Source organism: Pseudorca crassidens, chromosome 1 (assembly GCF_039906515.1).
Source record: "Pseudorca crassidens isolate mPseCra1 chromosome 1, mPseCra1.hap1, whole genome shotgun sequence".
Lineage (NCBI taxonomy): Eukaryota > Metazoa > Chordata > Mammalia > Artiodactyla > Delphinidae > Pseudorca > Pseudorca crassidens.
In genome coordinates, this window is record NC_090296.1 from 54,130,938 (window position 1) to 54,203,026 (window position 72,089).

At 36.4% G+C, this 72,089-nt stretch overlaps 1 protein-coding gene and 2 pseudogenes across 1 annotated transcript; 2 read left to right on the top strand and 1 right to left on the bottom strand.

The window, feature by feature from the left end:
- Nucleotides 1-17,750: 17,750 nt before the first annotated feature.
- On the bottom strand, nt 17,751-19,557 carry LOC137227478 (Golgi-associated RAB2 interactor protein 4-like). The gene is made up of 2 exons (XM_067743455.1): nt 18,510-19,557; nt 17,751-18,478 (listed from the first exon to the last, which is right to left on the bottom strand). The coding sequence occupies exons 1-2, from the start codon at nt 19,555-19,557 to the stop codon at nt 17,751-17,753; spliced, it is 1,776 nt and encodes a 591-aa protein (XP_067599556.1).
- Nucleotides 19,558-36,902: 17,345 nt separating this feature from the next.
- Nucleotides 36,903-37,213, top strand: LOC137227519 (ATP synthase subunit g, mitochondrial pseudogene; annotated as a pseudogene).
- A 23,507-nt stretch (nt 37,214-60,720) lies between these two features.
- LOC137207588 (U4 spliceosomal RNA) lies at nt 60,721-60,844 on the top strand (annotated as a pseudogene).
- The last annotated feature ends 11,245 nt before the right edge of the window (nt 60,845-72,089 follow it).

Genomic DNA, 72,089 nt, shown 5'->3' on the forward strand with positions numbered 1-72,089 from the left:
CCTCTCTCAGCCATATATCAAGGTATGACTAAAATCACTTCCTCAATAACATTTCTATAACAATTTCATCCAAAGTTCTCTCTTCTTCCTCTGCCTTCTGATATCAGGTAACACATATTCTAAGCTGAAAAACCCATGCTTCTTAAGGACATCTGTGCTATATTCATTTTTGTTATCAGTAAAAGCACACAATAGATATTCAATAAATGTTAATGAGTTAAATAACTCATGTAGAAGTACAACGAAAATGTGATAATAAGAGATTATTATCTGCAGGTGATCTGGTAGAGATGTTTTCAATTGCTCAAAGTAGATGTATAACGTATTGGGTTGGCCAAAACGTTCGTTTGGGTTTTTCTGTAACATTGTACAGAAAAACCCGAACAAATGTTTTGGCCAATCCATATGAAACCTTTTGATATATTTCTGAAGATTTGGCAAAAGAAAGAAAGTGACACTTTTCTACCCACAATGTGGAGCAATTTAATTTGCTGTATTCAATACAGAGATGATTTCTGGAGATGATACAGAAATCTTCATTAAGAAATCATTTTAGGACTTCCCTGGTGGCGCAGTGGTTAAGAATGCCTGCCGATGCAGGGGACATGGGTTTAATCCCTGGTCCGGGAAGATCCCACGTGCCACGGAGCAACTAAGCCCGTGCTCCACAACTACTGAGCCTGCGCTCTAGAGTCCGCAAGCCGCAACTACTGAGCCTGTATGCCACAACTACTGAAGCCTGAGTGCCTACAGTCTGTGCTCCGCAAGAGAAGCCACTACAATGAGAAGCCCACCCACCGCAAAGAAGAGTAGCCCCCATTTGCCACAACTAGAGAAAGCCTGCGTGCAGCAACGAAGACACAATGCAGCCAAAAATAAATAAATTAAAAAAAATCATTTTACTTTCATTTCTTTTAATAGCACTGCTAAATATAAGTAAGGTTGGGCATTTGAACAAGACTTTATTGAAGAAATCTGTGTAATTATAAAGAAGTAAAAACTTTTCATCAATTGAGAAGTAATATATAAATTATGCCATATTCATAGAATATTATTTGTTAGTGAAAGCTAATTAGTGTATACGTCAATATATATTTCAAAATTTTCATGTTGAGTGAAAAGCACATTATAAAATGATAGGTATGGTATGTATATTTTTAAAAAAACATTAAAAAGTGAAACTATTTTTTTTAGATATCTCTACAGAAGTACGTAAGTTAAAAAGCTTAAAACTGATTTTTAAGGGAAAATGACATGGCATAATTGAGAAGGGAAAAAAGCTATTTAATTTTTTCTGTAATAGTTTTACTTTATTTGAAGCAAAAACACAAATACTAATATTTATTAATTTTTGGAGAAAGTCTACGCATGTTTCTTTTGTTATTATCTGAATATTTCAGTATTTTTATACAATTCAAAATAAAAATATAATATTTCACTCCTCAAAAAATTAATGCCTATGCATATGTTGAGAAAATTCTCATTTATCTCAAACACCAACCCCTTCTGTTTGTATGACAGGTGTTAAGTCAGGTGATTTCCCAAAGGCCACATAAGGAGTAAAAGATAGATCCAGATATAGATAATAAATCTGAAGCCTTGCTCCTGTTCTAATGCTTCTTTTATTAAATCAGGTTGAAATACGTGTATGTATTTTACATTGTGTATATTTTTCTTATCATCTTCACTGGAAGCCTGGCCAAAACAGAGTGGAAAACTCTATCATAATAAACAGTGTTTGGAGAAGGAAAAAGCAGGTTGGTGTCAGTGATATAAAATAGACAAAAGAGTAAATGTAAAAATTCTTCAGATATTTTGTATCAGTTTTTCTATCAAAAAGATTGATGGTCAACCTGGAAAGGTAGACAAACACTGCTGAGAAAAAACTGAAGCTGAAGCTTGATGATGACATGCTAAGGTATCTCCTACTTATTATAAATTAGCTCAAACATCTTATGTGGGGGTGTTAAGAGTATCTGTTTAAGTGAGGTCATGGAACTGATCTTAGTGATGTTAATGATATATATGTATATAGATATAATTATATATAAAATGTTGTATAAGTACGTATGTATACAGTTGATCTTTGAACAGCACAGGTCCACTTACACAAGGATTTTTTTCAGTAAGTTTGTACTACAGTACTACACAATCTGCGGTTGGTTGAAATCACAGATTCAGAGCCATGGATAAGGAGGGCTGACTGTAAAGTTATATGCAGATTTTCAACTGTGCAGAGGGTCAGCACCACTAACACCAGCTTTGATCGAGGGTCAACTGTACACATATAAACACACACACACACACATATACATGATATGTATATGAATAGAGAGAGAGAGCATGAGATTGGAGAGGAATAAAATGACAGCCAATATTAATTGATATTTTCCATATATTTTTTCATTTAATCCTCTCAATAGAGGAAGAAAACTAGCACGAAATGGCTTAAATCATTCAAATTCACATAACGCTTATTATGTGAATGGGATTCACATAATAGAGATTCAAGCCCAGGCTACTTGACCTCAGAGCCCTAGTTCTCCAGCAACCTCTCTTCCTATTTTCAAAAGGTCTATTTTGAAAAGTATTTAGATCAGTGATTTTGACACTGATTCCTTGCAAATGCTGAGTATTCCAAGCTTCTTCTACCTTAGGAACTAGAAAAAGACAAACGCTTATATTCAAAGCAATCAGAAAGAAGCAGATCATAAAGATAAAAGTAGAATGTAATGAAATTTAAAAAAGAAAGATAATAGAGATCAATTAGACAAAAAGCCAGTTATTTGAAAAGATCAATAAAATTTATGAAACTCTAGTAAGATTGATGAAATTTTTTAAAAAATTAAAAAGAAAGGGAAGACAAAATTACCAACACCAGGAATGAAAAATAATAAAGCCTCACTTCAGACCCCATACACATTAAAAGGATAGTAAGAGAATATTAACAACTCTTTTCTGTAACTTTAAAATTGTGATAAAATGGACCAATTTTAGGAAAGATGCAAACTACCTAGCCTCACTCAAGAAAGAATACACAACCTAAATGGTACCATTTTGTTAAAGAAATTGAATTTGTAGTGAAAAATTTATTTTAAAAAATCTTTCTAAAACTGGAGGGATTTAGTGGTGAACCTTACCAAACATTTAAGGAAAAATAATACCAATTCTACACAATACCTTTCAGAAAATTAAAGAGAATAAAACACTCTACCCACAAATTTTATAAGGCCAACACTATTATAATACCAAAACTAGACCAAGATATAAGAAAACTACAGATCAAGATCCCTCATGAATATGGATATAAAAATCCTCACAAAATATTTTAGCAAATCAATTCCAAAAGACAATATAAAAAGAATAACACATTATAACAAAAGGGTAAGGTTTAATCCCAAGAATACAAGGCTGGTTCAGGATTCAAGAATTGATCAATAAAATTAATATTAACACCATATTTTAAAAAATCATACAATCAATTCAATAGACGTGGAAAAGCACTTGACAAAAATTCAGTATCTATTCATGAAAATAAAGCCACACATCAGGAATAGAAGGGAACGTCCTTAACTTATTAAAGGACATATACAAACATATTAAACACATCATATTTAATGGTGAAAGACTGAATGCTCTCACCCAAGATTGCAAACAAGAAAATATAATACTGGAAGTCTTAGTGAGTTAAGATTAAAGGGATACAGATTGAAAAGAAAGAAATAATAATGTCTCTCTTCACAAATGTGGTTACCTCCATATAAAATCCCAGAGGATCTTTAAAAAGATTCTAGAACCAATAAGTGAATTTTTAAAAGTCTCAAGATAAAAGGTTACTATACATACAATCCATTGTATTTCCATATACTAGAAATAAGTAATAGTTACTTGAAAAACAAAAACTCTACCATTTTCAATAGAACCAAAAAAATGAAATAGTTATATATTTAACGAAAACACATGTAGGTTTCTGTATGCTTACAATTACGTATTTACTGAAATAAATCAAAGACCAAAATAAATCAAAAGCTATACTGTATTCATAGATTGGAAGACTCAATATTGTCAAGAACTCAATTCTCTGCAAGTTAAACTAGAAATTAAATGTAATATCAATCAAGATGCCAATGGGAGTTTTTCTTTTAAATGTATATCAACAAGCTGATTCTAAAATTTACATGGAAAGACTAACAAATTAGAATAACCAAAATAACTTTTAAAAAGAATTAAAAAGTTAAGATGACTCACACTACCAGATGTCAAGCCTTACTATAAAGCTGCATTAATTAAAGACAGCATGCTATTCCCTAAAGGATAGACATATAGATCAATGGAACAGAATAGAAAACCTAGAAATTGACTCACCAAATATAATCAACTGATTTTTTAACCACTACGTAATTGACACCAACAGATTTTTTGAGAAAGACATTTCAATAAAGATAGTCTTTTCAACAACTGAAACTTGAAAAATTGGATGTCCATACGCAGAAAAATAAATTTCAACCCGTGCCTCAAATCTTACAAAGTTAACTCAGAATGAATCACAGACTAATGTAAAAAATAAAACTAAAAAACGGATCGATGAAAATCCAGGGAAAATCTGTGTAAGCTTCGTTTAGGTCAAGAATATTTAGATACAATAACAAAAGCATGATCCATAATAACTGGACTCTATAAAAATTAAAATATTTTAATCTACTAAAGAAAATGTTATAATAATGAAAAGACACAGACTGAAAGAAACAATAACAATCCTACTCTAACAAAGAGAAATGAAACTTTGTCCACACAAAACCTGCATACAAATGTTTCTAACAGCTTTATCCATAATTGCCAAAAACTGGTTAACAAGGACGTCCTTCCCATGTGAATGGATAAACAACCTATGTGAGATATTGCTCACAACTTAATACTAATCAGAAAAGAAAAAAGGAACGAACTATTGATTCACACAACACGAATGAATCTTAAACACACTTTGCTAAGTGAAAGAAGCCAGATCCAAAAACCTGTATCAGGGTTCCCCAATTTGTGCACTACTGACTTGTTAGGCTAGGTAATTGTTTGTGCACTGTAGAATATTTAGCAGCATCCCTGACTTTCATGCGCTAGAGGCCAGTAACATCCCCTCCACTACAGTCAACAAAAACATCTCCAGACGTTGCTAAATATTCTTTGGAAACAAAATTTTATCTCATTGAGAACCACTGGTTGACATATTGTATGTTTCTATTTATATGACATTCCTGGAAAAAGCAAAACTATAAAGACAAAACAGGTCAGAACTTGCCAGAGACTGGGGAAAACAAAGTGGTTAACTACAAGGGAATTTGCAGGGAGACTTCAATGGGGCTGTTCTGTGCCAAGGCTATGTTGGTGGATATATTACTCCATGCATTTTTCAAGCTGTACACCACAAAGAATGAATTTTACTGTTTGTAAATTTAAAATAAATTTTAAAAAGGATGTGAGATGAACACAAAGTCAAATACAGCGATATAGGAGCCTAAATGTATTACAAATAAGTAACGTGGCCACGATGTAGAGAATGGAAAAGAAAAAAACTGACTTTAGTTAACTTTGGAAAACAGTATTTTGACTGGGTATTAGAAGGCTAAAGACAAAAAGAACAGTAGACAAATAACGTACTACAGTTAGTGAATCTGTTTCTCAAATGCATATGGGTTAGGAGATCTGAAGTTAATTTATGTATATAATAGGGCTGAAAAAATAAGTTAATTGCAGATAATGAGAGACAGCTTTCTCAGTGTCAAAGAAAGACAATTGCAAATACTGAAAGGGAAAGGCTAGAATAAGACCTATGGGGTTGAACTATAAGTAGAAATATGATGAACTTATGGTTTTTAATATATTATATACAAATATTTAGATACAGAGAGAAATCCAAATATGTTTTTATGTATGTGTGCTTAATCTAAGCTTAGTCTGTGAGAGGTCCTGGAATCAATGACACCCTAGCATCAAAGAGCACACCAAGCATTCAGACCTTAGTGTTTAAACATTAGATCTTTCCAATAAAAACAACTTGAGATTCCTGGTGAAGTATTTGATTCCAGGTCTAGGGAAGGAAAAATACAAAATTAGTGGAGCATCTTATGGTTTCAAAAGTAAGAAAATGCTCATAAAAAGATGCGAACACAGAAGACTATGTGAAAGAGCTCCAATAACCAACCTGGATAAATCTTAGCAAAAAGATAAATAATGATAGTATTATATTATAACCCATAGAATAATGTAGATATTCATGCAGCCAACTAATATAAATGAATAATTAGATAAATATTTAAAAGTGAGAGAAGAGATAGCTCTTCCTTATAAAATAAATCTAATTAATAAATGTATAAAAACTGAAGAAAACTTTTAAAATTTCCACTGGGACTCCACAACAATAATTATTGATGGCGAGATTACATGCTAAAATTATTATGCAAACTTTTGAGTAGAAATTAAGATCTAGGATATTTGTATAGTGTCAAAATATCTTCCCCCAGGTACTTAATCAATACAGAATGTAGAAACAGTAATTCCAGAGCATATAAACCTGTCATATACTACATCAAACAAGTGATCACAGTTAATATCACCAGTTATGACATCTAACATTTTGTGCCCACTGATATGATATACAGAGAAGAACACACCTCTTCTGTGATCTTCTTACCAAAAATATTTATATAACCTCAATCTAATCATGTGAAAACATCAGGCAAAATAAGCCTAAAAAGGGACACCTCCTCCAGAGAAACAATGAAATGGTGGAGAGTAGTAATGACTTAGTGTGTTATTTTTATTTGTACCCAGAAAACTGAAACCATGGACCACTAGCTTGATGACTCTGTGCATTTGAATGGATCACTGAGCTGAGCTGGTCAGCCCTCCACTCAGCAGGGGATGAAGATAAACTCTCTTCTCCACTCTCCCTTTACAATACAATGGGAAAAAATACATAAAAAATTATTTTTTCAGGTGTACATCTGTGCTTTTCTTTCTCCTCATCCTTTTTAAAATTATCCTACTTCTGGGACTTCCCTGGTGGTGCAGTGGTTAAGAATCTGCCTGCCAATACCAGGGACATGGGTTCCAGCCCTGGTCTAGGAAGATCCCACATGCCACAGAGCAACTAAGCCCGTGCACCACAACTACTGAGCCTGTGCTCTAGAGCCCACGAGACAAAACTACTGAGCCACAACTACTGAAGCCCGCATGCCTAGGGCCCATGCTCCGCAACTAGAAAAGCCCGCGCACCGCAACGAAGAGTAGCTCCTGCTCGCCGCAATTAGAGAAAGCCCACGTGCAGCAACAAAGACCCAACACAGCCAAATAAATAAATAAATTTATTTTAAAAAAATTATCCTACTTCTTTTTTATCCAAGATTACTCAGGCTCATTAAAAAGACAGAACAAAAACTGTGGGACTACTACTGATTCTCTGAAACCTTTAAATGTCTTAGCGGCAGACAGAGAAGTCACTAATCGTCAGAGAAAAACTCATTTCTTTTTGTACTAACTTCAGAAGGTGAACTGAAAGTTACCTTCAACTGAACATTCACTTTCAACATCAAGGCCCAGTGAAAGACTTTGAAAATGGATTTGGAAATATTTAATTAGAGCTAAGTTCTTTCAAGGACTTTAGATCCTTCTGGTAAAGATCTAATAAAATAGTGTTAGACTGAAGTGTTTGGATATTTTAAGCTCAACAAATAGCCTGTTCAATTATTAAGCCTTTCTCAGTCCCTTAAACTATAATCAATAATCCCTCATCCCCGGGTTCATCTCAACTCCAGAATTTATATATCATTTATTGTATTATACCTTGACCCCACACTTTACTTAGTACATAAGCCTGATCTAAGGTTAGTGAAGTCTTATCTGCCTAAACCATCACAGTGCTTTGACTAATGCCTTGTATATATTGGAGGACAGATAAAGGTCTACTGAATACAATAAATTGTCAGTAGTTTTATTACCCTTTCTAGCAAGATAACTGCTATCTCTATCTCTATACCCATAATTTTACCTATATCTAGTATCTACCTATCTAGATATAAATATAGAGATGTAGATATATAAATGGGTATAGACACAAATCTGCATCTGAATTACTTCTTAGCATTTAACTACTGTGTCTCTAAGGATACACAATCTCTATATATGTTACTAAAAGTTTTAGTGGTTCTGCCACAATCACAGGTTATAATTCAGATTTAGAGAGGAGTGCAACAGTGTTACACCAAACGTTTACACAAAGCCATTGTTTTAGGAGAACTTTTAAATAAAAGGTCAGAGGAAATTCGTATACTTAATCATTCACAAATTAATGAATTGGTTCTTTTGGCAAATCAAAGAATGAAATATTTAGTAGAATGTGAACCCTGGAGGGAAAGAATTTCTATTTTGTTCTGGTGTGTTCTTAGAGGCTGGAAGAGTGTGTGGAACATAATGAGGTCTCAATAAATACTTTTGAGGTGAAGGAATGTATGAACTCTAAGAAACATATAAATCAGAAAACAATTTTCAGCAAACCTTCTTTATTCTCTAATCAGAAGTAATACTTGTATATTGCCTGCATGGATTCTTAGCCATAAAATTTTTTTCTTGGATGTTTCTACAACATCCAGAAGACGTTCAATTTGACCCTACCTCAGTCTCAGTAAGGGAAGACAAAAGATGCTCATCTACAGACAGAATCTGATCACTGTTTTTCCACTTAGAGACGAAAAGCTTCCTTTTTACAGACAAAATGATTGACAGTGATGACATCCAATTATAACTTTTTTTCTCATTTGGGGGTACTAGGAGGTTTTCTCTCCTCTCAGCTAGCATGTCCTGCTTTTTATGATAAATATAAAGGAGTATTCTTTATAAAACTAAAGACTGTCCTTCCTATTTGTTCATTTTTTGCATCCATTCTCAAGAGATAATAGATATGGTCCTGCACATACTAGTTTGGATTTCTATAAGTTCACAGATGAAGGAAACGTCACTTGCCAAATGGCCAAAAACTGCACTAGTCCTGCTCAAAAGGTCCTGGCCAAGAACCACTGCAATTCATATCATCTTTCTTTGCCTGTGTCAAAATATCAGGAACATTAATCAGCGTAGACATGCCAAATGCAACGAAACACTTTTTAAATGCTACCACTTAGAAATCATTTTATATGAAGCACACAAGAGTGTAAAAAGGAACGCCCAGTTGTTCACTCAGTAGACCTAATATCCAGCCATAGCTTTGTCAATTAATTCCTGGATGATGCTTTTTGAAGAAACGACAAAGGTGGCAATTATAGCATGAAAAATAAAAAGGAAATAACTAAGAAAAAACACACATCCATTAACTGCTAAGATCAAAGTGATCTTTCATATAACTCATAAACAGCTTAAATATTAGTAGTTACGATGACTTTCAAGTTTACTTTTGAGTAAGTGTTCACCATAGTATTAATCAGAGACCTTATAAATTGGGTTTGGGAGTGAAATCTGCTAGCATGGCATTATAACACAGATATTTACACCCGGATTTACACATTAGAATTTATCGTACTTCATTGTCACTATGTGTAATTTATAACACCATTCTTATTGAAAAACAAATGAGATGAGGGTAGAATCTATAGTACAGATTGACAATTTTATCATACTTTGACACATCATTCCTAAAATGTGCTAAGTCTCTTGAGTGAAGATATTTATCTAAATAATCTAATACTATACAAATTGATCATTTAGCTTAGGGATGATTAACTTCCTTGAAAGTGTGAGCAGAATGATTGTGATTTTCTATAATATTTTTTTATCATGAAATTGTCCTGATATTTTACTTTATATTGGCAACAATCCATCACCACTACCATGTCTTCCAATCTGCTGGATTTATAGTCTTAAATCTACAATTCTTGAAGAATTATAAAATCAACTTTTTAGTCTTAGCTAAATTAGGAGAGAAAAATCCTTCATTTTCTAAACGTCAAGATGTTCTTTATAAAGAAGAGTTTATATCAATTCCACAGCATTACATATAGATACACATAGTTATCATCCTTTTTAGAAGTGTACTTTCTTTAGTGCACAAGTTTGAGTTAGGGTTGTACTGAGTTCATTTTTTTTTTCTATGGGATAAAAGGTGCTTTAATGAAATCAATCTTTGGAGATGTAAATTTACTTTTACTGGGAAGGTATCTATACTTTATCCCAATTGCTAAACAGTATTTTCTTTGCATGCTGTCTCATATATAAAATTTTAATAAATTACTGCTTTTGTAAAAGTGCAGTGTTTTCAATCTTGTGATAAACACAGAATTAAGATTTAGTTAGAACAGTGTGGATAAATAGGATAAAAGGAGGAAGAAGAGGAAGAGGCATCAATAGAGCTGAAATTATCGGGTTGGCCAAAAAGTTAGTTCCATAACATCTTACAGAAAAACCCAAATGAACTTTTTGGCCAGCCCAATATTTATTATTCTGAGGAAATGATAACAGATCTCATCCCCATCATGGAGTTATCCAAATTCTGTCTAACAAATATAGCTGCGTAATCCACATAAACCAACTGAGAATGCATTTTGCCTTTGAGGAAGAACAGAAATTCAGGAATCATGGTGGTGTCAGGAATAAGGGAGAAAGCATGGCTGGTCTAGGGGGTCCAACTTAGATGTAGAGCCACCAGGCATGGTATCTCAGGATGTTGTACAAATCAGGAAGTCATGGCCTAGGGAAAAAGCCAACAAGAGATAGGGACAATTCTGTAGTTTAAAAAGTTATTACTTCTCAAACCCCAACCTTAATCTTGTCCTGGGATTAGGACTTTAGTATTAATTCTAAACCCAGCTGGTTGGAGACTGTGAGATTGCTAATATAGGTATGGTGTGTGTTGATCAGAATTGGTTCAGTGGTTGGATACAACTGAGTCTAAAGCCAAGGATAGCAGGTAATGGCTATGGAAAGGCAGCAAAGATTGACACTGGTGTAGAATAAATATTAAAGGCAAATTATATGTTGGATGATGGTTTACGGATCTTTTGAGAAGATATATTCCAGTCTAAGTACAGAAGAACAGGCTGATTCTATACATTTTGCCCCAAATTATATGGATAATAAAAATAATAGTTCCCTTTTTTGGGTAAACCATATGTGCAGTTACAGATGCTGAGTTATTAGTATAAGTTAACCCATTAAATCCCCAAACAATGATACAAAAATTACATACAGTTGTTATCCTATTTTAATAATGTAGAATCTGAGACTCAGAGAAATTAAGTGGGGCCAGGGTTTAAATTATGGCCTGTGAATTAGTTACTTATTGCTCCATAATTAACTATCCCAAAATTCAGTAGCTGAAAAAAAAATTATCTTACACTTTCAGTAGGTTAGGTAGTGGCTTAGCTGTGTGTTTCTGATTAGAGTCCTTTAAGAGCCTACAGTAAAGGTATCGGCTGGGACTGCAGTTTTCCCAGGGCTTGACTAGAGAAGGATCTCTTAAACGCTCACACATGTGGCTACTGACAGGTCTCAGAAGATCTCCTTCCAAGCTCACACACATGAAACTCTCCCTAGAGCTGCCTCAAAAACTGGCAAGGTCTTTCAGGCTCGGCAAGCCAAGAGAGAGTGAGAGAAAGCACCAAGACAGAAGCCAAACTCTTTTTTATAACTTAATCTTGGAAGCAACATCCCATCACTTCTTCCATATTCTATTGTTTAGAAGCAAGTCCAGTGCACACTCAATGAGAGGGGATTTCACAAAAGCCTGAATACTAGGAGGTAAGGACTCTTGGGGGCCATTTTACAGGATGCCCACCATAATATGTATTCCTCTGAAGCTATATTCTCAACAAAAACACTCTATCACCTTTCTCTTAATTTTTAAACTCTAACCTCTCCTGCTTGGATTTTTCTAACTACACAGTCATAGATCTATAATATCACAAGCCAAACAGAATAGCTTCATTTTTTGCTTAGTTGATAACTGTCCTTTAGAAAAGATGAACAACTCTGCAAAACGTAGCACGTTCAATCTTCCTGAAGCATATATTTTTCATTGTGTAGCAGGTTCCTGCTATTAAGATAAGAAATAAAATGAAACTGAGCTTTCAACCTTGCCTGTGAGGCAAGCTTTTTTCCGCTGATACTCTCTTTGTGAAATGTAGATGCAAGAGTAAAATCAATGCTTCTTCTATAACAAAACCTGAATGAATGCATGGTGCCTACATTTAGAAACCCCAATGCATACATTTTTAATCTTTATTTTATTAAATATAATAAATTCAAACTTAGGAAGCTAAGCAACAATGCTGTTTTATTTCTATCTGATACAGTTGCATTTTGTGAGCAATTAGTTTTTCACGTATTCTGATTTATTAATGTAAAACTAATTTATTTCCTACATAGTACAGAAAGGAAAGAAAAATAAATTCTACAAAGGTCGTAAAATTTTAATAATTTCTTTTTCAAAATAGTAAAGAAAACTCAATTTCATAAATATTTAAATCCTACTTTCCTTTAAAAAAGTATTGGCTCTGCACAGTGATATTCAAACAGGCTGCTCTATCTCAATTCTCATTTGGTTTATCAAGGATTTAGGTTTTCTTCAAAGAAATAATTAGTTTCATTTAATCATTTCTTCACCTTGAAAGAGTACTCCTACTAGCATTATATAATGCAAAAATAAAATGTGAATCAATTTTAGCAATAATCTAGAAAAGTGTAATAAGCTTACAGGACTCATTTTATGAAAGTGTGTCAGAACTGATTCCATTTTTCAGTTACATTTTATTTTTATTAAAAATATATAAACATGCTTTTAAAAGGCAAATAGCACTACAAAGTTTATAACAAAATGTAGCTATTTCCTATTCCTCTCTTCCTGACCCATAAATCTTATTCTCCAACAGCATCCCCTAATACACCTTTAGCTGTTTCCTGAGGCATTTAACATTCCTATATGGTATTTCTTCAGTTTTCAATTTTAGGCAGTTATTTTGTTTTAAATGGAAGACGAGAATTTACCTCTCTTACAAATAACTCGCACACAACAGACACACAAGCATACAGACTCCCATACATAGTCCCTATAGCTTCCTAATGTAGTTACATCATAATGTTAACTAAATCAATGTGCAGTGCTTACATGGATTCTGATGACGTTAATAGTGCTCACAGTGAGACTAAGTGGTATACTACTGATCTCAGGTGGCCTCGGCCTGCAGTGGCTTGAAGCAGGGTTTTGGTTCCCGGTCAGAGATTGAGGTCGGGTCGCGGAAGTGAGACACCGAATCCGAGACACTAGACCAGGGGTCAGTGACAAGGCCCTGGCCCTTCGGCTTTGCAGAAAAGAATTCCCACAAAGACGGAAGGTAGTGAAATAAGTGCTTATTAGGAGGAAAAGAGTACAGTACGTATAGAGAGACACACAGGCGGACTCAGAGAGAGTCGCACACTCGTAGTAGTTTAAATCACTTATATGGGGCATTTCTTCCAGGCTTCCTTTAGCCAATCATTTTGTTTTGCCTGGTTCTAAGCCCATATTTGGTTTATCTCAGGATCCTCCCATGTGTGCGTGCGCATCTCTTAGCCAAGATAGAGTCTAGCAGAGGTCTATGGGTACTTGACATCTCTTACTATGGGGTGGTGCCCCCTCCCTTTTTGACCTCCAAGGAGCTTTTTAGTCGGGAAGGTCTCCTTGACTTTGAGAATGAGAAATACGTGGTCTTTTATCTTCTATCTGGGAAGGGCCCAGCCTCCTCTCTCAATTGTCCTGCTATTCTCATCTTGGAGTATCAGTCCACTGGGAACGAATCTCTAACTGCTTACCCTGGGGGTGCCCATCTACCTCCCACCTCACTACGACTGCAACTCTTTTACAACTTCTTGTTTCTCCTGAAGATAATAATGGCTTTAAAACTTTTCATTTCCTGTCCCACAAATTCAAATGCATTTACAAATTGCTGCTAGCCTGTTTTGAGCTACATAAATGTGTATTATACACATACATTGACATACACAGGATGACATGTAGTGTTTTTGTCACTTGAGACTTATTTCCTCAGGTTCCACTCAGAGATTGTTTCACTCAGGGGCAGTTTTCATCGGGAACTGCCAAAATTTGTCAGGACAAGATGCTAAGTTATAAATCATACAACTTTACATTCAAATATACTATGTTTGTGACACTGCATATACAAGTATACGCCCTTAACACACAGGAATTCAGATAAATCGTATTTTTGTACAATTTTCATCAAAAAAAACTGTGGTGCATTTATAATCACGAATTCTATATTATCCAGTACTTTCCCGACTGAAGAGAATGTCCATTTTTTTCTGGGCTTTGATGAGAACTGAATGCTCTGCTTACAGTTTGCATGCATGATGGTTGGTAGATTTCTCCGCCTCTGTAAATTTCACATCCTCCATCTCCTTCCCTACCTAGATCTTTCTGGTGTCAGCTGCAAAAGGACACATTCTTATTGAGATAAATCTCTGGCTCTGAACTTTGATGCCACTAAGGCAGTTAGCATAATGGTAAGAGGAGATTACTAGAAGCTATTCTTACACTTCCAACTGGCAAAACCTTAATTATACATGGAAATGACATAAGCCTCATAAATATATCCTACTAAACACAATATAATGTCTCCAACACAGCTTCTTCTTAGCTGGATCCCAAAAATGCCTAGCACACCTATACAAGGAAATGTGACTGTCTTAACCAATAGTGGTTATCTTTCTTTAAAATTTTTTCAAAATCATTTGATTATGTCACCACATTGCTAGGGCCCTTTCCATTCATTGAAAGGGGGAACTGTGCAAGTGAGGGATTCTAAAATTGAAGATTCATTAACTTTAGAGTAAATCCACCAATCCCCCACTCCCTGCCATTTTTATTAAGCATATGCAGCAGTGGCTTCCTGAGAAGGGGATAGGGAAAGTTAACACTTGAGTCCTTGCGTGTCTAAAGATGTCTTTAGCCCACCTTTACATTTAATTATTAGTTGGTTATGAATAGAATTCTAGGTTGAAAATCATTTTCCTAAAGAACTTTGAGGGTATACTAAGAAGTCCAATGTCATTCTAAATCCAGTTCCCTCTATGTGATCTGTTTTATATATGTTTTCTTTTGGATGATTTTAGGACTTGTTATAGGTTAAATTGTGTCCTCTTAAAAATCATATGTGAAGTCTTTTTCCCCACTACCTCAGAATATGACCTTATTTGGAAGTAGTGTCGTTATAGATACAATTACTTAAGATGAAGTCAATAGGGTTGGTTCTAATCCAATCTGACTGATGTTCTTATAAAAAGGGAAAATTTGGACAAAGAGTAAACACACATGGGGGAAGACAACAGGAAGAGACACAGAAATAATACGGTCATCTACAAGCCAAGGAGAAAGGCCTGGAATAGGTCCTTCCTGCACAGCCCTCGAAAGAAACAAGCTCTGCCAGCACCTTGATCTTGTGCTTCTAGCTTCCCAAACTGTGAGACGACAATTTTTTTTTTAAGTCACTCAGTTTGGGGTACTTTCTTACAGAAGCCCTGGAAAACAAATACAGGACCTTCTCTTTATCTTCAGTGTTCTAAAATTAGATCATGATATGCTTTTAATTTTTTTTGTTCTGACTTCCCTTTTAATATGGAAACACAGGCCCTTCATTTTGGGGATTCTTAAAATGTCTTTAATAAGCTGCTACCTTCAGTTTTCTGTTTTTTCTGAAATTTATGTTCACATCTGAATTGAAATTCTTAGTTTAGTCCTTTAACTTTCTCATTTCAAATGTTTTTATCATTGTCTTTTTTTTCACCACTTACTGAGTGATTTCCTCAATTTTGTGTTCTAGCCCTTCTTTGAATATATTTCTACTGTATTAGTTTTAATATCTAAGAAGTCTTGTTTCCTGAGTGTTCCTTCTTTCATATTATTCTGGGTTTGTTGTTGTCTGTATCTTCTTTTTCTTAATTTTTTTTTTAATTCAGAAGATTGGAGGTTTGCATTGGGATCAGTTTGGCAGGTCTAATTGGTCTTGGCTTTTTCACTCACACACACACTCCTGCTCATTTAATAGATGGGTTAAGAGCAGTTATCTTTTCATTGTTCCCTGTCTCAGGGGAAATCATTCAATCTTTCACCATAAAGTATGTTGTTAGCTGTAGCTTTATTTCAGAATTTCCCTCTGTCAAGTTTAAGAAGTTCACTTCTATTCTTTTAGTTTTCTGGGCATTTTTATCGTGAAGGATTATTGATGTTTTTTCAAATGCTTTTTCTGCATCTATTGAGCTGATTACTTGATTTTTTTTTTTTTTTTTTTTTGGCGGTACGCAGGCCTCTCACTGTTGTGGCCTCTCCAGTTGCGGAGCACAGGCTCCGGACGCGCAGGCTCAGCAACCACGGCTCACGGGCCCAGCCGCTCCGCGGCATGTGGGATCTTCCCGGACCGGGCCACGAACCTGCATCCCCTGTGTCGGCTGGCGGACTCTCAACTACTGCGCCACCAGGGAAGCCCAATTATATATATTTTCAGTATATTTTTACCATGAAAAAGGGAGAAAAGTCACTATATCCCACCTGAATGGCTAAATGGAAAGAGCTAAACAGTATCAAATGTTGGCAAGGATGTGGAACAACCAGGACTTTAATACATTCCTGGTGGGAATTATTATTTCCACAGTCATTTTGGAAGGAAAATAGCTTGGCAGTATAATCAGAAGCTGAACATATGCATATATTCAATTCCATTCCTATGTATATGCCGAACAGAACTTTATGTATATTTTTACCAACAGATCTGTATATAAATGTTCATAATAGCACTATTTTAATAGCCCAAAACTGATAACTTAAATCAATAACAAAATAAGTTGTAGTATCATCACACAATGGAATACTGTATAGCAGTGAAAATAAATGGACGATCGCCAGGGAAGTCATGCACAAACCTCATAAATATAATGTTAAGGGAAAGAAACCAGAGTCAAAGAGTACATACTATGTGATTCCAGTATGTAAAGTTGAAAAAGCAAACAACATTCATCTATGGTGTTGAAAGCTAGGGTAGTGGTTACCCTTGAGTGACTGCAAGGGGGCACTTCCAGAGTTGCAGTGATGTTCTGATTCTTCGCCAGGTGCTAGTTTCGTGGGGTTGCTTATCTTGTGAAATGTCATCGAGTGGTATGCTTACGATGGCACACTAGCTAATACTTGCTGTTCTGATTGCGAGCTAATACCTGGGCAGGGAACGGCTAAGTCTAGATGAGAGTGCTTGCGGTTCTGATTGCTAGCTAATACTTATTTCTATCCACTGAATAGCCCGAGGGGACATGAGTCCTGTACTTGCTTTGTTTACAGACCTTCAGGGGGAATAAGCGTTTATAAAAAGAATAGGGGGATAGTGAAGGAGAGCTTCCCAGACCATAGTCTGACTTTGAGCCATGGCCCTGGGGGGCAAAGCCAGAAAGGAGTGGAGGCCAGATGCAGCACTGCTGTTGGCGCTGAGCATGTGTGTGAGGTGGGGCTGCCCTTGACTGGACACTGGGTCTCAGACTGTGGCACAGCTGACATCACAGAATCCACTGTGAGGCTACAGCTGGGCTTCGGGACCTAGAAATTCAGACAAAACACTGCATGCATTCTCAGATTGTTTGTTTTTTTATTTAAATTGCAGTAAGGAAGCTGAAATGGGCTCTCCAGGGGTATTTCCCTGAGCCCTGGTCCCCTTTGCAGCTCCCAGCTCTAGGTCCTATTGATGGGCTTCAGCGGTCACTGGCTCCATGGTGTCAGATGTCACACCGCCAGTGATCTCCAGCCCCTGGCCACTCTCTGCTGTCTCTACGACGGCCTCCATTCGGGTCCCTTCCACTGGCTTCGCCAGGATGCTCACATATTTATCGCGTGAGGAGGCCACTGTCTTTGTAGTAAGACTGGCTCTGACGTTCCTGAAGAAAGAGCTGATCCTGCTGAGTCTCTCGGTGGTGGGACCTGAACTCGCTGTAGATAAGCTCCTGCCCGATTTGTGCGAGGTCCTGGACTTGTTGGTGATGGGAGCACGGCTGATGCCTTTGTGAGCAGTGCCCTGCTCGCTGACCCCCGGGCTGCCGTGGCCTTTGTCCTTTTGGTCATTGCTAGTGGCTCTGCCGCCGCCTGAGCACGGGCCAGCTGCTTTCTGGATGGTCTTGTTCCCCGCTGCCTTGTGGTGGCTTTCCACTGAACTGCAGAGCGAGGGGCTCATAAGAGCTCTGTCCTCTCCCCAATGCTCCCTTCTCTCCCTTCTTCCCTTGCAGGCCTGGGACACCCTCTGTGAGCTGCCATCCTGTTCACTCACTTTGCCTTCCTGTGGCAAGGTTGAGATGAGGGTCCCCTCGTCCTCCCCGTCGGCTCTTCCTTCAGCAGTCTTGCTGGTGGGTTCTGCTCCGACCACAGTCACGCCGGCCTCTGGGGAGAGACTGGTGGACGTGCTGGAAGCATACCCTGAACAGTTCGTGGCACCTGCCAAGCATACCCTGAATTGTTCGCAGCACCGTTTTCCTGCTCCTCGGGGATGTTCTGGCAGTGCCCCCAGTGGCTATGTGGGTTTTCCTTCCTCCTGGACCGTTGCTGGCTGTGGCTGCTGTGGCCGTGCTCTGCTCTTCAGGGGCAGGAGACTTGATCACTGCCACGCTCAAAGCACCCGCTGCGGTGCCTCCTGCCACCCCTGCTGTCTCCACCTTTGTCATTGCCCACGACGCTGACGCTTTGTCAAGCACTGTAGATTTTGCTTTTGCGGTGGTCACATCGGGCATGGTATCGGACTTGTGGGAGTCCAGTTGGATCCCCTCCCCACCAGCAAAAGCTGCAGATGTGGCCCCGGACAGCTCAGAGCACGTGTGGAGGCTGCAGATGCTCACCTGGTCCTGATCCCACATTTCTTGGAGATCCTCCACTGCCGGGCTCCTGCCGTCCTCCTCCTCCTCCTCGAACACAGGCAGGCCGATCATGTCCCAGGCTGGAACGGCATAGGTGCGGCTGAGACTCTCCACTGGTGGTCGCAGGAGGTAAATTAGCTCTTCCCAAGAGGTGAAGAGGTCTTCCTGTGCGTCCGGAGGGGCACACAGCTGCAGGTACCAGGAGCGGCCAGTGACAAACTGCACGCGCAGCTGTTGTTTCTCGCGATTGTGAGTGGAGATGCTCACGAACGTCAAGGGAAGGAGCCTGGTGAGCTCTAAGGTCTTTGCAGGCTCGTGGCTCTTGCCCTTGGCGGCCTGGCTGTGCTCAGCATGCTCTTCACAGCCGGTGGCCCATCGGGCCAGCAGCATGGTGTCTGGGAGTGGGAGGACGGGGCTGCTGGATGTGATGCCCACGGTCACCATGCAGACACAGTTGTGCACGTCAATCAGGTCTCCCCTCTTCGTGATCTGGATAAAGTCGCTCTCGAATATCGGTGCGTACTTGAAGATGTCATATTCGCCATTGCGCAGTTGCTGCTGCAGCTTCCCCGTGGTGGTGTTGAGCAGGCCCACGCTGGTGCTGCTCTGGGCCGTGTGATATGGGAGCAGAGTGTCCCCACTCATGGCTGTCTTTGATCACGACAGGCAGCGCGGTTAAGGTGGGCCCCTGGCTCTTCCCTCCCTCGGCCTCACTGGCAGAAGAGCGAGCTGCGGTGCTCCTAAGTCACACACAGGCGGCCCTACGGCAGGTCTTCCAAGCCCGCCCCACAGGCCCCACCTTTGCCTCAGGGTCTCCCAGAGGCAGGGGCGTGCGTAGGGGTACAGATGATCACAGTGGGGACGCTGTAGGGTGCCTGGACCCCAGGCTGAATCTCTTCAAGTGTGTAGAGAGGTATGGTAGGCTCCCCCTCTGCCTCCCCTCACTTCTGCTTCTGGGTTTTTATCTCCCCAAGAGGCTGTGGTGAACTTCAGTCCTAGTGAGAGAAGTAACCACTTTCTCAGCCTAACCCCCTGGCACAGCCTATTTATCCTCTGGGCCCTTTGTGACCTATCACTGTCGCATAGCCCTTTGCCTCATTGTGACCTATCACTGTCACATAGCCCTTTGCCTCATCCCCCAGCTGCCCCCTCAGGGCAGGGCCCCCATCCTCTCCCAAAGGAGGGGGAGAACATGTCCTCCCGCGGAGGACAGGCCCATCCTGCCAGGGACCCAGGTGCGTACCGAAATAAAAATGTCTTCAACTGGGAAAGTTTTGTGTGGGTCCTTTTTCTTTTCCTCCCCCAAATTCAGCTACTGGATGAAATCTATAGGAATGTAAGATGATGGGATAAATTTGAACCATTTAAGCTCATGGTTTAATTGTATCGAATAACGTAGAGTTGGCAGTTGCGATCCTTAGTCTGTCCTTTCATAAAATCTCAGTAAAAGTTGACGACGGTGATTTTTAATAATCACGTTAAAAATTGCTTCTCCTAGGCACCATGCTGCATTCTTCACATATGGTGGTAAGAATGCACTGAGTTTGGTACTGTTAACTACTGTTCCCAGTTTATAGGTGAAGAAATTGAGGTTGTATCTCCTGTTTAAATTCCCAGAGCTAATGGTAGCAGAGGCACTATTTGAATGTAGGTCTACCTGATTCTAAAGCCTGTGTTCTGAACCACTACAGTACTTAGCCTCACAAAGAAAGCTTGGCCCAGCCAAATGTTTTCAAACTGGACTGATCTAACTACCTTTAAGAAGACCTATTTGGTGCATTATTAGAAGTTGCGTAATTAAGTTTATGTGTGTATACATGTTATGGAGAGAACCCAAGACAGCAGTTGGGCTGACGTGAGGATTAAATTATCCAGGGGATCACTCAGATCCTCCCTTCCTTTATGCTTGTGCAAACAGCCTGTGTGTGGAAACCTACTTATTCTTATGACATGTCCTCCCCCAGTGAAATGGGGGGTGAGTAGTCTGAGATGTAAGCTTTGATTCCAAGAGCCTGCCAGATGCCGTCCTGTAGTAACCTCCCTACCAGGCAGAAGTGGTTTGGAAGCCTTGACGCCTGTGGGGAGCATGCACCATTAGACATCCGGCCTCACTGCCACTCCCACAGAGCTAGTCACAGAACAAGTGATTTCTAAATTGTGACTTGAAAGTTCTGAGAAAGGCCCTTGCTGCCAACTCTCTTATCTCCAGTTTGATGTTATGCTTGAAATCCCACCATAGAGATTCATTCCTTGAGGATAAAGGCTATCTTTCTTTTAAAGTACACACACCTGTCCCTCAACAGATGACTGGATAAGCAAAATGTGGTCTCTCCAAACAGTGGAATATTGTTCGGCCATAAAAAGGAATGAAGTACTGATATATGTCACAACATGGGTGAACTTTGAAAACATTATACTCAGTGAAAGAAGCCACATATTGTATGATTCTATTTACAGGAAATAGCCAGAAGAGGCAAATCCATAGAGACAGATATTAGATTAGTGGTTGCCTAGGGCTGGAGGGAGCAGAAAATGGGGAGTACAGGATTTCCTTTTGTGGTGATGAAAAATTCTGGAACTAGTGGTGATGGTTACACATTATTGTGAATGTACTGAATGCCACTGAATTGTACACTCTAAAATTACAGTGGTGAATTTTATCACAAGCATACACACACACACACACACACACACACACACACACACACACACACACACTCCTGCTCAGAACCTTTATAGTTAAAAAACATAGCTTCCAGCTTTAGAGAGGTCACCTGTGTGACCTTGGGCATGCTACCTAGCTCTCCACTTCATCTATAAATTGGGGATAATAACAGTTGCCGGTGAGGATTAAATGAGATAATGCATGTAAAGTATTGAGCATATTGTCTCACTCAATAAATGTCAGCTATTATTGGCATTAGTTTCAACTGGCCCTTTAAGCTTCAGTGTGAATTCCTTCCTGACAGCAGTTTTCGGTAAGACAAATACAGAAGCTTCTGGGGTTAGAGCCACCATGAGAACTCAGAAGGATCTTCACTGGACAAACCTGGCCTCCTTTGAGGTTTTTTCTCAGGCAAATCCATGAAAACACTTTACTCCACGGAGAAACTGCCTGAACACAACCAAAGAGTATGGGATGCGGAAGAGAGGAAAAGCTTGGTATGGGTTTGGGTTTCAGGGTTTCTTTAAAGCCCGTGGGAGAAATTCAGATAAAGATGGAAAATAGCATTTTAGCTCCTGGCAGAAAGTGGAAGTTTCAACTCCAGAACCCCTGTCCTGGGCCAGCACCCTTTACAGCTCTTTATTCTGAAGTAGGTGTCAGGCCAGATCTCAGGGAAAGGCCAGGGGACAGGATGAGGGCGGGAGACAGGAGGGAGGGTGGGCTGTCCATGCCCTGCCACTGTGACATCACAACCCCAGCAGGTCGTGGCCCAAGGAAAAGACCTTGTCAAACCAGGTGTCTGACTCTGGCAGAGATCCCATCCAAGTTTATTCTTTCAGAGCCCCAGTTTCCCTCTCTGTCGAATGTGAAGCTAGATGAACTAAGCAAATTGATGGTAAATACTTATTAATCCTTTCTTTTTAAAGTACGGAAACATAAACTTGGTTACAGAAAACAACTATTTTTAATGCATTTGTTAAGAGAACTTACAGTTCCACTGATGATTTACATGCGTTTCTCAGATCAATGTTTCTTGCCATCGCCACTTCCCCCTTCCTTCCTCTCTAATTCGTTGTTGTCCATGGCAGCTTTAAAACTGTCTTAAGTTTCATAACGGCTGATTGGTGGCTCATCCAGAAGGTAAATGCAAGGAAATTCATCCCCCTCCACCAAGACAAGGAAAATAGATTATCTCCTGAAAGAAGTGGTAAATGGTACTTTGCCCAGATGCTCTGTGCAGGTTAGGAACTGCCCCTGATATGTAGTTAAAGCAGCAAAATTAGGATGCCTGTGTCACAGGTGATAGTTTAAAGGAACTATACATGAGTTCAAAGGAGCAGGCATGCTTCATGTGCATGAACATTCAAGGAAGCGAGGATCTCTCTGAAAAATGGCATTGGTGGCAGAGTAGCCAGTTTTTATTCCCAGCCTGTGAGTGTTACATATGTAACACACAGGGAAAGAGCAAGGGACCCTGGTTCTGTTTCAGACCTAAGGAATCATATGCTCTGGAGATTCCAGAAAATTAGATGGACTGTTTTCTTTGAATTATCACACCTATCCTGTCTAAAGTTATACTCTCTCTTCCTCCCCATCCTCACTGCCATTCTTTTCCAAATTTGAAATACCTGTTTGCAACAATGAGACACAAACTTGGACCTTATAAGAGATGTAATTCAAGTGAACACGAGGAGTTCTGTGACAGATTGTAAGGTTCAAGTTGAGCAACAGGTGTACATTTTAGGCTCTTGTGTATTCAGAGAAACTGGTAGTTGAGGTATTCAGATTCTATATCAAAATTCTATCTTTTGGGCTTCCCCAGTGGCGCAGTGGTTGAGAGTCCACCTGCCAATGTAGGGGATATGGGTTCGTGCCCCAGTCTGGGAAATCTCACATGCCGCGGAGCAGCTGGGCCCGTGAGCCATGGCCGCTGAGCCTGCGCGTCCGGTTCCGCAACGGGAGAGGCCACAACAGTGAGAGACTCGCGTACTGGGAGAAAAAAAAAAAAAAAAAAAGGACTTTTTCTAATATATCTCTGGGTGATCCCTATAAGTCTCCTTTGCTGGTTGCTCCTTATGACCACATCTCTAAATATTGTTCAACAGGCTTTAGTCCTTAGAGCTCTTACCTTTTTTAAACTTATACTAAGTTGTTTTGTCATATCATCCAGTCTCAGGACTTGGGAAAATCCTATTAACTGGATGACCTCCAAATTTATCTCCAACCCAGTTTTCTCCCCTAAACTCCAGACTCTTACATCCAACCGCCTACCCAACATGTCAACTTGAATGTCCAAGAGGGATCTCAGACTTACATTTCCAAAATTGAGTTCCCTGTATTCCTACCACCCAAGCCTATTCCTGTTGCAGTCTCCCCCATTTCCTAAAATGGCAACCTCACCTTTTCCATTTCTCAAACTAAAAACCTTGCAGTCCACCATGACTTTTCTCTTTCTTTACAGTTCATATCTAATTAATCACTGTTACCTGTTGTTGCTAACTTCAAAATATATCCAGAATCTCACTACTTTTCTCTATATCTATTTCTATAATCCCAGTCAAGTCATCATCATCTTTTCCTGGATTATAGTAATAACCTCCTGAATGGTTCTCCTTACTCCAGCTTTGCCCGACTCCTATCTTCGTCTATTCATAAAGCAGCCAGAATAATCTCTTTCAAATATAATTCATACCATATCACTCCTCTGCTTGAACTCTGATAGTGTCTTCTCAATTCACTGAAAGTAACAGGCCATTTACATTATTTTTAATCTTTTGAGATATAATTGACATATACCACTGTGTAAGTTTAAGCTGTACAACATGTTGACTTGATACATTTATATATTGCAATATGATTACCACTGTAGTGTTAATTAACACCTCCATCATGTCACATAATTATTATTTCTTTTTTGTAGTGAGAACAATTAAGATCTAGTCTCTTAGAAACTCTGAAGTTTATAATACAGTATTGTATTGTAAACTATATTGTTGACTATAATCACTATGCTGGTGACTGGAACTCCAGGACTTATTTGTCCCTTAGTTGAAAGTTTGAAACAAATCTCCCCAATTCCTCCACAGTCCCACCCCAAACCCCTGGTAACTACCATTCTACTCTCTCTTTTTATGGGTTCTCTTTGTTTTTTTAGATTCCACATATAAATTATATCTTACAGTATTTTTCTTGGTCTGTCTGACTTATCTCACTTCGCTTAATGACATCAAGGTCCATCCACGTCCACTTACATTATCATGAAAAAAAGTAAGGTTTCAAGGAATACATCTTACAAATGATGTAAAAATATTATAAAACCTATAGAAAGTTACAGGTTATAAAAACAATAAAAGAGGAGCTGAGTAAATTTTGAAAGACCTAGATCTAGTCCATGTTTATAATCAGGAAAAGCTTTATACTAGCAAATAAAACATCTCCAAAAATTGATCTGTTATCCTAGTCAAAACCTTTAATAGATGAAAGAGAAAACTGCCAAAAATAATCAAGACTCCTGAAAAATAAGAACAAGGATGATCTAGATTTATAATAGGTCTTAACATATGATATCACTAAAATATTGTATTATTAACACAATGGTATAATACTGACTGATGAAAGAAGAGAGAGACTGGAAATAAACTACACACAAAAAAATTGATATATGACAAAGGTGTATATTGTTTTCCATCAAGAAAAGAGTATGCCAATTCATACACTCATATCAATTTCAGATAGATTACGGACTTAAGTATGAGAGACAAAAGTATGAAAGACAAAAATGTTTAACTCTTAGAAGAAAATTTAAGAGACTCACTTTACAAGTCTAAAGAGGAGTTTTTAAAACAAAAAAGCACAAAATCACAAAGAAAATTTTGACGAATTGGGCTCTATTAAAATTAAGAACTTCTGTTTATTAAAAATTACCACAAAGACAGTGGGGAAAGATATTTCAAAACATAAAACTGGGGACTGGCAATATAACATGAAAAGTTCTCCCACAGTAAATATAGGATAGATGAAAGAAATTGAAATAAAAAATGGCCAAATTCATAAAGATGCATATACAGAAAGGAAACATGATTGGGCAAGAAACATATAAAAATACACTAATCTTTAGCAGGGAAAAGATCAAATATCATGTGACACTGACAGAAAATTAAAAAGTCTTATTATGCTAAATATAGGTGAATATGTTCATCAATAGGAACTTTTACATATTTCTGACAGGAGTATGAACTGGTACAACCTCTTTGGAAAGATATTTGACATTATCAATAAAACCAGAATCCTCACCTATACAGTGTAGCTAGAGAAGAGAAGAGGTTTGCACATAGAAGACCCAGAATTGCCAAAGCAATCCTCAGGAAAAAGAACAAAGCAGGAGGAATAACCCTCCCAGGCTTCAGACTACAGTAATCAAAAGAGTGTGGTACTGGCACAAAAACAGACATATGGATCAATGAAACAGAATAGAGAGCCCAGAAATAATCCCACACACCTACGGACAAATAATCTTCAACAAAGTAGGCAAGGATATACAATGGGGAAAAGACAGTCTTTTCAACAAGTGGTGTTGGAAAAGTTGGACAGCTGCATGTAAATCAGTGAAGTTAGAGCACACCCTCACACCATACACAAAAATAAACTCAAAATGGCTTAAAGACTTGAACATAAGGCATGACACCATAAAACTCCTAGAAGAGATCATAGGCAAAACATTCTCTGACATAAATCGTACCAATGTTTTCTTAGGTCAGTCTCCCAAGGCAATAGAAATAAAAGCAAAAATAAACAAATGGAACCTAATCAAACTTACAAGCTTTTGCACAGCAAAGGAAACCATAAACAAAATGAAAAGAGAACCTACAGACTAGGAGAAAATATTTGCAAATGATGTGACTGACAAGGGCTTAATTTCCAAAATATACAAACAGTTCATACAACTCAATAACAAGCAAAAAACACCCAATCCAAACAGAAGACCTAAATAGACATTTTTCCAAAGAAGACACACAAATGGGCAACAGGCATATGAAAAGATGCTCATCATTGCTAATTATTAGAGAAATGAAAATCAAAACTACAATGAGGTACCACTTCACACTGGTCAGAATGGCCACCATCAAAAAGTCTACAAATAACAAATGCTGGAGAGGGTGTGGAGAAAAGGGAACCCTCCTACACTGTTGGTGGGAATGTAACCTGGTGCAGCCACTATGGAAAGCAGTATGGAGGTTCCTCAGAAAACTAAAAACAGAATTATTATTGATATATGGTCCAGTAATCCCACTCCTGGGCATATACCCAGACAAAACTATAATTCAAAAAGATACATGAACCTCTATGTTTGTGGCAGTGCTACTTACAATAGCCAAGACATGGAAATGACCTAAATGTCCATCAGCAGATGAATGGATAAAGAAGATGTGGTGTGTTTACATATATACACACACAATGGAATATTAATCAGCCATAAAAAGGAATGAAATAATGCCATTTGCAGCAACATGGATGGACCTAGAGATTATCATACTAAGCAGAGTAAGTCAGAAAGAGAAAGACAAATACCACGTGATATCACTTGTATGTGGAATCTAAAATACGATAGAAATGAACATATCTACGAAACAGAAACAGACCCACAGACATAGAGAACAGACCTGTGGTTGCCAAGGGGGGAGGGAAGAACTGGGAGTTTGGGACTAGCAGATGAAAACTAGTATTTATAGGATGGATAAACAACAAGGTCCTATCGTATAGTACAGGGAACTATATTCAATGTCCTGTGATAAACCATAATGGAAAAGAATATGAAAAAGAATATATGTATAACTGAATCACTTTGCTGTACAGCAGAAATTACCACAACATTGTAAATCAACTATACTTCAATAAAATATTTAAAAAAGAGAGAGAGAGAAAAAGTTTGCAGACAGAACCTTCTCAATATCTACAGAAGCAGGTATTTAATAGATTTATACTATAGATGCTCAGTATACATCAGTCCACTTCATGATCAGAATTGTTGGCAATGGTAGATAACACTTATATAAGCTTAGATAAATAATTTTTCACATATAGTTTTACAAATTTTGGAAGACGTAGTTTTATTCTTAAGGTCTGATTTGTATAGAATCAGAGAAATAATCATCTTTCTTATGAAGAAACATGTAAGAAAGAATCTGAGTTTTGGTCAAGTCTCCATAACTTATAGGTTAGTTTTAAATTGGTTATTTAAAAATGAATATCAGCAATTAATATTTGTATCTGTGCTGCACATCTACACATTTTAATAGGTGCTGACATGTTCTGGATTTACAAAAACCACTATTTCCTTATGCCATTTGCAACTTAAAACACATTGGAAAAACGTGAAGCCCTATATGTATTTATATTTTTTAGAAACCTATAAAACATAATATTAAAAGAAAATATGGCCGAGAGTAAACCCCTACTCATTTTTACTGCTTTCAATATGCTTTTCCATTTGCATAGAGCTTTTTGAATTCCCAGTTATGCTTGTTTTCATTACTGCCTTTTGTTTTAGCCTTGCTTTTTGGAATTTTTTACTATATGCTAAGGAATATAAAACTGGGATACACAAACAAGGAAACATTAGTGACACTATATTTTCATCGAGTAACTCTAAAATGTTCCCACATAGGTAGGATTGTGCTGATAGATGGCTGTTTTACAGAGAGAATCTATCTACTTTTAACTATAATGTCTAAAGTGACAGAATCTCTGCCAGTACTTTCTATGAGAAGTAGTACATGATAAAAGAAAATATATGGTTTATGGAAGCAGAACAGGATTTAGAGATTTTGAAGCATATCAATATTTTTGGATTTCTCCCAAAAACTAACTCCTAATTATGAAAGCAATCATAAAAATAATACTGATTTTAATTTTGCTCTAGGAATCATGGCCTTTTCATCATATTTGAAAGGGCTGAATTCTAATGTTTGCGATTCAAAACACATTAACAAAAGGCAAAGAATTATCTCTAAAGCTTATTGCACCACAATGTTTTCCTGAGTTGTTGACAATATGTTCTGGTGAAAACGTTCACATGTTTATGCATCAAAGACTTATCATCTGAGTTAATTAAGCATGAAGCAGAAAACATTTTTGGAGCACTTGTTACTTGGACCTTTTTCATTTCTTTGTGGTGATTCACAGCACATACTGTTTGTGACAGTCACTGGCTTGCTGATAACTGAATGGGTTTTCAAGTTTGAAAAGTCTGATAAGCTTCTTGTCTCATGAGGCCAAAGCACTTAGTTTCTAAAGCTACCAGGCTGCTGTTGGTATAGTGGAAAGAAAAATTAACAGATAAGAAGAGCAAGAGCAGAGGGGGAAAGGAGTAACAGGATTTTTTCTCTTAATCTGGGAAAGCTGTTTACAGAAGTATTTTCCCTAAGCTCTGCTGTCAGAGAACCTGTCATCACATCATGACACGACTGGACTCTGCCAATGATTCTGTGATTCTATAATTTTTAACAGTAGCCTTGAAAACTGCCCAAACAATACTCTTTAATATCTATGGGCAAAAACCCACGTAGGCAAAATGTTTAATTAATTAACATGCTACTTGAGGGCAGAAGCCACAGCTAGAAATAACTGAAGTTTTGACATGGTCTTTAAAAGGCTGTAATAATTAAATTGTGCATATTATCAAAATACTTGAAGTTTCATACCCTGTTGATATAAAGCCTCCCTTCTTATAAATCCCTTTTATATTTCAGATATTTAGTGATTTCAATTTTCTGAAGGAAACACATTTTAAAAGGTTACCTAATGACAAAAGTTTATTCAACAAGCTAACAAATACTTAATTTCTCAGTCATAAACACAAATGAGATTCCTTCTCCTTCCTTTGAGCTAAATGGTAAATATTACTTCTTACTCTGAAAAGAGTTGGGCCTGACGTTATTCGCAAGGTGAAACAACTCCATTCGTGAGTTTTTAGAGGACTATAAATGAATTTTTTTCTACATGTTGAATTTTCACAAGTATTCATAAAATGTATTCAATCTTCCATTACCTGTAAAATCAAATTAACAAGTTTTCATCTTGGTAGTTAACTTATAGTGATATAATTTCAAGTCTTCAAAGTTAATATAATATGTCTATGCTGCTACAAGACCAGTGTGACTCTTACAATAAGCTCTGAATTTTCCTCCTTAGGCATGTATATAGTCAGAAAAATGACAGTATCATTTTGCTAGAATTTGAAAACAAGATATAAAGTATTCCAGTTCAAAATTATTTTCAAACTATTTCAAAAAAATTATCTCTAGGTCTCTCATTTCTTTTGGTCAAGGCAACTGTAAGATAGGGGAAAACACAAACACACTAAGGAAATAACTGCCTGCAGGATACCTGTATATGAATGTAAAATTATGAGAAATTTTAGATGGCTAAGGCCAATGGAAGGAATTATCTAAATTGGGGAGGAGAGGGAAATGAAAGAAAGAAAATATATAATAAAGCCAGTCAGTATTTTTTAGCCAATTGAAGGTCTAAAAAGATGAGTGATAATCTACCACTCCTTAAAAGTGGAAATAGTCCTGAATACATGTTGAGATATCATGATCTTTAAAAGAGTTTGTATAAAAAGCCAAAGAATGCAGAATTCCATGTGAATGTGCAGTGGCCATTCCTGCAGGTTTCCCTTTCACCATCTCAAGCATAGGATTTGATCACTCATGTATAAAGGCAACCGACAGTAACATCAGGTCCAGTGTTAACATCTGGTTGCATATGCATAGTTACCTGAAGTCACTAAATGTTTAAGTAAGTTACCACACATGTTATAATTTGTGAAGAAGTTTCTTTTCTTGACCTTTGGTTGATTCTCTCCCATATGAGAATCTTAATGTATTCTCTCTTCAGAAAAAAAAAAAATTATTTCCTAAGTAAAAGATAATAATGACAGGGGCTTCCCTGGTGGTGCAGTGGTTGAGAATCCGCCTGCCAGTGCAGGGGACACGGGTTCGAGCCCTGGTCCGGGAAGATCCCACATGCCGTGGAGCAACTAAGACCGTGCACCACAACTACTGAGCCCGCGTGCCTAGAGCCTGTGCTCCACAACGAGAGAAGCCACCACAGTGAGAAGCCCATGCACCACAACGAAGAGTAGCCCCCGCTCACCGCAACTAGAGAAAGCCCCGTGTGCAGCAACCAACACCCAACACAGCCAAAAATAAATAAATAAATTTACTTTTAAAATAATTTAAAAAATAATACTAATGACAAAACTGCCAAATTCCAAATTTTAATAGCAGTTTGATAAATTTTCCACTTACATAAGCAAAATTTTCTTCTTCTGTTCTCTCACCTTGACAGCGATAAAATATTCCTAGATCTAACGTATGTTTTAAATATATATTTGTTTTCACATGGGCTTTAGTGTACAAGGAATATTCATGCAAATAAACTTCTATTTAGACATACTGATAGACTTTCTTCATTTATCATTAAATAACTTCGAAATATTAAACTATTATGTCCTTTTCCTATATTTCACTGGTTTATTTTAGTCAATGAAAGGTTTCTAGAACATGTGGAAAAAGACCTACACACCAAGCATATTTAAAATTGCTATGTAATACGTGTGTTTTATTATTAAAATAATGTTATTTTATTCAGGTCTACATAATTCAATCTATTTGAATTATCTCCTATTTTATGTAGAATGAAGTGATGGGCTTTTTTTTTCCACTTGTCTTCCGTACTTGTTTGCTTTAGCAAGAATCAGTGGTCTGGGAATTGCATACCATTGTCGCTATTTATCTACTTTCATCCCTTTCTTTGGTCCTATGTCTCAAAGCACTGGGAAGGAACAAAAGATTGAATGATTTGTCTTGGGGCCAAACTTCATTGACTGACCCAAAAAATACATTGAAATTAAAAATCCTTCTAACCAAACTGAAACAGCATTGTGAAAGGAGTGAGTATGAGCACTGATTTTGTACCTGGAAGCTAAGCTTTATGGCCATTTATTAGTTTCACCTTATCGATAGTCCATTGAGAAGAAAGGATAGAAAGCTGCAATTTCTAGAGGCTAGAATCAGACAATAAACAAACTGATCAGTATACAGTTTCAGATTTTGATTTTCTGAGGTTGGAAGAATGGAAATGAGATAAACAGCTTAAAAATTCTAAGAGAAAAATGGAGACTTAGTGATGGGAATCCAAAGGGATTTCATAGGCATTTGTAACTAACCTAAGACATTAAAGGGGAAAAGAAATCTTAAAGACCCTTTGTATCAATGAGTACTAAATCTGGCTATGCATTATAAAAGGCCTTGGGAACTTTTATAATATACTAATGCTTGGACACCATATCCCAGAGATTCTAATGGAATTTATTTAGAATGAGGCATAGGCATAAGCATTTGTTTCAAAGCTCATAGGTGATTCTATTTTGCAGTCAGGGTTGAGAATCATTGGTCTAAATCACTGGATAGGAATTACCTTGGGATCTTGTAAAATGCAAACTCTGATTCAGTAGCTCTGGGGTGGAACCTGATAGCCTAACAAGCTCCTGGGTAAAGTCACTGCTACCGTTATTGCCACACAGTTGAGAAGCAAAAGTCCCATACTCTGTGAATTTTCATTCCTCCTGGAGGGAAGGTGCTGTATCAGGTGCTTAAGCTCCAGTCAATGGCCAGTAGGAGCAGGCCTTTATACTCCTGCACTGAACAGTCACTGGATGTTGGCTGCCCCAAGATGGGAATATGACTTTGGGCGAGATGACAACTGAGGGCTGTCTGACAGGAGTGCCCCCAGAGGCTGAGAGAATAAGTTCTTCAATCTTAAAGAAGGATCTTGGCAGTGCAGCATAGAGTCCACTAAAGTCTACTCCTTGTGCTTCTTGAATATCCTTATAAATTCTGGGAGTGGCTCATAGAGGATTACAGGCTTCTTTTCCTAGTGGAAACTTATAAAAGGACGGTCACTGGGACAAATGACAGTCATCACCACTGCAGCTGCTGTCAGGATTATAACTGACATCATCTCTGTCTTCTACCACCCATTGTAGATTCTTCTCTCCTAGACTAGCACTTCTTACTGGGTAGTGTGACATAGTCCCTCGTCCTTGAGGGGTCTGAGCCTTGAACATTATGTTCTCAGGTTGTGGCTGTTACACCTGTCCACTGACCATTAAAATTGTATAAGGAATTATCAAGCAGTGCCCAAGTACATGAACATATTCTTCCCTGTCCCTACTGTGTAACAGCAGCCCTACCTTCTGATAAAGCAAGTCGATTGCCCCTGTGATGAATCTTCTCATCTGCTAGCCCCTGAACAGGGGAAGCCCAAAGTTCCAGGCAGATGACACAGCTTATAATTCAATAAAGCTCTTGCTGTGTCCATGGTGAACCTGTTGTATACCTTGGAGAAATAGGACTTCTAAACCCTCAGAACCCAGGGCACACTTGACAAGAATATGTATTTGCTGTTGATGATGGCAGGTGTTTGATATCTATATTCGTTTACTTTGTCCTGAAAACAAACACGAGGTTTCTGGATCAGGGAAGATTATTAATACGACAGTAAGCACATCTGTTCCCCATACCTCATTTTCCCCCTTCCAGGTGATGCAATGCGAGCCATATGGTTGGGCCTGCAAGTGCACAAAGGAGGTTTCTTGCCCCAAAGGAGAAAAACCCCAAAATTATAATTCTGGGAGCAAATAGGGATTACACACTGCCCAGCTGCCTCCCTCTCCTCCAGAGAGAGAGAAATAAACTTTATCTTCCTGGGATAAACAAATCTTCTCTGGGAAGTGAAGAGGAAGTTTCCCAATTTTTAACCCTTTGGAATGTAAATGAATGACTGACATCAGATTTTATCTGCCTTTGTAATGTAAATACACACCTCTGGGAGAGAAATTTCTCAATCTCTCCAGAGGTCTCTATTCAGTCTTCTAAATTCTAGATTTGTCCTTTAACTGAGTTCCAGGTACAGAAAAACTGGGAAAGGATAAACACAAAATTTAGAGCAGAGCTCGCCTTTGGAAAGAGGAGATGAATAAGAATATGAGGGGACGCACAGGGGCTTCAAAATATTCCTAACATCCTGTTCCTTAACCTGGACACATGAGTTTCATCTTGTTTTATATAGCTTCTATATAGTTTATAATATATTATTGTGTATGTATAAAATATTGTGAAATATGTGGTTAATTTAAAATTTTTAAAGAATATCAGGACTAGTTTTCCATGCCTCATGTTGCTTTTTATTTACATTACCAGCAGAAATCCCAGCTCACTCACACTTTGTGCCACACTGCTTTATATATCTCCTAACCTGACACAAATCTACCACAGCTCTTCAGCATCCCAGTGTTTTCTAGATTCCTCTGAAATCCAGGATTAAATATCCCCATACTATCATCATCATCACTTTCTTTACCTTGATACCTTAACTCGGGACTCTGCAAATTACAGCCAGGTCAAATTCTGCCTGATGCCTATTTTTTGTAAATAAAGTTTTAATGAATCACTCATTCACTTACATAAGGTCTATGGCTGCTTTCCCACTATAAGAGCAGAGCTGAGTAGTTGTGGCAGAGACCAGGTGGCCTACAAAGCCTAAAATATTTGCTAGGTGGACCTGTACAGAAAGTTTGCCAACTCCTGTCTCATCTAAATCCTGGCTCTTTCCTGAGATCACAGCCTCCACCTAGCCCACTCAAGACAAGGCTACTTTTTTATTTCCCTTTCATATGTACCTCACAACTGGAAGATAACACAAGGGTGTTATTGATACTTCTAAACGATGCTTCCTTCTCTTGACTTTTAAAAACACAAAATATTTGATACTCATGCCATTGCCCAACATACTTACTTAGACAGCCATAACCTTTAAAGACCTCTCACAGACAAATCTAGCCCCCAGATTACTGCCAGCCAACCCTACTGTGATTGTACATTTGACCATGCTATTATCAACAACCTCACTAACTCACCTTATATTCACATCCCTCTCTTTGGCCAGGCTAGCCCATCCTTCCATCTAATTTATTCTGCAGCCCACACTCTAATAATATTTCAACTTTAACTACACAACCAGTCCACTGTTTCATTCTTCATTACCCACCCCCACTGCCTTTGAAGTCTAGTTTCCCTCCCTAGGTAACCTAATGCAGTGTTTCTCAAACTTTCGTGTGTATATGAATCCCCTGAGAATCTAACTAAAAACGCAGATTATGATTTAGTAGACCTGGGATGGGATCTGAACTCTTCATTTCCAACCAGCACCCAGGAAGGCTGCTGTTGCTGGTCCTCAGATCACAGTAGCAAGGGCCCAAATGTCATGTTCCATTAATTTAAGAGAAGTTACAGGGAAGGTTAATCAATGGGAGATGTTGAGTATAGTGAGTTATGTCTGAGTTTGCAAATGTGTAACTCTTATTAGGCTATTTGTGTTTGCTATTTAGAGCCCAGTTGAAGTTAGGTTCCTGCTTTCCTCTAGAAACTGAGAGATAAGGACTTTACCTTCCTTGATGATTACATTTCAAAGGGATGGCCCTCAGGTCCTTGAGAAAGTCATTCATGGGTCATAAAACTGGCAAAAGGCTTTTAAAAAGATTTATATCTTAAGGGGAATTTACAAGTGTTCTAAAGTAAATGCTCTAGGAAAAGGGAGATCAGGAGCTTAAGAGTCAGAAGCCTGACTAAAGTTTAGTCAACCTGAGGGAAATTTTAAGGCCATCTTGGTCAACTGCCTCCCATTTATCCTCCTTTCTAACTTTGATTCTCCCCTGAATCAGTCAACCAAACTCCTTCTCTCTCTCTGTCTCTGTCTCTGTCTCTCTCTCACACACACACACACACACACACATATTAATATTTAACAGTCTAGTAGTAAGTCGCTTCCCCAACAGTACTACTCCTGAAGCATGAGGGAAGGGTGTAGGGCAAAACCTTTAAAGAATGACATAGCCACAGGACATGACAAAAACTGGTATTAGGTCCAAGATGGCAGAAGATCTAACTTCCTGTAGACCTTGAACCTCATTATACTCTCATTGTAATACATTAGCATGCTAAATGACACACCCACCAGTGCCATGACAGTTCCAAGGCCAACCATAAAAGACCAAAAAGTGGGCGGTGGCCCAATTCCTGGAAATTCCCACCTCTTCCCTGAAATAGTTGGAATAATCCTCCCACTCATTAGCCTATGAAATTACCCAGCCCATAAAAACTAACCATGCCATATTTCAGGGCCTCTTGCCTTCTGATATGGCCCACACTCTGTCTGTGGACTGTGTTTCTCCCAAGGCTGTTCTTGACTTTTGAGATGGACTGCATTCTTGTCTATGGAATGTGTATTTCTCTAAATAAATCCACTTAGCTATCATTTTGTCTCTCAGTGAATTCTTTCTGTGATGAGACATAAAGAACCTGAGTTTCATTAAGTCCTGAGACAAGGTGTGTGATCTTAATTAAAAGTGGTTCAAGTCCCAATCTGGGTTTAGGCTGGGTTCGAGTACTGGCACGTGGGTTCAAGTCCAATCTGAGTTGCACGGTTTCACTCCCATGAAAGCCTATTTCTATTCCAATGTTCTCTGTGTCAGGAAATGCTACCACTGTACACATCAAATGCTCAGCCAAAAACCTAGGAGTAATCATTATTTTCTCTCTAAACCTTGACATCAAATTCATCAGCAAGTCCTTTGTAGTTCTACCTCAAATATATATTCTTTATCCATCCACTCATTATTTCTGTTGCTCCAATAGATATATAAGTAACACAAGGATCCATTAACTCTCATTGGTCTATTGCAATATCCTGCTAAGTAGCTTTTCTAACATTGTTCAAAGTCTTTCATACTCAAGTGATCATTTCAGTTAGGGGGGTATTTTGAGCTGGGATATTTGCATATAGGATTATTTATACCTTTGCCTTTATGAAACACTTATAAGGAATAATACAGAAAATAATGCTGTTATTTTTGGTGAAGAAAACCAATTTTGTATAGTTTATTTCCACCTAAATAAAATGTGAATTTTGTTTAAAAAAAAAAAAAAAGCTAACATTTCCAGAAGTCTACTTCAATAACGCTCAGCTTTCCAAACACTGTTTAAAGTTTCACCAATACTTAATTCCATATTATAAGCTGTGAATTTCACTATAAGGCAGCTTTAAGTGCATTTGTATTTATTATTCCTGTAAACAGAAGATAAGCATAATTTATGTATTTGTACAGAGCTCATTTATATTCCTTAAAAAATCCATATGTTGGCTCAGAATTAAAAGTTTTCAAGTCGGCCACTTGGGGTGACAGGTTTTCCATCCTAGAACCATGGCCCAGTTTGTCTGTAACCTCATGGAGAAGGCCCCGGTGCTGGTCAACGCTGCCATGACTTACTCGAAGCCTCGACTGGCCACATTTTGGCACTGTGCTAAGGTTAAGTGGTTCCTCCAACCCCTGCTGAGATCCCTACAGCTATTCAGAGCTTGAAAAACATTATCAATAGTGCTCAAACTGGTAGCTTCAAACAGCTCACAGTTAAGGAAGCTCTACTGAATGGTTTGGTGGCCACTGAGGTGTGGATGTGGCTTTATGTTGACGAGATCATAGGCAAGCATGGCATCACTGGCTATGATGTTTGAAGACCAATCTTTGCCTTATTATTTGGGAGTTCTTGGACCATGTGTGAGCAGACTGCTATTGAATAAAATAAAACAGTGTCAAAAAAAAAGTTTTCAGTGTTCTAACCAAAATTTATTTCAACTTTGTCCATGAATGTTGGTATAATAATTAGACACTAAAACCTAGATTTCATTTTGTAAAAGTATTATTAACCCAAAGTAGCAGTATATGATTACAAGTCAGAAGTTATTAGATTAGGCCTTTATTCTTAAAAAGTAAGAAACATCAATAAATGGAAAATCTATTATCAGTTTTTGACATAGATTTTTTGATGTCCTTTTCAAAGACAAATATTTTCCAAAAATCAAGGCTATTTCAAATTAACAATTTCAAACCCTTCCCATCATTTTTACCAGAATTCCTAAGTCATGTTGTATGACTTTATTACCAATCATTCATAAGCACACTTAAGAACTTTTCTATAAAGTATGATGAAATTGTCCTTAAATCTATAATTTCTAAATTGACTATGAATTACGAATCTGAAGGAAAAGTAATGCCTAAAAAATAATCATTATTGATAAATAGCCTATAAGAAAGAACTGTGATAATTATGAATGTTTCAACAGCAAACAAAAGCTGAACTTAATTTGGCTTCAGAAAAGAGAAAATTTTATTAATAAGCATATGTATTTCACAGAATAGAAGGACAAAAATGCAGCTGTATCTCATGAACAAATTGAAATGTGCGGGTTGACTGTCCTCAGTCTCTCTTTGTTTTCACATTCTTTCCTTCTGTAACTTCCTTCAGTTTTTTTCTCATGCTGCAGACCAGTTCCTCTGCTTTTTAGGCAAATCCCTCTACTCTTCAGAAAACAACTGAGTTTAAGATATCTGTCTCTATCCCAATTCCAAAATTCTTAGAGGATAGATCTCTTTTCTTACCTTTTATCAAAAACCTATCTCTGGACTACTAACTTTTGCTAAATAGGCTATAGTTTTTTCAGAGTGATTACAAGGATGGATGGAAGGTAGTTCCAGAAAAGTAATACGACTGGTCAGATAGAATAATAGGTATGTAGATTTAAAGACTCAATAGTATAAAGATGTCAAGCTACCCAAAGTGATTTATTAATTCAATGCAGTTATCATTAAAATTCTATGTTTGATGAAATATAAGCAGATTCTAAAATGTATTTAATTTCTCAAAGGACTAAAAATAAATAAGTTACTGCTGAGGAAGAAGGTGGAGGGAGGACTGGTTTTCCAAATATCAAGATTTCCTATAAAGCAAAGTAATTAAGACAGTGAGATTTTACGGCAGCATAGAAGTCAGACCAATTAAATAGAATAGAGGGACTTCCCTGGTGGCGCAGTGGTTAAGAATCTACCTGCCAACTCAGGGGACACGGGTTCAAGCCCTGGTCCGGGAAGATCCCACATGCTGTGGAACAACTAACCCCATGTGCCACAACTACTGAGCCTGCGCTCTAGAGCCTGTGAGTCACAACTACTGAGCCCGTGGGCCACAACTACTGAAGCCCGTGCGCCTAGAGCCTGTGCTCCGCAACAAGAGAAGCCACCAGAATGAGAAGCCTGCGCACTGCAACAAAGAGTAGCCCCCCTCGCCGCAACTAGAGAAAGCCCATGCGCAGCAACAAAGACCCAACTCAGCCAAAAATAAATAAATAAATTTATAATAAATAAATAGAATAGAGGTCCCAGAAACAGACATAATGTCCACAATGCAGATATATGGCAGTGGTGACAGTGAAGGACAGTGGGAAGCATGGTTTTTTTAATCAGTTGTGTTAGGAAAATAGTGTGTCAACTGTGGAAAAAAATTCAGTATGCCAAAAAAAACCCAACAAAACAAAAAAACAGTCATCACCATATAATATCTTGTTCCAAAGAGATCTTAATTTTTTAGATTTTTATGTCATGGATAATTTTAGAACTAAGAATAAAGGGATATTTAGAGGCTATTTTATTAGAAATTTAAATGAGAATTTAAACATGGCTAGTCCAAATTTTATTCTATATTTTCCTATTTTTGAAGATATATACCTAAAATGGACAATATCTTCTGAATAAAACCAACTTTTCATTATTGCAATGTATGAATGATGAACATATCCAGCTTATAAATATTGGTTCCAGATTGCAAATACATCTCTAATAATTTCAAATTCGTCATTACTTCTTGTTCTTCTTTTAGCACTTATATAATCAATACACAATGAAAAAGTTTTTTGAAACTTTGACAGCTCACGGTGCTTTTCTTCTGCTCCAAAATTGGAAAGTAGTCTCAGTTTTAGGTTTATAAATACGAACTAGATTGATGAAACCAGTGGATTTTGTTTCATGTCTACACCATCTATTTCCTTCCAATGTCTTTTTTCAATCTTACTCTTAGCATTTGTCCACTTATGAGCATATCAAGAACATTTTGGTAAATAAACATAATAAAAGATGAAAGAATACTGTCACACATCCTTTCAAAAAAAATTTCAGATTCTTTTTTAATTGAAATATAATTGAATACATTATATTGATTTTAGGTGTACAACAGAGTGATTTGACATATATATACATTATGAATTGATCACCACAATAAGTCTAGTAACCACCTGTCACTATACAAAGTTGTTGCAATATTACTGTCTATATTCCCTATGCTGTAATAATTACATCCTTATGACTTACTTTATAACTGGAAGTTTGTACCTCTTAATCCCCTTCACCTGTTTGCCTAACCCTCCCATCTCCCTTTCCTCTGGAAACCAACAGTTTGTTTTCTGTATCTATGAGTCTGTTTCTGTTTTGTTTGTTCATTTGTTTTGTTTTATAAATTCTACATATAAGTGAAATCATACAGTATTTGCCTTTCCTTGTCTGACTTATTTCACTTAGCATAATATCCTCTAGGTCCATCCTAAAAATGTCCAGATTCTTGTTGCAAAATTTTGTGCGACAATGTCATTCCAGCTGAATGACTAACTGAATGAGAATATCATATTTTCCATTTATCCTTAGAAATATATTGTTCACTTGTTGATTCTTGAATTTGAGAAAGTTCATCTCAGACATCATAATCTGAAGACTCATAGCTGAGACTGTGCTTATAGAATCTATTTCATCATCATTATTAAGAGTCTAGGGTTCACTGTGGTGCTGTCTCACCACCTGATTTATCTCCTGATTCATATCATATTTGTGAAAACTCTTCTTTCATAAATTTTCTTCTCTTCACCATTATAAGCAGAAAATTCTCAACTGTGTTCAAGAAAGGTAAGACAATACTACAGAGATGATGTTTCGAATCATCTTCTTTACTTTTTGAGAAATGGCTACAATATTTTGGATAAGGCAATAAGAAAAATAAGAGTGATTCAATGACAAAGGTTTGTTTGTTTTCATTTCAGCATGAGCCTTGTAGAAAAAAATCCATTAATCTTCTACTTTCTTATTATTTCAGTCTTTTTTAAAGCATCATTGATAATAATTGATGAGTAATGACAATCCCCACTATGATAAAATAGCCAGGTGTTTCAAAATACAGAAAAATGAGATCACTGAGATCCTGTTATGTAACTTTACTTTATAAAAGGGTTCCACGTATCATATGGTAACTGCAGATAGAATGAGTTTTGTTTATTAAAAATACTCCTTTTTTCCTCTGACAGACTTTTAATAAAGAATAAAGTTCCTAAAGTATCAGTCCTTATATATAGTTAGAAGCACTCAAAAAATGAAACTCAAAAACAAGAAATGGGTTCAATGAATGCTGATGTTGTCCCAAAAGTTAATTAGAACTCTAACTTTTCTTAGGGAAATTAAAAACCTAAATGTGAAAGGCAAAGCTCTAATCCTTTTAGAAGATACTCTATAAGAATGTCTTTATGATCTAATTTGGCTGGGATGTGTCCTGGGCTTTGAAGTTTTAAAAGATCCCCAGTTGATTCTAATGTGTAGACAAGCTTAAGAAACAATGAGCTCAGGGAATTTTTTATTGATATTTATGAAGATTAAAGTTTAGATTTGTCAGTTTTTTGCTTTCAAATGGATCTCTTCCTTTTTTTTTCTGTTCATTAAGCAATTATTTAAGTAAAAAAAAATACTAGATAAACCATTCTAAGGAAGCTTATATTACTGTACATCTTTAATTTGCTTTAATATTGCTGTATGTCTCTATATGTATCTATTTCATGCAGACATATCGTTAAATATTATGAAGATACATACAAACATGTTTATATTTGTATCCAAATAATCATCTTTGGAAAACAAATATCAGTACAGAACTGAAAATGTACCACATTTGAAATTACTTTGAAAAGCTGGTAAGAATATCTGTGCATTTTGGAGTGACCTTACACATTCTTTTTTTGTAGTAATGATATTTCAACTCGTAAGTAGTCATTTTTTTAAAAAGTAGCTGGGTGCCTGAGAAAGGAAAGAGATTTTTCTCTTCTGAGGTTCAGCGACATATACTAAATTATGCCATGTTTAAATTTCCAACATTGCATTTCCATCAGACAATAGCATTGCTGTGATTAAAAGATGAATCAGAGAGATAAAATGAAAACTGAAACAGGAAATATCTTCAAGTTAGAGGCTTGGTTGGCTTCTCTCCCTTGGACTGATTACACACAATGATTTGAAATCGTTCTCTTTTGCTGCAATGAAAAGGCAACTCATTGTCACCAGAACCAATCACTCAGAGGTGAAAAATAGGCCAAATCTACACTAGCAGAACATGCAATGAAAATAACTTCTGGGCTTCCCTGGTGGCACAGTGGTTGAGAGTCCGCCTGCTGATGCAGGGGACGCGGGTTTGTGCCCTGGTCAGGGAGGATCCCACATGCCGCGGAGCGGCTAGGCGCGCGAGCCATGGCCTCTGAGCTTGCGTGTCCGGAGCCTGTGCTCTGCAATGGGAGAGGCCACAACAGTGAGAGGCCCGCGTACTGCAAAAAAAAAAAAAAAAAAAAAAAAGAAAAGAAAATAACTTCTGGTTTTAGAGAGACCCATGATCAACTGAGATCCTAAAATTATTGCCAGCCAAAAGAATTGGGGTCTGTTAATGGGGAAGCTAGACTTCCATATATATTTTATACAGAACAACATGCCCAAGTTCCCCTATATACATTGTTTCATGAACTATATTGTGTAAGAAACTGCGGTGCCACGGCAACTGCTATATTACTGTGTATCTATCACTTCTATTTCTTTTGTGGAATATCAAGACTTCAACATATGGATATCAACAGGACAACAACGACAATTTCATTTTATCCTTCCAAGAGATGCTTTAATTTTAGAAACAATAATAACCAACCAACCAATCAACAAACAAGGAAACAAACTATTTTTATCATTAATTGGGCTTATGGCACATTAAGGAATGTGTATGTTGATGTGGAGGAGTTAGATCTCATGGGGGATTAATGAGCAGATTAAGAAAAAAAATCATTATGAGGAAGCCGACTGGCAAAAAAACACTACATGCCAGAGGTGAGGGAGGGAATGGTGGTCTGAGGTGCAATATTGAGGCTGTACTGAAGTATCCTTTTCTAACCATTTGGTGGTGTGATGTACACTGGGGCAAAAAAGAGGCATATGTATAAATTTAAGGAGCTGAATTACTTAAATTCTGTAATACCTTAGACCCCTAAACAGTATCTCTAACAAAAGGCAGAAGATGGATGCAATTATTCTCTCTCTCACCTGCCAAAGCCATCAGAGCACTACGCAAGTAGTGTATTTCCATTGGCACCTGGAGAGGTCAGCAGGAGGTAAACTTCACTGGTATATCTCTAGCGCATAAACCATAGACTATCAAGCTCCAAGCTATATAAGTTTATTAGAGGTGAGAATAGCTGAATGTTTCAATATATGTGTACATATAACTTTATATCCTATTTTTATAAAAACTTACAATTTCCTTTAAAAATTTTGGCAAGATTCTTCCTCATTTCCAATCTTGGTTGTTCTTTTTCTTTTCCTTTTTGTGTGTTTTATCTCCTACGGTCAAATTTTCCAGAGATGTGCTGGCTTTATTCTTTTTATTCTTTTAATTATTCATTCAGTAGACCAGTTATTAGTCATTCCTCTATTCTGCTTTTTCTTTTCTAATCAATGTGTAACTTTAAATTTTATCCAATTCCTTAAGTTTTTATAAGGTTTAATCTTTTTTAAAGCTTTGAATAGTTATTTTAATTATCTCATCTTTTATTAAAACAATTTTAAAAGCAAGAAACTTCCTATGAATAATATTTGGGCTGCATTGTATTAGTTTCAAAATGCAGTGCCATTATCTTTACTTTTTTTAAGTACTTTTACATAGAAAATGTTATTTTATTCAAAGGTATGTTTAAATACATACAATTTAACTACATTATTTTTAAATTTTAAGATAAGGTAGATCATATCAATGAGCACACAAAGGACTGTCATACAGTGCTGTCTACCCCATGGCTACTTGAGTCAATTGTTTGGTTCTTTTCATTTTTATGTCATTATAATAGAAGTGTGGTTTTATTATCTATGCAATCCAGTTCAATACCTGTCAATAATACAGTAGATATTAAAGACTACCTAATAACCTTAAGTCTAACTGGTTTCTTCCAAATATTTGAAAACCATGTGAAGCATCAGCAGAAAATTTATGCAAGAACCATAAGTCCTTTAAACATTATCTCTAACAGAAGCCAGATAATGTTAAGCTTAAATATGTTAAAATGTATTACCATTTATAATACTTCCCATCATAATTCATCCAGAGAGATATCTTCAAGGTATCATTGGAATTAATTAGTAAAAATTCATCCATTGGGTTTGGATCACCAATAAGCAGAGCATTTATCTGTGTTTGAGGAGACACATAATAGATAATCTGCTCTACATAAGGTGAGGTAAGTCTGAATGATTCTTCATTTTTTTTTTGCCTTTTTTCTGAGTATGGAGCCAGTGCAACTTTATGATGTATTGCTACACCCTACCAGCAATTGATCATTCACTATTTCATGTACAGATAAGGCATTATAACAGGAGCAGGGCTATATGAATGGCATACAAGGATGGTATAGCTTCAAGTGGACCCTGAGGATTAATATCACTAATTTTTATAGTACTAGTAAAATGAATTATTAAAATATTTAAGATATGTAAACAAATAAGGATATTTTAGTATTAAGACAGAATAAAAATAAACTTTGTTTAAAAGTGAATAGCTGGTTGTTTAGAAACATCTAACATCGTACCTTCAATATTAACATCCTAGAGAATTTAATTTATAATAATTAGCATGATTATTAAATATAGTCATGTGTCATGGTTATCTTAAAGGTTTCTGAATATACAATCTGAGTGCAAAGAGTTTAATTACACTCATTCATAGATATTGTATCATATTCCCTTTAGTCCATTTAAAAAGAGGAATAAATGTCCTCTGAAATATCTTATAAAATATTCTTAATATGGAACAAAATCCAAATAGAATGTTTTTGAAAGTTAAAAGAAGCTAATTACCAGTCCGTTGGAAGTCTTTCTGAAAATAGCTTTTAAATCTTGCCAGATAAGTAGCAGCTTGCCCAAAAGGGGAATAGAGGAATTATTCATAAAATGGCATTTTACATCTAGGAATCTTTCCTGGAAATTAAAAGCTGTTTGGAGAGATTACAAGGCTTTGGGGAAATGGGCAATAAATTGTAAACATCTTCCTAGATTACAGAACAAGATGTAAGGTCATTTTCAATTTTAAATGAGGAACTTGTTTAGGAAAAGGATTGAGAAAGACTGGATCAAGGTATATTAAATAGAGTGATACTTCAGCTCCTACAGGAAATAGGTACTTATATTTAATGAGCTATTACTTTTAAATTTGTTGTAATATATTCAGTTATAATTACACATTTGTGTTTGTATTTGTTTCTGTGTTTGTATTTATATCCATATTTAAGGTAAATAAAAAATGCTGAGATTGTGGCTCTAGAAATTATAAATAATTCCTGAGAGACATGTGATCAGACTGACAAGAGCAGCAAAAACATGTAGAAAAATATATGCGAGGGGGCAATGTAGGAATAAGATTGTAATGGGGGCTCCCCCAGCCCCCAAAGAAACAGCTATAAATCCTGCACATAATGCAAAAGGCAGCTCCTTGAAGACCCTGGGGGGTGAAAAAAAGCTGCAGACTGGGAAACCATAACAGGATATCATTAGCTTTAGAATATTATAAACAGATTTTGTTCCAAAGAGGAACAAAATCTTTCATTTGTAGGAGGAAAGACCACAAAAACTGTCAACTTTAAAGTACTGGGAAAAAACAACTGCAAAAGGGAGAAAGAAACAGAAAACCAGTGACACTTAAGGTGCAGGAAATTATCCTGTGCCTACAACTACAGTTAAAGCGGGTCAAGAGCAACTGTAAAGGCCATAATTCCATTATTCAGGTACTGGGATGGCCAGGATTAAGACATAATCAGACTATCAGAAAACACTCGCCACCATGCCATGTGCGACTAGGATAACAAGTGCAAATTACAAGTAATGGTTGGGCCTCCTGGGACAAAAGCAAGAGGCAAATTACAAACAGGCAAAATTCAGACTGAAAGCTGAAGGTGCAGCTGACACTGAGAAATGATAAATGGGTCTCCACCCTAAACAACCCTCAAGCAAACTGGGCCCCCCACCCTAAAGGTACTGCTGGAGGAATCTGAAGCCTGTGGTGCACTGTGGGTAACTACAGCAACAACAAATCTCAAACCCTGCCCAAGCCCTGACTACATTAATTCAAACACCTACACTAAAAGCCGAGCAAAAGGAAAGTTATACCCACCTCACTGTAACTAGTAAAAATGTCTTTCAAAAAAGCAGAGGACAAATAAAGACTTTTGCAGATAAACAAAACTGGAAAGGATGCATTTCCATCACATCCACACTAAAAGAAATGTTAAAGGAGGCTCTTTAGGCCGAAGGACTATGACACCAGACAGCAAGATATGCATCTGCACAGTAGAAGAAAAAACACTGGAATAAATGAAAATAAAATAAATTTTACTTTATTTTTTCTTATTCTTAATTGCTCTAAAACATAACTGTGTGATTAAAAATAGTATGAAAGAGTTGTATGTCTATAGTATGTGTAAGAATAAAATGTCAGACTTCTCTGGTGGTGCAGTGGTTAAGAATCCACCTGCCAATGCAGGGGACACTGGTTTGAGCCCTAGTCTGGGAAGATCCCACATGCCGCAGAGCAACTAAGTCTACATGCTACAAGTACTGAGCCTGCACTCTAGATCCCGTGAGCCACAACTACTGAGCCCGCACACCACAACTATTGAAGTCTGCGTGCCTAGAGCCCATGCTCTACAACAAGAGAAGCCACCGCAATGAGAAGCCCACACACCGCAATGAAGAGTAGCCCCTGCTCGCCACAACTAGAGAAAGCCCGCACGCAACGAAGACCCCACACAGCCATAAATAAATAAATAAATAAATAAATATTTCAAAAAAGAATAAAATGTATACCAATCATAATACAAAGGATGGGAGGAAGGAATTCAGAATTTACTGTTATAAATTCCTTACACTATATGTGACGTGATATATTATTTGAGGGTAGAATGATTAATTAAAGATGTATATTGTAGACCATGGGGCAACCACTAAACTTTTTTTATCTACTAAGTTGACCTAATTGACACTGAAAGAACATTTTACCCAACAACAGCAAATACATATTCTTTCAAATACACATGAAACAGTTACCAAAATAGATTATATTCGGGACCATAAGACAAATTTACACAAGTTTAAGAGAATAGAAAGAATACAAAATGTGTTTTCAATAATATAATTAGACTAATTATCAATTACAAAAAGCTATTTGGAAAAATCCCATGAATACTTGGAAATTAAACAGCACCCTTCTAAATAACCCATGCATCAAAGATGAAATATTAATATACACTCAATTTTGAACTGAGTGAAAATGAAAATACAACATATCAAATTTTCTGGGGTGCAGCTAAAGTAACGCTTATAGGAAAATGTTTGGCACTGCATGCCTATATTAGAAAAAACAATAAAGAGTCAAATAGTAATTTATGCTTCCACAGTAAGAAATTAGATAAACAAGAGCAAACTAAACTAAAATCAAGCAATAAGATCAGCAATAGTAAAGATAAGATCAGAACCCAAGGCAGTACGGCATTATGCAAACGATAAACACATCAATCAGTGGAGAGCCCAGAACAGACCCATACTGTCAAATGATTTTTTTTTTTTAAGAATAAAGGGAAGTCAATGGATAAAGAATGGTCTTTTTCAAGAAATGCTGCTTGAAAATTTTGACATCCATATATATAATCATGTACCTCAATTCATATCTTACACTTTATGCAAAAATTAACTTACAATGTGTTGTGTCCTTAAATGTAAACCATAAAATTATCAACCATCTAGAAAAAATTATGATAAAAAAGCTTTATGACCTTGGGTTAGGAGATAATTTTTAAATACAACACTGAGGGGAAGAGATGAAGATGGTGAAGTAGTAGGACGTGCAGTTTACATCTTCCCACAAATACATCAAAAATACATCTACATGTGGAATGATTCTCACAGAATACCTACCGAACGCTGGCAGAAGACCTCAGATTTCTAAAAGGGTTAAGAAAAATTCCACATAATTGGGTAGGACAAAAGAATAATGAAAAAAAGAAAGAGAAAAGAATTGAGATGGAACCTGCATCACTGAAAGGGAGCTGTGAAAGAGGAAAGGTTCCCGCACTTGGGGAAGTGCCCTCACCAGCAGGGAGATCAGCCACGACAGAGGAGGAGATTTGGAGCCTCGGAGGAGAGCACAGCAACCGGTTTGTGGCAGCCAGAACAGAGAGAAACCTGCACAGACAGTCAGTGCCACTGCCCTGCACTCCCCAGCATGAGAGGCACGTTCACTGGTGTGGGCAGGGGCTGGGTGCTGAGCTTGGGCTTCAGAGATCAGACCTGGGGAGAGAACTGGGGTTGGCTGCATGGAAACAGCCCGAAGTTGGCTGGAGTCTGGTGTGACCACAACTGAGGGTGTATGTGGAGGAAGCCCTGGCCCAGCTTAGAGGTCAGACATCATTGTTTTGGGGGGTGGACAAGAGGAGGGACCCGCCATTGCAGCTTTTTTCCCTGCACATGCTCTCAGGCAACAGGACATGACCTACAGGAGCTCCAGGAGCTGTCGCGAGCTGTCATTGTTGTGGGCTGTGGGAGCGCATGCAAGCAGCCACCACCACCCTCCCAGGTTCCAGGAGCAGTTGCAAGCCACCTCCACTGCCATCACAGTTTCCAGGGGCACAAGAGCTGCCACCACAACCTAGAGCCCCAGGAACAGGGAACACCTGCCAAGTCTGCACACACCCTATCAAAGGGATAACAGCTAGCACACACTGAGGAAAGAGATGGCAGGCATCCTTCCTAAAAAACGGCCCTTACACCAAAAATATTAAACCCACACAAGCTACACAGGGAAGCTCCAAAATGCATACAGCCCTCTAAGACCACAGTAGACAATTGTTTCTCCTAAACTCACAGAGTAAGAAAAATACAAGTAAAAGGAAGAAGCAGAGGAACTGCTCCCAGTTAAATGGCCAAGAGAATTCCCCTGAAAGAACAAATAATGAAAGACACCGATTTCAAAAAGGAGATAATGAAAATACTGAAAGAATTAAGAAAGGCTATCAACAGAAATGCAGAGTACTGTAAAAAGAAACTAGAAACTACCAAGCTGAGCCAAGAAAAATTAGAAAACTCATTTGCTGAGACAAAAGCTGAGCTAAAGGCAAAGAATAACGGAATGAATATTGCAGAAGAACAAATAAGTGATATGGAAGACAGAATAAAGGAAATCACCCAATTAGAACATCAGATAGAAAGTCAAATGGAAAAAAATGAAAGCAATATAAGAGACCTATGGGATAATATAAAGAAACCTATGGGATAATATAAATGTGCCAGTTTTCACATATTAGGGCTCCCAGAAGAGGAAGAAGGAGAAAAGGGGATTGAAAATGTATTTGAAGAAATTATGGCTGAAAACTTCCCAAAACTAAAGAAGGAAACAGAAATCGAGGTACAGGAAGCACAGAGGCTCCCAGACAAGATACACCCAAACAGACCTACACTAAGACATATTATAATAAAAATTGCAAAAGTTAAAGAGAGTATTCTAAAGGCAGCAAGAGAAGAACAAAGTTAATTATAAGGGAACCCCCATAAGGCTATCAGCTTTTTTTTCTACAGAAATATTGCAGGCCAGAAGGGAGTGGCAAGATATATTCAAAATCCTAAAAGGGAAAAATACACAACCTATAATACTCTACCTAGCAAGATTATCATGTAGAATAGAAGGAGAAAAATAATTTCTCAGACAAGCAAAAACTAAAAGAATACATCCATACTAAACCTGTCCTAAAAGAAATATTGAAAAGTTTTCTTTAAACAGAAAAGAAGCAAGAATCTACAGGAAAGAGAAAAACACAATTGGGAAGTAAATCACTTAAATAAGTATACAGATTTTAAAAAAACATATGAAACATTTTTGTGAAAACAATAACTACAATGAACAGCAAAAAGATAAACATGAAGATGTAAAAGAGGACATCAAAATCATAAAATGTGGGGGAGGAGAGTAAGAAAACGTAGATTCTGGTTTTTTTAGAATGTGTTTGAACCTATATGACTATCAGTATAAAGCAATTAGGTATAGGAAGGGGTTAACATACTTGAAAAACAGGATAACCACAATTCAAAAACATACAACAGATTCATAAAAACCAAAAAAGAAAACACAAGCATAAGATAAAAAGTAATCATCAAACCACAAAAATAAAAACAAAAAGAAACAAAGAAGAAACAGAATCAACTGGAAAACAAGGTTTAAAATGGCAATAAATACATACCTACCAATAATTACCTTAAATGACAATGGACTAAATGCTCCAATCAAAAGATACAGAGTGGCAGATTGGATAAAAAAACAAGAGCCTACAATATGCTGCCTATAAGAGACCCACTTTAGAGCAAAGGACACACATAGATGAAAAGTGAGGGGATGGAAAAGATATTCCATGTAAATGGAAATGATAAGAAAGTGGGGGTCACAATACTCATAACAGAGAAAATAGACTTTAAAGCAAAGACCATAAAGAAAAATAAAGAAGGACATTGTATAATGATAAAAGGATCAATCAAGGAGAGGATTTTACACTCATCAACATATATGCACCTAATATAGGAGCACCCAATTACATAAAACAAATACTACCAGATATAAAGGGAGAAATTGACAGGAATACAGTAATAGTATTCCTTTAACAACGCACTCACATCAACGGACAGATCTTCTAGACAGAAAATCAATAAGGCAACAGAGATACTAAATGATACAACAGAACAGCTAGACTTAACTGAAATTTTCAGACATAACATCCAAAAAAACCAGAATACACATTCTTCTCAAGTGCACATAGAACATTTTCTAGGATTGACCACATAGTAGGGCACAAACCAAGCCTGAACAAATTTAAGAGTATAGAAATAATCTCAAGCATCTTTTCTGATCACAACATAAAACTAAAAATCAACCACAGAAAAAGAAATGAGAAAAAAAATGATTACATTGAGACTAAACAACATGCTACTAAAAAATCAATGGGTCAATGATGAAATCAAAGAAGAAATTAAAAGTACCTTGAGACAAATGACAATGAAAACACAACCATACAAAAATCTATGGCATGCTGCAAAAGCAGTTCTTAGAGGGAAGTTCATAGTGATATAGGCCTTCCTCAAAAAAATAAGAAAAATTTCAAATAAACAACATAACCTACCACTTAAAAGAATTAGAAAAAGAACAAATCAAACCTAAAGTCAGCAGAAGGAAGGAAATAATAAAGATCAGAGAGGAAATAAATAAAATAGAGATTAAAAAACAATAGAAAAAAATCAATGAAACCAGGAGCTCGTTCTTTGAAAGGGTAAACAAAATTGACCATCCTCTGGCCAGGCTCACCAAGAATAAAGGTGAGAGAACCCAAATAAGCAAAATAAGAAATGAAAAAGGGGACATGACAGCCAATACTGCAGAAATACAAAAAACCACAAGGGAACACTACAAACAATTATATGCCAATGAATTTGACAACCTAGAAGATATAAACAAGTTTCTAGAAACATGCAGCCCACCAAAACTGAATCAAGAAGAAATAGATAAGCTGAATTAACCAATCATTAGAATTAAATATAATCCATAATAAAGCAAACAAACAAAACCAAAAAAAAAACCCAAAAACTCCCTACAAACAAAAGCCCAGGACCAGGACCAGATGGCCTCACAGGAGAATTCTACCAAACATACAAAGAATTTATACTGATCCTTCTCAAACTCTTCCAAAACACTGAAGAGGCAGGAACACTCCCAGACATTCTATACATCCACCATCACCCTGTTACCAAAACCAGGTAAAGACACCACCTAAAAGGAGAATTACAGGCCAATATCTTTTTTTTTTTTTCGGTACGCGGGCCTCTCACTGCGGTGGCCTCTCCCGTCACGGAGCACAGGCTCCAACTTGCAGGCTCAGTGGCCATGGTTCATGGGCCCAGCCACTCCGCAGCACGTGGGATCCTCCCAGACTGGGGCACGAACCCGCATCCCCTGCATCAGCAGGCGGACGCTCAACCACTGCACCACCAGGGAAGCCCCTGGCCAATACCTTTGATGAATAAAGATTTTTAAATTCTCAGCAAAATATTAGCAAACTGGTCTTCCCTGGTGGTGCAGTGGTTGAGAGTCCACCTGCTGATGTAGGGGACGCGGGTTCATGCCCCAGTCCAGGAGGATCGCACATGCCACGGAGTGGCTGGGCCCGTGAGCCATGGCTGCTGAGCCTGCGCATCTGGAGCCTGTGCTCCGCAACGGGAGAGGCCACAACAGTGAGAGGCCCACATACCGCAAAAAATAAATAAATAAAAATTTAAAAAAAATTAGCAAACCGAATCCGACAACGCATAACAAAGATCATACACCATGACCAAGTGGGATTCATCTCAATTTCACATGGATGGTTCAACATATGCAAATCAATCAATGTGATACACCACATAAATGAAAGAAAAGACAAAAACCACATGATCATCTAAATAGATGCAATAAAAGCATTTGACAAAATTCATTATCCATTCATGATAAAAACTCTTACCAAAGTGGGTATAGAAGGCACACATCTCAACATAATAAAAGCTATTTATGACAAACCCACAGCCAATATAATACTCAACAGTGAAAGGCTCTAAGCTTTTCCTGCTAAAATCTGGAACAAGACAAGGATGTCCACTCTCACCTCTTCTATTCAACATAGTATTGGAAGTCCTAGCCACAGCAATCAGACAAGAAAAAGAAATAAAACGTATCCAAATTGGAAGGGAAGAGGTAAAATTGTCTTTACATGCAGGTGACATGATACTATATACAGAAAACCTTAAAGACTCTACACATAAACTACTAGAACTGATAAATGAATTCAGCAAGGTAGCAGGAAAAAAGATTAACATATAGAAATCAGTTGCATTTCTTTACACTAACAATGAAATATCAGAAAGGGAATGTAAAAAAAAAATAATAACTTTCAAAATTGCACCCCCAAAATTAAAATACTTAGAAATAAACCTGACCAACAAGGTGAAAGACTTATATGCTGAGAACTATAAAACACTAATAAACAAAACTGAAGGTGATTCAAAGAAATGGAAAGATACCTCACGTTCTTGGATTAGAAGAATTAATATTGTTAACATGGCCATACTACCCAAAGCAATCTGCAGATTTAATGTGATCCCCATCAAATTACCCATGACATTTTTCACACAACTAGAACAAACAATCCTAAAATTTATATGGAACCAAAAAATACGCAGAATTTCCAAAGCAATCCTGAAGAAAAAGAACAAAGCAGAGGCATAACTCCCAGATGTCAGACAATACTACAAAGCTACAGTAATCATAACAGTGTGGTACTGGCACAAAAACAGATATATGGATTAATGGAACAGAATAGGCAGCCCAAATATAAACCCACACAATTAATCTTTGGCAGAGGAGGCAAGGACATACAATGGGAAATAGACAATCTCTTCAACAGTGGTGTTGGGAAAGTTGGACAGCTGCATGTGAATCAATGAAGTTAGAACACATTCTCACACCATACACAAAAATAAACTCAAAATGGCTTAAACATTTAAACATAAGACATGACACCATAAAACTCCTAGAAGACATCACAGGCAAAACATTCTCTGACATAAATCATACCAATGTTTTCTTAGGTCAGTCTCCCAAGGCAATAGAAATAAAAACAAAAATAAGCAAATGGGACCTAATCAAACTTACAAGCTTTTGAACAGCAAAGGAAACCATAAACAAAACAAAAAGGCAGCCTACAGAATGGGAGAAAATATTTGCAAATGATGTGACCAACAAGGGCTTAATTTCCAAAATATATTTACAAACAGCTTATACAACTCAAAAACAAAAAAACAAACTACCCAATCCAAAAATGGGCAGAAGACCTAAATAGACATTTCTCCAAAGAAGACATATAGATGGCCAATAGACACATGAAAAGATGCTCACCATCACTAATTATTAGAGAAATGCAAACCAAAACTACAATGAGGTACCACCTCATACTGGTTAGAATGGCCATCATGAAAAATTCTACAAATAACAAATGCTGGAGAGGGTGTGGAGAAAAGGGAACCCTCCTACACTGTTAGTGGGAATCTAAGTTGTTGCAGCCACTGTGGAGAACAGTATGGAGGTTCCTCAGAAAACTAAAAATAGAGCTACCATATGATCCAGCAATCCCACTCCTGGGCACATATCCAGACAAAACTATAATTTAAAAAGATGCATGCTCCCCTATGTTCATAGCAGAACTGTTTACAACTGCCAAGACATGGAAACAACGTAAATGTCTATCGACAGATGAAGGGATAAAGAAGATGTGGTACATGTATACAATGCAATTCTACTCAGCCATAAAAAAGAATAAAATAATGCCACTGCATCAACATGGATGCAACTAGAGACTATCATACTACGTAAGTCAGAAAGAGAAAGACAAATACCTTTTGATATCACTTATATGTGGAATCTAAAATATGACACAAATGAACTTATCTATGAAACAGAAACAGACTCAAGGACATAGAGAACAGATTTGTGGTTGCCAAGGGGGAAGGGTTTGGGGGGAGGGATAGAGTGGGAGGTTTGGGTTAGCAGATGTAAGCTATTATATATAGAATGGGTAAATAAGGTCCTACTGTATAACACAGGGAACTATATTCAATATGCTGGAAAAGAGTATTTTTTTAAATGTGTATATAACTGAATCACTTGGCTGTACAGAAGAAATTAACACAACACTGTAAAACCATTATTATTCAATAAATAAATATTGAAAGCACAACTTATAAAAGAAAATATAAATTTTACTATCTGCCTGTGAAAGACATTGTTAAGAGAATGAAAAAAACAAGTGCAGACTAGACAACAATATCTGTAAAACATATACAGTTCTAACACATGACTTGTGTCCAGAAAATATAAGAAATCAATTAAAAATGGTCAAAAAAAAACCCCCTAAACTGAAACTTTATCAAAGAAGGTATGTGTACATTTTTGCTCACAAAGTAAGACTTTGTTACATTAGAAAGATTTTGAGAAATTCTTGAGACAGGGGTGTTCATGATGTGGAAAGACAGTATCAAAATTGGTAGTGGTGCACTGTTTTCATAAATAAAGCTAGTAGGTTCTAGGATGATGGGAAGCATGCCACTGTTCAACAACCATCATTCTGAGGATCTGTTAGATAATAAAACAGCTCCTAGAGGTTTCCAGTACACACAGCCGTGGAGTCTCCAAGAAGAAACAGCTGATCAGATTCTGAGAGGACAGCAAAGAGAAGGATGAGAGGCAGCAGTTCTCTTGTCAGCTCTGACTCTTCCGACAAAAATTCTGGTAATGAAATTGGCCCCAAACCAAGAGGTTTACTACCAATTCCAAGATCAAATGATTTAGAAGTCACCTGCTAGAGAAATGGTTGCCAGATGTGCAGCTGATCTGAAAACTTTACTCTGAAATTGTTTTGTAGTCTTTCCTTATTTATGCCTATCTCAAAACATAAAACATATGCCTACATACTAGTCATCTCACTCAAATCATTTCCATTCATTTGACAATATTAACTGTTACCTACTATATACCAGGCAGAACATTTTAAATCACTAGTACCAAGGAAGAGAAAGCGGGCATAAATGACACCTAGATTTGAATTAACCTTAAAGATCATGTGCAAAACTGAGTAAGCCCCGTGGTTTAGTATATAGCTTTGTAAATCCTACCAGTTAATGTTTCATGGGGTTGGTTATGAGTTAGGACCTAGGCGGGTGCTTCTTAAGGTTTAGTGTGCATGTGAATTCATTCAGATCTTATTAACGTGCAGATTCTGTTGCAGTAATTCTGAGGTCGGGTCCAAAATTTTGCATTTCTAAACGGTTCCAAGCTGATGCAGATACTGCTGGTCTGTGGAACACACTTGGAATTTTAAGAGCCTAGAATACTGAGTGCTTCTCAGTACTGAGTAAATTCAGAGTAACTTTATGTAGTCCCACACGTGACCAAAGAAGATGCTGCTACTGCAGGTCTTGGGGCAAGACCAGGCTGCAATAAGTGCAAAAATCATTTGTAGCTTTAAACACATAGTTTTAATCTTAAGGTTCTTACTTTGTGTCATCACATTTAAAAAAATCTTAGTCTAGAAAACTTACTTTAGGAAGTACTAATATCAATAAATTTTAGCAAAATTCCTTTAAAAACTAAAAATAAACATCATATACAAATAAACCCATACTGAGGTTCAGGTAAGTAATATATTTGAAAATTCATTTAGAAACAGTATTACATTGGAAGATCATGTTAACAAACTCTCCATAATTTTACCTTAGCAAGTAACACCTAATATTTTAAAGAGTGTTATCTACTTGTCCAAAAATTATTAAACTTTATGTGAATGAGGTATTATAAATGAAATCTCTCCTCAATTTCTGGCCACCACCAAGTTGAGAAATGAGGTTATTTTTTCAGGGATAATTTATTCATTGATTTTATTTGTATTCTTTCTACTTCAGAATGTAAAATAGCAACCTATCATAACTGAGATTAGAATTGCCATTTCTTTATCATAATGCTCACTCAGGCAACGAAAGAAAAACAAAAGAGTTGCCTAGTTCTATTTGATTTGTTTCTTCTGCTCATAATGATACCTTGTAGTTTTCTAAATTATTATTGGAACAGAATTTTATTTTTCACTTTAAATGAATTTTTTTCTTCTTTTTCCTAAACCTGTTTATTTCTAAAACTATTTATATTTTATCTTTAAAATTGATTTTTCTCATCACCTTATAATTTAATTTTTACTTTATATATGTGTATATATATACAAACACATATACACAAATATAGAATATTTTTAAATAAAATTAATTTTATTTGAAGAAACAGGTATATATTCAAAGAAGAAAAAAATGCTTAACTAGAAATAAGTTCTCCTATTCACGTCACAGGGTTTTTTTGTCAAGGTCTCTTGTTTATTAATAGCGTATTTAGCATGTATAAGCAGGGCCAGTGAACACACTATGTGAGTTTTGTAGAAGCATAACTTTAAAATTCTCTCTCTCTTATCTTAGCTTGTTTAACAATACTGTGATCTTGAACCTCTAATTTAGTCTTTAAATATGTAAGGAATATATTTAAATGCATTCTCCATTAACTATCTATTACTTTTATATTAAAGCTAAAGCAAATATAAAGGTGTGAGGTAAAATTCATGTTTTATGGCAAGACAAGAAAAATTTAAACATAAAATTTAAACATTTTTCTCTGCCCTTTGGCCTCTTCTCTCCCCTCTACTGTGCACTGTGTATCTGCATTATGCATGGACAAAACCTCCCCCATTGCCAGAAATATCTGCTCATAAAGAGCAACACTCTCCTAGCAATAATAAGACAATTCCTTAAAAGATAACGTTCCTTTTTGATCTTGTAAGGGGTCACATGACACACCACTTTGTACTTGAAGACCTGACTCAAAGAACTTATATAATCATGTTTTGACTTCTAATGGGTGAAACAGTTCTCAAAGCTTTCTGAGATGCTATTCCCAGGTTATAATTTGGCTCAAACATAAATTTTCCATTACTTTCTTAGATAGTTTTCCATCAACAAAGGAAACAATGAAACTTATTACATAATTATTAATACATAATTATTAATATGTAATATTATAGAATTATTCAATTTAATCTCATGCAATTTGAAAATATATTTGCATATCTAATTTGTAGCATTAAAATATAACATCACTACTCTAGGAGTTAATTCAAGAAGCAGATCATTTACAAATATATTAAGCTGTAAAGCCCATAAAACTATGTAAAATAAAATGGATAAATGAGAAGTTTCACTTTTTTTTTTTTTTTGACTTATGTTAAGCATGAACCAGCATTTGGAGATGTTTGTTTGGATTACACTGAATACAGTGTAGTTATTATTTCATCAGTGTGTTCTTTTCATTGCATACTTTATAGCATTGCATATATAGCCTGCGAGCATTTCCATAATGACTGCATCAAAAAAATTACTCTTAGGTAAATATACACAAACCACTTTTATCCTTCAAGAATAGTGGTATTTTAATAAACTTTCTTTTCAAAAAATATTTGCAATTTCCAAGCCTCTCTGAATTCTCTATACTTTCAATCAGGTAAATGAAATCTATCCTTATTTTGAACTCAACTGTTTAAAAATAATAGAGTAAAATTTCACCCTTTATTCATTAGTTATAATTTGCATATAGTTATTTTAGGGCATTCTGACATTCAGCTGATATTACTGAATGCCTATTTCATTTCATCTGCAGTATTCATTGCACATAACCTTATACATTGTTAGCATCAATAAATTATATAATAGTAATACATTTTTTCAATTTAATAAATAGTTCCTAGTCTAAAAGGCTGAGCTAAGTAATATTGGCAATTGTTTTAATGCTGGATCTCTCAGAACTGGCAATATGTTAATGTACATTATGACTTCTCAAGAGGAAGATTTTCCAGGATTTCCCAAGGTTTTCTGATCATGGAACTTATTGTTTGTACAGTATGTCTCAAAACTATTGTGCTGTGGTACATAATTTGTTATGGGGGGGGGGGTTTGACATAAAGTACCGTGTAAGAAATAACGGCAAAATATATAGATTTTTAAGTGGTCACTCGCCTTAATAAATACTTATTTAACTGAGTACATACCCATTAAAAGGACAATACAGCACTTTTACAACACATAAAAAATGTGATTAATAAAATAACTTATTTCCATAAAATTTGAGATTTTAGAGAGCCCATCTGACTATAACTTATTTAGCACAACTTAGGAAATGTTTTGTGCTAGAGACATGTTAGTATAAGTCTGTTAGATCTAGGGTTTAGATCACTCCTAGAGGATTGTTTACAATCTTTGGCACACATTTTAAGAGAGAAGCAAACAGTTATTTGTTGAAAACAGAGGAACTGAGATGGTAAATGGGCCACATATTTGATGACCAGAGGTACTGAGATTAATGTGAGGAAAGGAGAAAACAGACTTTTTACTTTACAATGTGTAAGCTAACTGTTCAAAAGTATAAAAGACTTCTTGGGAAAGAATGGATTTCTCTGTTAATGAAGGTACTAAAACATGGATAAATTTATTACTTCTTTCTTAGACTCCTAAAGAGAATACAAGGGTCAAATGAAATGTTACAAAAATATATTTTCAAACTTTACATTCTATGATTCTATAGTCCAGGAATAAAAAAGCAAGCTTTCTATTTTGTAATATGTGGACTGTTCACATATTCTAAGTAGACAGAAATAAAATTAGTTCATATAATAGCCAAATTTATCCCATTTTATCTTATTTAATCAACATGTAAATTCTGAAGAGATAATAAACATCAAAATCCTACTAAACCCAATGGCTTTGGGGTCTTGTCCAAATGAAATCATTCCCTCCTCCTTTGATTCTACTTGACCTTTTATGAAAGAAAAACCATCACCAGATTGTTAGGTTTGAAATTGCTATAGAAAATTAGTATAATTTTGAAACAATAGATGGATGGGAAACATTATAATTATCTCAAATGACTAGGCCAAGACAGACATTTTAATAAATGATGTTGGGACAATAGGGAAGCCATTTAGAAAAACTTGAAATCAGATCCTATAAGGTAACACACAGCTACACAAATTCTAAGAGAAATAAATGACTGAATTCCTTGATTACCTGAATGTATGGGAAAGCTTTCAGACTATAAATCAAAATGCAGAAGCAATAAATGAATAAAGTAATAAATGTGACTACAAATTTAAAAGTATATACTTTTACACTGCTAAAAATACCTCAAAGTCAAATATAAACAAAAAACCTGGGAGAAAATGTTTGCAAAATATATCAGACAAAAGACAAAATCCATTATATATAAAAATCAAGGATTTTTTTTTTAATTGAGAAAATAAGGAGTCCAGTTTCTAGTCAAAATGGAGTAAGAAGGATCAGAATATCCTCTCATTTGAAACAACTATGACAAAACATACGATACAATGACACTCAAGTTACTGGACAACAGACAGTGAAGGACAGCCCTCCCTAAAAGACTGGAAACAACTTAAGTGAGCCTGACAATTGTCCCAGGTGACATCCTGGAGAAAGTTTCTGGGGAAGAGTGAAGGAAAGAGAGCCTAGGCAAATACAATTGTCTCTCTGGTTGAAGAATGGAGCTGGGATCTAAGGAAACCTAGACAGCTTCACAGAGAAATTTTATAAGACAGAGTGCTGGAGAGGGAGAGCTGCATGTACCAGCAAGGAGAGGATGTCACAGATCTGAAGAGGGTCCCTATCAATATTCAGTTGAATACGGATTGCTCATTTGTATGAGGAAACTAAGGTCTTAGAAAGAATCACCTAAAAAGATTATAAGAAAAAGGGAACAGAGTTCATACAGGGCTTAGAAAAATTCCTGTTCTCACCAGCTTGAGTGAAAAAAAACAACTTGTAATTAATGGGGCCACAGCTAGAATAGTCAGAGTCTTGACTCAGTAGTAGGGAAAGATTATTAGTCCAAACACAGTTCTAGTTTCACCTAACAAAAAGTAAGACCCAAATGATCAAACTCTTTCCAAGTAATCTGATCATGTTCCAGATAAAACGGTAAAGGATATTTATAGAAAACAAAATTGCCCTTACACATAAAAAGATAAAATTCACAATGTCCAGAATCTAATTAAAAAATCACCAGGAATGCAAAAAAGTATGACACAAATTACAAAATGAAAATATATCCCTAAATGAGGAAGAAAAATCCATTAAAACTGACCCAAGCTTTGCGCAGTGGCAGTATCGTAGCCAATGAGGTTTATCCGAGGCGCGATTATTGCTAATTGAAAACTGACCCAGAAAATGATAGAATTAGTACTCGTTGAAAGTTATTATACATTCAAAAAGCTAGAGGAAAGACTGAACATGTTAAGGAGAGACATGGATAATATAAAAAACTCTCAAATCAAACATCTTGATATGAAAACAAAATGTCACAGATAAAAAAATACACTGGATGAGATTAATGATTGGTTAGACATTTACAGATAAGATTAGAGAACTTAAAGATGTAGCAATAGAAACACTCCAAAATGAAACACAGAAAAAAGAAGATGTCTGAAAACTATGGCCTCTGGGCTAAATCCAAACATGCCCACTTGTTTCCATATTGTTTATGACTATTTTACCAGTGTAAGAGTTGAGCAGTTAGTGATAAGGACTATAGGCCCACAAAGTCAAAAATATTTACTATCTGGCTCTTTACAGAAAAGTTTACAAACCCTTGTTCTAGCCAATGCAATAAGCATATATGATAATGAAAATAATGATGGGTATGATGATGGAGGTAGTAGCAGTATATTATTTGCTTAGGAAGAAATTAAATTTGTATTCACAGAAAACATAATAATTTATAGAAAATTTCACTGAATCTACTAAGAAGCTACCATAAGTGAACACATGAGTTTAGCAAAATTATTGGATAAAATATATAAAATTTAACTGCATATCTATAAACTGGCGATCAACAATCAGAAATTAAAATTATAAAAACAATACCATGTACACTTGCATTAATAATACAAAATATTTAGGAATAAAGCTGACAAAAATATGGTCAATAGCTATACACTGAAAACCACAAAACTTTGCTGAGAGGAACTAAAGAAGCCTTAAATGGCAGGGGGGAACTGACTACAAAGGGCCACAAGTGATTTTTTAGAGTAATGGAAATATTCTATTTCTGGATTATAGTGTTGGTTGCATGGCTATGTCAGAACTCATCACATTTGTACACTTTAAAAGGGTGAATTTTATCACATTTATAACTTAATAAGTTTGTCCCAAACAAATCCTATTTCTTTTAAAGTGCGAAAGACATGAATAATTAAAAATAAAAAATAAAATTAAACATGAATGATGTAAACTTATGGTAAGGGATACAAAAATTAAAACTATAGTGCAATGCAATTCCTCACCCATCAGATCAGCCAAAATTTAAAAATTAGGCTAAATTGGGAGATTGGGATTGACAAATACACACTAGTATATATAAAATAGATAACTAATAAGAACCTAGTGTATAGCACAGGGAAATCGACTCTATACTCTGTAATGGCTTATACAGGAAAAGAAACTTAAAAAAAGAAAAAAAAAAAGAGTGGATATATATATATGTATAACTGATTCATTTTGTTGAAACTAACACAACATTGTAAATCAACTATACTCCAATAAAAATTTTAAAAAAAACGCTATAGGAAAACTGAGGCTCTCATACATCACTGATGGGAAGGCAATCATGAACAAATTTGGCAATAACTAACAAAACTATATGCTGTTTATTCTTCCTCATTGAAATTCCATTTCTAGGAATTTACCTTGAAGATACAACCACAACAATACAAAAATACATATGCATGGGATTATATATTATAGGATTGCTACTGAACAACACTGGAGACCATTAAATGTCCCAACACAGAACTTTGCTTGAATAAACTGTGGTACACGAGCATAAGTGTAAAAAGCAATGTGCAAATGAACACCCACACCCACCCACCCAAACTGTAAGAAAGAAGAAATAATGAAACATGCATAATTTGCTTACTTTAACAGATTGAAACTGAAGGACCATACTTCCAGGAACAATGTCATGAGGCAGTACTGCAATCCCCTCTGCAGAAAATAAATATAAAATTGGAAAATGTTATTTAAAATCAACACCTCAGGCACTAAGAAAAAGAACTAAAAATTCAGATAACAACTTGAGAAGTATTTATGCATGATAATTTGTTACTGTGTTGTGTAAGTACACAGAATTTTGGTATTCTTGCCCCATAATCCCACCCTCGCTTAGAGCTGCAAAGCCTGCCGCTTTACCAGCCAGAGGTACTGAGTACCCTTTGAGGCAAGCATCAGGAGCTTCCAGTATTTTAAAAGGCAGATTTTGGAAATGAGAGACCTGAAGACTGACTGTGAAAATAAACTTACCACACAAGCCTCCCTGGCTGAAGGCTGACTAAAGTACCTACACCTAAGGAGACCCTAGAAGCCCAGTGAAAATTGAAAGCCTGGGGAGACTTGAGAATTTTCTGTCTCTTTGAATGTGCTCCTCAAGTCACACACACAACTCAGAGAGCAAAGGGTGGAAGCCTTAATTGCTTGAAGTATCTGACCTTAACCTTTGACTGACTTTAAAGTATGCAGGAAGGGGCTTCCCTGTTGGCGCAGTGGTTGAGAGTCCGCCTGCCGATGCAGGGGACACGGGTTCATGCCCCAGTCCGGGAAGGTCCCACATGCCACGGAGCGGCTGGGCCCGTGATCCATGGCCGCTGAGCCTGTGCGTCCAGAGCCTGTGCTCTGCAATGGAAGAGGCCACAACAGCGAGAGGCCCGTGTACCACAAAAAAAAAAAAAAAAAGTATGCAGGAAGAAGCTATGCTATTGGAAAAAGAAAGCAAAACGCAGAGATGGCATACTAGAGGGAGATAGATTTCACAGTATGAACACAGAAATTTTAATTGCCTATTAAACAACTAATTAAATGAAATGAATAAACAAATAAAAATACAGAAATTCTCAGTAAATCAAAATAGAATCAGAGGTTGCTGCACTGTATTGTCCACAATGTCCAGCTTTCCAATAATTATTAGCTGTGCAAAGAAATATGGAATATTCATGAACAATCAGGGGAAAGAAAAATAGAGCCAATAGGAATAACTCTGAATGTCTGAGTGTGCCCAGATGCTGGATTTAGCAGACAAAGGCTTCAAAGCAGCTTTTATATATATGTTCAAAACTTAAAGAAAAAGGAAGAATTATAAGATTATGTGCTAAGAATTAGTGAACAAATAGGGCATCTCATTAGAGAAATGGAAACTATGAAATAATCAAATGGAAATTTTAGAGTTGAAATACACAATCAAAATTCTCCAGATGGGTTTGACAGCAAATTTGAGATGTCAGGGAAAGACTCAATGAATTTCAAAGTAGACTAACAGTAATTGTCTAACATCAAAAACAGAAGAAAAATAGAAGAAAAATGAAAGAATCTCAGAGATGCGTGGCACATGTCAAGCATTCCACAGTAAGTGAAAGTGGAGTCCCAGAAGGAGAAGAAAAAGAGAAAGGAGTAGAAAAATATTTGAAACAGTGGCCAAGAACATCTCCAATTTGCTATAGAACAATAACTTTCAGATCCAAGAAACTTAACAAATCTCATGAAGGAAATCATACATAGATCCATCACAATCAAAGTGTTAAAAGTCAATACAATAACAAGACCAAGAGAAAATACAAAACATTTGGGGGCAATGAATAGTATTAATGATTGGCATTTCATCAGAAACAATGGAAGCCAGAAGAATGGTATATCAAAGGCATTGAAAGGAAAAAAAATTAGCTGTCAAGTAAGAATTTTATATCTGGTGAAACTACCTTTCAAAAACTAAGGTGTAAAAAAAGACGTTCCTAAGTAAAGAAAACCTGAATTTGTTGCTACCAGATTTGTGCTACTAGAAATGCTAGTGGAAGTCCTTGAGACTGAAGAAAAATGCACAAAAAGGTAATCTGGATTGACAAGAAGGAATAAAGACATTGGAAATAGTAAATATGGAGGTTAATATAAAAGTATACATACAGCATTTCCTTCTTTGACTTTCTTTAAAAGACATGGTTGTTTAAAACAAAAATTGTAAAATTATATTTTGAGATTGATACTGTATATACATGTAATACATATCACAATAACACACAAAAAACAGGAAATGAAACTATACTAATGCTAAGTTTTTATATCTAATGGAAGCAAATATGTATTTATTTGAAGTATACCGTTATAAACTAAAAATGCGTATTGTAATCCTTAGAGAAACTATTAAAAATGATATAAATAAGCACAACTAAAAATTCAATAGAGGAATTAGAATTGTATAATAAAACATTTTTACACAAAAGAAAGCAGTAAGGGAGGAACAGAGAAACAAACTTATGATACAAAATAAATATTAAGGTGGCAAAAAAGTCAATCATATCAATAAATACTGTTTATGGCTTAAATAACATAATAGAAAAGGCAAATATTGTTATAATAGGGTAAAAAAGAAAGCTCCAAGCATATGCTTTCTATAAGAGATTCAAATTAAAATCAGACACAATGGGGTTGAAAATAACAGAATGCAAACACAAATCACAGGAAAGATGAGCAATTATTCTTATATCAGAAAATATATGTTTAAAACAAGAAATATTAGTAGAGATAAAGATTGAGATTTTTATGATTATACAAAAGTCAATACAACAGGAAGATACAACAATTACAAATGTAAAAGTACCTAACAACTGAGCTTCAAAATACATGAAGCAAAAATTTAGAAAATTAAAAGAAAAATTAGAGAAACATTTATAGGTGGAGATATTAACATTTTCTTAGTAGCTGATAGAAAACATAGATAGAAAATCAGTAAGAATATAGAAGACCTGAAAACAATATCAACCTCCATGATCTAATTGACAATTGTAGAAAACTTCATCCAACAACACAAAAATATATCTTCCTTTCAAACAGCCATGGAAAATTCACCAGGATAGAACGTATGCTGGATCATAAAATAAGTCTCAATAGATTTAAAAGGTCTGAAATCAAACATTACCAAAAGTGACTCACAAAGAAATTTAAAATTTTTATAGCTGTGTATCAAGTTAAGAAGACTGCAGGTTAAAGGTAAATATACACAACTCTATTTTATCAATTTTATTTCTATATACTAACCAAAAACTTCCTAAAATGAAATTAATACACAGATTCCATTCACAATAGCATAAAAGTTCATATTTAACAAAAAATGTATAAGACCTAGAAACTGAAAACAACACAACACTGCCACAAGAAATTAAAGAAGACCAAGATAAATGGAGAGAGATATCATGTCCATGAATTGGAAGACTTAGTAAGTGCTAAGATGTCAAATTTCCTGAAATTTATTTATAGATTCTATAAATAAACCAAACAAATCCAAATTCCAGCAACGTTTTGCATAAATTGACAAATTGACTATAAAATTTTTGTAGAGATGCAAAGGATACAATATATCCAAAACAATTTTGAAAAAGAATAATAAAGTTAGAGGATCTACAACCTGATTCTAAGATTTACTATAAATCTACAGTAATCAAGATGATATGGGGACTTCCCTAGTGGCGGACTGGTTAAAAATCCGCCTGCCAATGCAGGGGACATGGATTCGATCCCTGGTCTGGGAAGATCCCACATGCCGCAGAACAACTAAGCCCGTGCACCACAACTACTGAGCCTACACTCTAGAGCCTTGCAAGCCACAACTACTGCGCCCTCATGCCACAACTACTGAAGTCGGCATGCCTAGAGCCCATGCTCTGCAACAACAGAAGCCACCGCAATGAGAAGCATGCCCACTGCAATAGAGGAGCCCCCGCTCTCCGCAACTAGAGAAAGCCCGCGTGCGGCAACAAAGACCCAACGCAGCCAAAAATAAATAAATAAAATACATAAATTTATTTTAACAAAAGATATGGTATTGGTATATGGATTACACCAATACCATATCATCTTGACATAGATATATGTCATATATATACACACTTATTATATATACTTATACATCATTTACATATTATACATGTACATGTATGTATGCTGATTAGTGGAACATACAGAGTCAGAAAAGAAATCCATACAAGGTCAACTGATATTCTCCAAAGATGCCAGATAATTCATTGGTATTGGTTCACAACCTCAGGAGTTCCCCAGGTGATTTTGAAACTCGTCCTCAAACACAGAGGGCAAGAAGTGACCAAAGAAAGAGGAAGACCACAACAAATTGGTAGGTGGCAGGTTTAATAAACAAGGGAACTTACATATGAGGTTTGTCTTGGGTGGCAGCAAGATGAGTAGATCTCTGCACTCACCTTCCAGAATCTTAAAAGTTTATATAGAAGCCTTAACTGGGTTCAGTCATGTATACTGTCCAGATGGTCTCAACACCACCTTACTATCTCAAGGCTGTGTCCTTGAAAATGGCTCCCACTGTGAGAGTAGTGGGTGTGACATACATTCCAAGGAAAGAGCAGGGGGGAGGAACCAGCTCTTGGGTCATGTCTTCTCTATGATCTCTACCAACAATTAGGGAAAGGATAATTGTGGGTTTTTTCTTTCAATAAATGATATTAGAATAACTGTATACCCTTAAAGGATCAATAAAGGAATATCGACTAATGATTTATTTCATTCAGTGGATTATATTCCAGTACTTATTTATTTTTATGCATAAATTGTCCCTTATTTGGCCCTCTGGACCATTTCATGGCTCCTTTAATATAAGTGGTAAAGTTGGAATAATAAAAATTGTTTGGGCAAGACTCATTAATAGATTCCACATCTAAGGGAGGATTCTGATGAGAAAACAATAGACAAACGCAAAATAAGAAATATTTTATTTTAAAAACAAATATCAGTGTCTTAGAAAGACTAAAGAATACCACCAGATTAAAGGAGATTACAGGGACATGACATCTAAACGCAGTATGTAATCATGGAGAGGATCCTGTATTGCAGGTGGAAATATTATAAAAGGAAAATGGGTCCTAGCCACTGGGTAGCTGATAGGATTGAGATACAGATTATCAAAGTATCATATCAATGTTAAATTTTCTGAATTTCATAATTGTATTATGATTTTAAAAGAAATATACACAAAATAGTATTAGAAACAAAAAGTAGTAAAGACACAGCTATAAAGCAAATATGCCAAAATGTTAAAAATTGATGAATATGAGTAAAGGATATACTGGAGTTTTTTGTAATATTATTCTTCTTATATTTTTCTAAGTTCAAAATTATTTCAAAATAAAAGTTAAAAAAGACCCCACAATAACCATATATAAGGTAACACAAAACTCAACGTATTTCAACAAACTGGGAGGCAAACTTTAGTTAAGGAAAGCCAATTTATGAAGAAAACAATCAAAACCAAAACTTATTTTTATTTAATGTAAGGAAATAGTAGGCTTATCTTAAGAAAACATGAGTAAAAATACAAATATAAGCCTCATGAGAAAGTAAACATTATATGAAAATAATTTTGCTCTTTTTATTTTCCAAAGGGTTGAGCACCAATCCATATGTGGGTAGATAAGATAAAGATAAATAAGTGCAGCCAAAAGACAGACTTCTTTTCTGTAAGTGCAAAATAGTCTGTTAAATTTTTAACCTTTGAAAAAACGTTTGTATGTGGAACATTCTCAAGTTACAGTTCATCCACTACACTGTGATAGAACACCACCTCATCATATATCATTAAATTAAAAGATATGCACTTTACTAATTAATCTCAAAACCCATATGTTCTCTGGAATGGTTTGGAGTTAATACACAGGAATAATTAGTTTTTTAATGCATTTATACATACTTATGGTAATCTTACTTGTTGAAACCAAATATTTCAATCATGTCAATGCTCATACTTACTAACCAAAACATCTGAGCGTGGGCACAGAATTTAAAAAGAAAGTTTCCTAAAATTATGGAATAGAAATGGGATAAAAGAAAATGTCTCTTTCATCCTTTGTATTCAGATATTATAATTAAATTTAGAGTTGTGACTGGCACTTAGCAAATTAATGGGGTTTAGATATGTGAAATACAGTCCAAGGACATTTAACAAGGAAGTAGAGAAAACAAAAATGTACCCGTATTTTCAACTTTTGTCTAATGCTCCCTTCTCTATACTATACTTACTGTTGACTAAAGTTAAAAATACTATAGACAAAATTCTAACAGATATAGAAATGCTTCATAAATTATTTATATGAGTCCATGCATGTGTGTTTTTGTTTTAAGTCACAAAAGTATTTTATAATTTGATGAAACATTTATAATAGAATCTCTTGTGTTAAAAATCAGGGAAATAATTTTTAACATTTTTATCACAATAGCATAAAAAATTAAAATGAATTAAATATTACAAAATATTTACATTTCAGATTGTCATATTTACATGTTATTACATAAACCCCTAGAGTCACAGAGCAAGAGCATGTCCTTTAAGGTAGAGAAACATTTTCCATTTGAAAACCCAACTCTTAATGTGCTTTATTAGGCCCTAAGAGAGACTGAATATAGGGCACTAAATGACTTGAGACCAATGAAACTTATTATGAGCTAATATTAACAGATCTACCAAATAACAAGACATAGTAGAAAAACAGAATATGGTGAAAATGATTTATTTACTTGTAAATAAGCTCAAAGGCACGTCCAGTTTCCCTACCTCTGCAGCACTGATGCTTCTCCCTCAATTCACACCTTTGTTCTTCTCTGTGTTTCTTATAACCAACTAACATAAAATGAAAGGACTTAGGCCTGATTCACAAATGTGTTAGTGCCGTAAGTTGGTTGAAGCCAGAAATGGATGGTTGCTGCCCTTAAAGGGCAGTCCAGAAGGACTTGATTATAGACCTATGTGAAAGAGAAGTTGGTCTTATGTAGATATATAATAACTCTTGGGTAGTGGGATCAGCTTGGTTACTGGGTCAAAAAACTGGTCAAAGGACCAAAACTGCAAGATCTGGGGACAAGAAAGTCTGGGGAAGAAGCATATGGATCCATATATGGAAGAGTGTACAAGTGCATGCATCTTTATAACTCACATAATACCAACCATAGAAGATACACTTCAGAGAAGATAGAATGACCTGTGCTGACAATATCAGACAGATACTCTCATCAGCCACTCCAGTGATTTCACTGTGGGCCCATAAAAGGAGGGATTATGTTTGCAAAAGTGGTAGCTGCTGATGAGATAATAGCATAGATCTCCTCTCACTATGCGGATCCTGCTATTGATCTTACTGAATAAACAGCCTGCCAACATCTGAGACTGATTTTGAGTTCCTTTTATGGCACCATTTTTCAGGGAGGTCATCCAGCTATTTGGTGACAAATCAATTACATTATACACTTTCAACCTTGAAAGGGTCAGTGAAGCTCCCTCAGTAGAATTGATAAATACTCCAGATATGATACTCTGGATCATTCAACAATACAAATGACATGATCAGCCAAAATGAGCTGGCTAAAGATAATAAACTCTAGAATGAGTGCTGGAAAAGGGAGATGGAAAGTAATAATTGTAACCCACGTACCATTTGTAGCTCAATCTTATAATTCTCTATAGCCTTTTAAAATGTATTGCAAATAGCTATTACCTTGAACAATTAGACTTGCACATCCCCTTCATTAGCAGAAGAAGTGAGGGCAACCTATTCTTATTCTATAAACCATAACTGGGTATCATTGAAGTATGGGAGAGGATCTGATTAGTCCATTGGGTAGACTGAATCACATCCAATTCATATGTCTCCTTTGGTTCACTTGGCTTTACCTGCCTCCTGATTCCTTAGGCATTTGGGCAATGGAGTACTCTAACTGCCATTGCTCTGACCTCATCTCTCAATATTCCTAAATATTGTAGGGTTTCCCAGAGTGAGGGCCAGGCTCTGACAGAGTATCAATTACCCCAGTGGAGCAGAAGCTCCGACAACTATGGCACCTAAGCCTAGACTGATCCCAACCACAGAGGCTTTGGCTCTTCCCACAAATTCCAGACTCAAATGAAGTGCCAAGCTCAAGGTTATGATTCTGCATTCCTCAGCAGCTGTCCAGGAGGTGCAGGCAACACAACCTGGAAGGGTGAGGGAACAAATGCCATTTGGGCAGATTTTGACCAATGAGAGGCAATATATGCGAAGGAGCCATAGAATGAATTCCTCTCCCTTGCTCTCCAAAGGGTTATTCTGAGGCACAGTAGCCCCAGATGGCCTAGCCAGAGACATTGCTTGATGGAGTACACAGCTGTGTTTATGAAACTGTAGCCACCTTAGTAATATACCAACATTTGTTTTACTCTTACGCCTCATTTCCTTTTCCTTTCACTATTGCTACTCTGCGTTTGTACTCCTCAATAAAGCATCATCACATAGGTTCTACTTTTGAGAACCCAAGCTAAGACATAATAGCATAAAATAAGATTTCTTTATTCTACACTTCCAAGAAATTATATAGGCAAAAGTGAAGTGACTATCCTACCACAGCTTTAGGATTACAGATGATTCTAGTTATTTATTGCTACAGAACAAAGACTCCAAAACTTGATGGCTTAAAGAATGAATTACTACTCTCACGGGTCTGTCAGTTGACTGAATTCAGCTGGGAGATTTTCACTTGGGGTTTCTCATGCGGTCACAGTCAGATATCAGCTGATAACGTGGCCTACACATAGGATCATGTTAAAATAAGGCCAATGGCCCACTCTCACTGTTACTACAGATACTACCCAATGGCAGTCCTCTACTCTATAATCATGGGTTACAGGAGCCAGCCTCTTGTCATTTAGATTCTTATGACCATAGTCCACTGTCTCCCAAACTCCAAGTTCCTGTGATTTCATATGAAATTAAAAAAAAAAAAGTTGAGAATAATATCCCAACCTTTCCAAAATAAGCCCATGTCCAGTGCACAGCCTCTCAATCTAAATTATAAATAGGTGGTTAACTATGGTTCACAAAACTCTTAGTTATCTCATTTATAGTACTGCTTAGAATCTAGCACTTTGCTTTGCTTTGGAAAGTGAAAAGGGTTGCCATCTACTGTTTTATGGCAAAGGAAGTCTCAGGCTTAGTTCTTAGCCTTTCTTCCTAACTCTAAATTTAGGCAGAAAAGTCCCAAGTTAATATTCTATACATGGAATGAAAGTGAGACCAAGAAAGAAAGTTAACATATAAATGAAATGTCTCAAAGCCTGTCCTCTGAGCCTATAAAAGCAGCAGTTGATGTCTACTGTGGTAAATCTGACTGTCTTTAATTCTAGGAAGTAGATGATTTAAATAGCAAATACATATATTGCAGTTGCAGGAAATAGAGTACATATTGTCATTACAGTTTGCATATCAACTCCTTAAGAGTTTGGCTAGCAAGGATCTATTCCATGTAGAATGCTCATTTCTGGTAAATTTGTAACATTTAATTTTTTGTTGTATTTTAATCTAGGAGCCATATCCTGGACTGTGGCCACCTCCCACATTATTGTCCACCTGATTGGCTAGGCTTTGTACTTGA

Coding starts and splice junctions, on each gene's coding strand:
- LOC137227478 (XM_067743455.1), bottom strand. CDS start 19,557: ATGAGTGGGGACACTCTGCTCCCATATCACACGGCCCAGAGCAGCACC. Junction 18,479..18,509: donor GGTGCTGCGAACAATTCAGG/GTATGCTTGGCA, acceptor CGAACTGTTCAG/GGTATGCTTCCAGCACGTCC.